General features: G+C 45.8%; 1 protein-coding gene across 7 annotated transcripts; it reads right to left on the bottom strand.

Moving 5' to 3' along the window:
* Positions 1-1198: 1198 nt before the first annotated feature.
* On the bottom strand, positions 1199-45672 carry LOC310758330 (uncharacterized protein). Of its 7 annotated transcripts, none has more exons than XM_083604435.1 (32): positions 42522-45672; positions 37926-38030; positions 34159-34320; positions 32565-32696; positions 31372-31560; positions 30374-30457; positions 29254-29372; positions 28974-29088; positions 28789-28875; positions 27681-27796; positions 26608-26695; positions 25798-25877; positions 24510-24603; positions 22695-22811; positions 21810-22072; positions 21196-21319; positions 20432-20659; positions 20002-20157; positions 19404-19621; positions 18151-18328; positions 17704-17850; positions 16763-17170; positions 16218-16337; positions 12301-14064; positions 11738-11818; positions 10386-10472; positions 9640-9734; positions 8823-8908; positions 8079-8145; positions 7283-7428; positions 3755-3910; positions 1199-2583 (listed from the first exon to the last, which is right to left on the bottom strand). In XM_083604435.1, exons 1-32 carry the CDS (start codon positions 42918-42920, stop codon positions 2345-2347), a joined length of 6450 nt encoding a protein of 2149 aa, XP_083460561.1. In that variant the 5' UTR covers positions 42921-45672; the 3' UTR covers positions 1199-2344. The 7 variants fall into 7 exon arrangements, with proteins under 7 accessions (XP_083460561.1, XP_083460562.1, XP_083460564.1 ...); XM_083604436.1 differs by having other exon boundaries at positions 9640-9731; XM_083604438.1 differs by lacking the exon at positions 16218-16337.
* Between the last annotated feature and the right edge of the window lie 12029 nt (positions 45673-57701).

Genomic DNA, 57701 nt, shown 5'->3' with positions numbered 1-57701 from the left:
GCAAAAAATTTAACTGCATCATTTCCCACTACTTCCCTGTTCTTAACTGCCCTTCTGTACAAAGCAGCTTTTCAACCCTTAAGAGGGTGTTCACTACAATTACTGTACATGCATCTTTCTATAACATCTAGCAAGGCATAGGTGCTGTAAGTCAGAACTGCACCAGACCAGAATATAGCCAACAAAACTGCAGTGCAGACGTGCTCCATGTTTTTCATGTTGCACTCCTAGGTTCACAATTCTGCATATTCAGGTTCATATATTGTCTCTCTCACTACTTCATCTTTTCATATATAAGAAAACATTTCCGTCTGCAGATCTTAAGAGGCTGAACCACCTTCATTAGATGATTACAGATAATTAAAAGCCCCTGCCTTTTAGAGCGGAGCTGCTTCCAGCTCTCCAGGAAACCAGTGCCAATTTCAGCTTAAACAGCAGCTCTGATTGCCATTCCACACTTTGCTCTTATGAGTGGGCTGAACAAGTTGTCACTGACAGCATGACATGATTAAACAGGTGTGGCCCACTGCTGGTTGCTTAAAGGCTTCCTCACATTTGATATTTATTATTATTATTATTAGTAGTAGTAGTAGTAGTATTTATACCCTGCCCATCTGGCTGGGTTTCCCCAGCCACTCTGGGTGGCTCACAGCACATATCAGAACATACTAAAATGTCCAACATTAAAACCTCCCTAAACAGGGCTGCCTTCAGATGTCTTCTAAAAGTCAGATAGTTGTTTATTCCTTGACATCTGATGGGAGGGCGTTCCACAGTGTGGGTGCCACTACGGAGAAGACCCTCTGCCTTGTTCCCTGTAACCTCACTTCTCGCAGTAAGGGAACCAACAGAAGACCCTCGGAGCTGGACCTGAGGATAATGTTTGATGTTTTATCGTGTTTTTAATATTCTGTTGGGAGCTTCCCAGAGTGGCTGGGGTATAAATAATAAATTCCCTCACTTCCTCCCATTTGAGAACCCGCCACCATTAAATGGACAAGCCACCTGTTGTTTTCCAGATATCATTGGACTATCACTCCCATCGGCACCAGCCGGCATTGCTCAGTGGACAAGGAGTGCAAAGTGTGCTAAGGAGCCTTAGAGCAGGGTTATTCAGCAACAGGTTCACTGACAGACAGTTAAATAATAACTCCGTAAACTCTATTACACTTTGAAGGAAGGCACACAGACAGCCAACTGGTGTTTTAATGTGGTGTTAATGTCTCTTGAGGAGATGCAACTGACTATTTAACAAGTCCCATTTGCTGCTGCATTAGGCATCATAGTGCAGGAGAAAAGAAAGCAAACATTAAGGTTTCTTGCGCCCACGCACACACACACAGTGGAGAACTCACCCCGTATTTCTGAACCATAAAAAGGGTAGGTACAGAAATTGTTCTTTTTGAGGTGCAAAAAACACACAAAAAAAAACTAGTTCCAGAAGCCTCCACAAACCTTAATCCATGCCCATTCTAAATTAGTAATGTACCAATTTGCCCAAGAAGTAATTCCTCTGCCCTGGACTCTGCTGCAGACTTTAGGACTGACTCAGGTTTGCTGACTATCCAGAATCATCCTTGGCCTGGCCTCCGTGTGTGTGTGTGTGTGTGTGTGTGTGTTGACATGTGCATTTTACAGCAGCTTGACCTGCAGAAATCAGGAGATTACACATTATCCCCTGCTAATATCTGTGAAGGCACCAGGTCAAGTTAAAAAAACAAAAGGCAACCCTATATGCCTGCGTAAATAACATAGTCAGGATAATTGGTACCGAGAAAGCGCTTCCTTTTTTGATCCCATCATGAGCCATGCAAACATTTGTTAGGAAGGAAGAGAAGCAACATGAGTCTTCCACAAACCCCTGCCTTGAATACAAATACAGTATTAATATGTATGTGCCTGGGAATGTATTACCTGATTTCCTATATTAGCTTGTATGTCAAACAAAGGCTGTGCTCTGTGCTTGTAGAGAAAAAGCCCATGGTAGTTGGAATATACTACCCTGCAACAATATGAATGAGGTGGGGTGCTTTTTAACTTTAATTTTCTTTCTCCCTGAAGACCTTTGACCTTCTCAGCTGCTATTCCCTGGGGTTGCTGCCCCTATCAGGGTTGAGTTAAATGGCATAGGAGGCTGAGGGATAAGGGATTGTTTCACTGTGCAGAGCCTACCAGTCCCACCTCTCTCACCCGACCTCCTTGGGAAAAGAGAGAGAGCAAAGGTCAAGCAATGGTGCAGCATAACAGTGTGTCCTGGTAGCCATTGGCCCCAGTCCTAGGAAGGTTCAAGCACTTGCATGCAGCCACAAATCCACTCCTGGGCCGAGGAGAATGAGCTGGCATCTCAGTCTTTCTTCCCAAAGAACTTTCTGAAGACAGATTTGTTCTTCTGGCGAGGCGAGGCACCTTGGCTCCTCTCGCCCAAGGTTTCTCTGGCGCCACCAGGAGAGGCGATGAAGGAATGGCAGCGAGGCCTTGGAGGAGTTGGTCCCTGCTCTCCAATGTACAGAGTGACTGAGTAGCTGCTGCCAAGGCCCAAGGGTTCCTTGGACACTGACAAAGGTGTGATCTTCTGGTACGTAGCTGAAAAAAAGAACAGAGCGGAAAGGTTGCACAGCAGCACCATGAACTGAAAACAAGCAGCAGAACGTGTCAGAGACTGGTTAACGGTCTGTGGTACACACGGTTGTTTAACTCCAGAGTATCATGTTCATCCCATCTCTTAAGTAAAGAGAGGAGAAGAGAATTCAGGGCAGTGTTTGAAGTGAGGCTTATTATGCCTCTGCCCCAGGATCTTTTCTGGTGCCAAGGCTCAGCCATGGAACATGTGATGATATAGTAGTAGTAGTAGTAGTAGTAGTAGTAGTAGTAGTAGTAGACGACCACCTTGTCTCTGAGTATGTTCAAAATATGCTTTCCCCTCACCAAGGAACACCTACCTCCACCCACAACATATTTAGGTACAATGCAGAGTTTTGGTCTTTCAAGCCCTAAATGGCTTGGGACGAAGACTCTATTGTCTATACAAAACTGTCCCATTTTCTACATGCTGTGGGAGAGGCCTTTCTTTGTGGTGTCTGTCCCCCCCCCCCCAAAGTACACTAGGTGGGGACAAGAGAAAAGGGCCATTTCTGTTGTAACTCCTAGGATGTACAATTCCAAGGCCTGTAAGATTAAACACACACCATCTTTGTTTACTTTCTGGCCGTTGCTTGCATACTTTATTGTTTCTGAAGGTCTGCATTTTATGCGATTCAGGCCCTCCAGAAATTGTTTTTGGAAAATTGTAATATTGTTGTTTCTTCTTCTTTTAAAATGCGACTACTTTCACTTTGCGGGGGGGGGGGGGGGGGCAAGGGATATGCTACATATATGTAGTGTCTGCACAGCCTACAAAGGTAACAAGCTTCAACTTCAGACATGTGCCATTGAGTCAAAAGCGTGTTGCTGACACCTAATGGCGACATTAAGCAATGAACTTGTTCCTTTGAGAATAACCGTGCTTTGAATGAATGCAGCCAAGCACTGAAAATAGCATAATGATATCATGCTGGGTACACAACAGACTGGATTTAGTCAGAGAGATTTCAGCTGCATTTGAACAGAAGTCAGTTGGCAAAGGGCCAAACTGAGCAAATGCAGAACATGAGCAAATGAACAAACTCAGATTTCCCTGTACAAACAGGCGGAGGGGTAGAGGTAGCCTCAACCCTAACTAGTAACCCATTCTTCTTCAAGGTCATACAGTATGTACCTGAGGTAAAGGAATATGATCGCCTCTTGTTCGCCACTAGCCCATAGTCCTCTTCCTCAAAAATGTAAGGTTCCTGCGACCTTGTAGATGCTGTAGGAGAGCTCTGCCTCAGACTGTGATCTGTGGTATAAATGGCAGCAGATTTCTGGCTGTCTTCTAAGAGGAGAGAAAGGAAGAAATCAAGGATGTGACACAGAGGCAGACCTCCAGGGATTCCTTACTATTATTATTATTATTATTTATTTAAGTGAACTTGCCACATTATACCAAAGTCTCAATATGATTTAAAATAATGGACAAAAAAATCAACAAACAATAATTTACACATTTAAAAATGCAGCACAGTCATCAAAATCACAAGGGGTCACAATAAAATCAAGGAGCCCTCTCCCCTGACTGTCTTAAGCAGAACCAACATCAACAGCTAGAAATATTCCAGCAGCAACAGTGAGGTGCTGCTCCTCTTTGCCATGGCCTTTGAAACCTGAAAAATATATTTTAGGACCCACTCTATGCTCTTGATGGTCAGCTGTTTTAACTGTTTGTAATATTATATTTTTTAAATTGTTGTAACCCGCCTGGGACTTCATAGTGTAGGGCTGGTAAGAAATCTAAATAAAGAAAGAACAACAAGAAGAATATCAAGGACCTGACAGATGATAAAAGTCTGTGCCTGATACTGTAAATATCTTAACATAGTCACTAGGCAAGCTTCTTTTGGGAGAGCATTACACAAGGGGGGAGGGCCACCACTGAGAAGGCCCTCTCTCTTGTTGCCACCATCCAAGTTCTGCCAACAGGGGCACTCTGAGGAGGGTCTCCAAGGAGTATCTTAAGCTCTGACTGAGCAGGCTCATATGGAGAAAAGGGTACCATGAGGTATTGGGGTCCAAGCTACATAAGGATTTATAAGTTAAAAACAATGCTTTAATAATAATAATAATAATAATAATAATAATAATAATAATAATAATTTATTATTTGTACATGTCTTCTGAATGTCAGGTAGTTGTTTATCGCTTTGGCATCTGATGGGAGGGCGTTCCACAAGGTGGGCGCCACTACGGAGAAGGCCCTCTGCCTGGTTCCCTGTAACTTAGCCTCTCGCAGTAAGGCAACCGCCAGAAGGCCCTCGGAGCTGGACCTCAGTGTCCAGGCAGAACGATGGGGGAGGAGACGCTCCTTCAGATATACTGGATCGAGGCCGTTTAGGGCTTTAAAGGTCAGCACCAACACTTTGAATTGTGCTCGGAAACGTACTGGGAGCCAATGTAGGTCTTTCAAGACCGGTGTTATATGGTCTCGGCGGCCGCTCCAAGTCACCAGTCTAGCTGCCGCATTCTGGATTAGTTGTAGTTTCCGGGTCACCTTCAAAGGTAGCCCCACGTAGAGCGCATTGCAGTAGTCCAAGCGGGAGATAACCAGAGCATGTACCACTCTGGCGAGACAGTCTGCAGGCAGGTAGGGTCTCAGCCTACGTACCAGATGGAGCTGGTAAACAGCTGCCCTGGATACAGATTTGACCTGTGCCTCCATGGACAGGTGTGAGTCCAAAATGACTCCCAGGCTGCGCACCTGGTCCTTCAGAGGCACAGTTACCCCATTCAGGACCAGGGAATCCTCCACACCTGCCCGCCTCCTGTCCCCCAAAAACAGTACTTCGTCTTGTCAGGATTCAGCCTCAATCTGTTAGCCGCCATCCATCCTCCAACCGCCTCCAGACACTCACACAGGACCTTCACCGCCTTCACTGGTTCTGATTTAAAAGAGAGGTAGAGCTGGGTATCATCCGCATACTGATGAACACCCAGCCCAAACCTCCTGATGATCTCCCAGTGGCTGCATGTAAATGTTGAAAAGCATGGGGGAGAGGACAGAACCCTGAGGCACCCCACAAGTGAGAGCCCAGGGGTCTGAACACTCATCCCCCCCCACCACTTTCTGACCACGGCCCAGGAGGAAGGAGCGGAACCACTGTATGACAGTGCCCCCAGCTCCCAGCCCCTCAAGATGGTCCAGAAGGATGTTATGGTCGATGGTATCAAACGCCACTGAGAGATCCAGCAGAACTAGGAAACAGCTCTCACCTTTGTCCCTAGCCCGCCGGAGATCATCAACCAGTGCGACCAAGGCAGTTTCAGTCCCATGATGAGGCCTGAATCCCGACTGGAAGGGATCCAAATGGTCCGCTTCTTCCAGGCGTGCCTGGAGTTGTTCAGCAACCACTCGCTCAATCACCTTGCCCAAGAATGGAAGATTTGAGACTTGGCGATAATTGGCCATCGTGGCCGCATCTAAAGATGGTTTTTTTTAAGAAGCGGTTTAATAACTGCCTCTTTCAGCGGGTCTGGGAAGGCTCCCTCACGGAGGGAAGCATTCACCACCCCACGAAGCCCATCGCCCAGTCCTTCCCGGCTAGCTTTTATAAGCCAGGATGGGCAAGGATCCAGGAGACAGGTGGTTGGCTTCACTCGTCCAAGCAGCCTGTCCACATCCTCGGAGGTAACAGATTGGAATTGTTCCCACACAACTTGACTAGACAGGACTCTAGCACTCTCCCGCCCCGGCCCTGCTCCCACGGTGGAGTCTACTTCTTCCTGAATCCGAGCGATTTTATCTGCAAAAAACTTTGCAAAATCATTGCAGGAGATCATGTGGCCCGTACTGGGCCCCGATGTCGCAGGTGGTTCCGCTAAACTGTGAACCACCTGAAAAAGTCTCCTGCTGCTGTTTTCTGCAGATGCAATAGAGGCGGCGAAGAAAGTCTTCTTCACCGTCGCTATCGCCACTTGGTAGGCTCGACGTTGAGCTCTAACCTGTGTCCGGTCAGATTCGGAATGAGTTATCCGCCACCGGCACTCTAGCCGTCTCAACGATTGTTTCATTGCCCTCAGATCCGTGGAAAACCACGGGGCTCTCCGGGCTCCATGCAATCGGAGAGGGCGCTTCGGAGCCAAACAGTCAATAGCTTTGAATTAGGGCCAGAAATATATCAGAAGCCAGAGCATGGAGCCAGGCCTGCTGTAATGTGTTCAGATTGTCTGATCCCATTGGCAGTATGGCTGCTGAATTCTGCACCAGTTGCAGTTTCTGGACCATCTAGAAAGGCAGCCTCATATATAATGCATGAAAGGAATGCACTTCGGAGGTTATGAGGCCACAGACCACCAAAGCTAGATTATTCATGTCAGGACATGGATAGCTGAAGCTGATAGAAAGTATTCTGCACCACAAGGCTACATTTGTCCCCACTGACAACAATGGACCCAAGAGTTGCTCTAATCCACAAACCACATTCTTCAGTTAAGTGCATAGCTGTCAATGTTTTCCCATTTTTAAGGGAAATTCCCTTATTCCGAATAGGATTCCTTGCAAGAAAAGGGAAAAGTTGACAGCTATGCATAAGTGCAACCCCCTCCCGAATTGGTTGCAGAATCATATGAGACTGCTCAGTCTGGAAGGCCACAGGTCCCCTATCCCTGCTTTAAAGAGAACCCTCAAGAAACTGTGAACAGCCCACACACACACCTGTCCGTGATTCTGCTGAATCCAATAGGTCATCCTGATTTTCGTAAGGCAGCTGCAGCCTGAGACTTGATCTGGGTAAGAGTATGGCCTCTTGGCTCTTGGCTGTGAGAGACTGATGAGGGCCAAGGAAGTGGGGAACTCCATGGCTAGGACAAAAAATGGAAGCAGCAGAAAATAGAGAATTGGTCTCACATGCCCAGTTGCACAGAGCTATGCCAAGCTAGAGTAAAATTTAGTCATAGCAAAGGTAATACAAGCCACCATAATCACAGCCTGGGTTTAGAGTATCTGAATGGGAAATTTGATGTAGCAGTGGTTTCTACGCAGCTGAGAAAATTCAGCAGATTGCACAATAATGGGATGTGAAAATGTTGGGGGGGGGGGGGAGCACGAGGAAGTTGCTATCACTAATACAGGCAGAAATTAGAGCAGAGCAGCAAGGGGCAAATGGGATCACTCCTAAACAGGATAACTAATGACCTCAGCTCAAATTGTCCTACATGCACTTCTAAATCTTAAGCTGCCCTTAAAAAGGGAGAGAGAAGAAAAAGAGGAACACATACCAATTTGCATTCCAAAAATTGAATTTTGGTTTGAATGCATACAAATCCCAAAACCTGTTTTTTTGTTTAATATGCTGAGTTTGACAAAATAGCACTGTATGATTTATGAGAAGATCTACTTGCCACTGGACAGGAGTCCTTATTAAGGCAAATGTTATGAGAAGAACTTTTTAAAAAGCTAGTCCCTGCCCCCAGCAAACACATCTGGATCAAGCTTTGCTTATAGTAGTTACCTAACAGCAGAGGTTGTCTCTTGGGCAGTCTGGGAAGCTGACTGGAAAAAGTCCACTTCAGGTAAGCCTTTGAGGAAAGAAAAGCAAATACTGAGAGATGGCTTTTGAAAATCAAGAGTGTTGTTCACCCAAACAAAGCTGAGGCATAGGTCTGTTCCACATATTTGCTGCCTTGCAATAAGGAGTTGTAGTCTCTCTGATAAGCAGACTTTTATAAGCTACATATCATTCACCTGTTTTGCCACATGCCCACTTGTTTCTGGGGTGTACACCTAAAAAATGCAATGTGTACAGTGGCCCATAGAACCTATTTTCTTCTTTACACAAAAGGAATGGAGCCCAGGAGCCAACTGTTTTGCAGAAAACCTTGTAGCTAAACTGGAATCTGAGCTCCAGCCTCCCATGTGCAAGTCCCAGCACTCTATAGGCCTTCTATATGTCAAAGATGAATCCTCCTTCTGAACTCCGGTCTGACTCAATTACAGTGGGAAATGTGGGAGATATAAAATCTGGCACAAATATAAAACCAGTTACCAAAAACATGACATGGCATTGCTGCTTCTCTCGACAGTGAACTTGAGGGAAAACCAAGAGTGCCCATGTAGGCCTCTCGCTCATGTAGACCACCAGAGTGGTCTGCAGGAGGCCTCAAATTACCTCTTGTTCCTGAGTGGTAACCATATCTCCTTCCCTTAGACCTCCAATGCCCCTACAGTCTCTTCCTTATAATCACTTCAGTCTTACCTGAGTTCTGCTGCAATTTGGTAATCCACTCCTGCATGAGTGGCTCAGTAGGAGCTCTAAGGAGGTACTTGGAGCCATCCTTCAACCTGGGGTATGCAAGGAAATCAGCTGAAGGAATTTGATAGGATACGGATACAACAACCAGCACCAGCCTTAAATACCTAGCAATCTAGGAGCTAGAAGCATGCACCCTCTGCAAAGATTTCTATTATCACCATTTATGCTGTTCAGGGGCTGGCATTTCATCAATATCCAAGCATGTTCAAGTCTTTCTTTCCCAGATCTATCTATCTATCTATCTATCTATCTATCTATCTATCTATCTATCTATATCTTACCGTCCTTCATCTGAGGATCATAGGGTCACTTACAATATACAAACACAAACACACAAACAAACGAAACAATACTCCCACCAGTTTAAAAGGCCACAGACTGATTAATTAGTCAAAGGCCTGGGAGAAGAATGTTTTCACTTGGCACCTAAAGATTTGTAATGAAGGCTCCAGGCGAACCTCCCTGGGGAGAGAATTCCACAAATGGGGAGTCACCACAGAAAAGTCCTGTTCTCATGTTGCCACCCTCCAGACCTCTCATGGAGAGGGCACACAAAGAAGTGCCTCAGATGATGATTACAGGATCCAGATCAATTCTTGTGGGAAGAGGCTGTCCCTGAGGTATTGTGGTTCTGAGTTACCTTTATTTTCTTTTTAAAACCTGTAATAGTATTATTATTTAGCATTTATTACCCCTTTATAGAGCTTAATGTATGCTGCATATATTATCTTGTGAAGGAAAATAAACAGAGGTTACTCACTGTAGTGTGAAACAGTTGTTCTTTTTGATATACTCTGTTTCTAGGGTGCAAACGGCTCCACGGAGGTTCAGTGGCAAGGCCACTACAGAACTCTGCTGTGCAAAGGAAGGCAAATGATAAAAGCCCCTGGAATCAGAAAGCCACTCTGAAGTGGGCTCCTACTAGCTACTTCACTCTTTTCTTGGGTGGGCAATTGTTACTCGGGACGGCCTCTGATGGTACACTGAGCTTTTAAATTTGTTGAGCTTTTCTTCTGCCAACGCTGCCTGACGGTTTTGAAATTTGCCACTTGGTTTTACTGTGATTTGTGGACTGTCTTTATTTTAGTTTTAGATGTAAGTTAGTCTTTACAAGAATTTCAAGTTCTATTTTGGCAGAGATTGCACTGAAGGTTTAGACAAAAATAAATGCAATTGGCAAAGTGTAGATGCTTGACAAGCTATGCATGCCAAACATTCACAGGAGATGTCAGTAGGCGAAGGACTATACAGGATATGAAAATGCTGGAGGCAGTGCTTTTTTTCCTGGGGGGACGCAGGGGTACGCATACCCTTAAACATTTTGTGAATCTAAGTTTGGCCTGTTTGAGGGGCAGTATTTCATTATGAGTAGGAAAATTGTGCCCCTAAACAATTTTTTAAGAAAAAAAAGCACTGACTGGAAGTATATGAAAATGTGACACAGGCCTTACTCATACCCAGTTCTTATCTCCATTTGTGTCTGGGCATCTCACTGCCTACCATTACCTTAAGGGTGTCTTTCTTGTCCTGGTAGAAACACAAAGTTTGTCTCATCAGTACTGTGTGGAATGTGTTCCAGGAACGACAATTTGCCTAGGAGAAGAGAAATGAAAGGATCAGATCTGAAGTAGGTGAAGAGTTAAGGTTGGTTCACAAGGTGACCTGTTCACATGGTTTCATGTGCATGAAGCCCCTATCTGCCTGTGCTTGCCTCCAGGTTAAGGCCCCTCCCTTCCCCTGGAGGCAAAGACAGGCAACCATTGCCTGAGAGCCCCTTCTAGCTCTTCAAAGCATGGGAACATGAACATTAGTGCAAAGGAAAAGTGAACATCACCTTCAGATATATGGTCAGCTTACTCTGGACCTTATGTTTCCACCTCCTGTCTGCAGCAGCTACAGTTGGCAGTACAGTACAGCGGTAAGAATAAAATCCACAAGTTTTTCGTCATTTGGAAAGGCCCTTTGCCTTCTGCACCACCCACACTGTGCTGGTTTAAGCCAGGCCAGTGATCCAGATCCTTATATCCACACCCCATCACAGGCGACATTTGCCCAGTGGGTGGGGCTATCCACCTGTCAATCACTTGATGACATAATAGCGTCAAGTGGCCTGTATTTCTCTGTGTGGTCTGAAACCAAATTGTGCAGACAAAATCTGCAAAGTGGCAACTAGCTGCCTTTCATCCAAGCTTTGCCTTTACCTGCTCCACACCTGACTTCAGGTGTAGAGCAGGTGAGCATGGCTTCATGAAACAGCCTCGTAGGCCCACAGACTGGAGGTTTCCCCACCCCTGGGTTTAGACATAACCATGGCTTGGCATTATGTGAATAAGCAGCAAAGAGCCTCAGTTTCGTGAGTTCAGCCACCAAGCCTTGTGCAGATCCTGGCTTGGACCAAACCATAGCTAGTTTGTCACACGGCAAACTGTTATTTATGCTTCCCCTGCAAATGAGGATCGAATCTCGGTTTGCTCTTATGTCTGAACCACCTCACTCAGAAGTGTTTCTGTGTGTGTTGATATAAGTCAGAGCTTTCCAAATTGTGTGTTGTGACACGTTAGTGTGTCAGCTGCAGTGTGTAGATGTGTCACGCGAATGCTCCCTGTGCTGCTCTTGGGGTTGGAAAGGGGTTAGTTCAACCTCTGGCTTGCTGGTAAAACTGAATTACTGTGTCACAAAACGATGTATGTCTAAAAAGTGTGTCATCAACATGAAAAGTTTGGAAAGCTCTGCTGTACAGGGCTAGGCTCTGTTGAAGTGTTACTGGACCACCAATGGAGTTGTTTCTTGGTGGCAAGTCACTAGCATCCATATTCACACCACCCCCCTCACATAATGCCACACAGCTCTGACAGTACCTTCTTGCCTCCTGCCTGCAACAGATGCTTCCTCTCCAAAGCTCCTTCCATCATCTGAAGCTCTAGTTTACTGGGAATATTCTAGAAAGAGGCAGGCAACAATGAATGAAGCAACCACAATGAAAGCAGCAGTGTTTCAAATACGAAGGCATTTTAACACCACATTCCCCAAAATAGAACAAAAAAGGAAGAAGTGTGCTTTGAGCAGTCACTGATTCATGGAAAAGACATACATTGTATGGCTCATGCTAGGAAAGTGTTTGGGGATCTCTCCCCCCCCCAGTCAAATCAGGAACAGTACTGATGTAAACATCTCAAGGGTAAGCATCTCATTAGCTAGATCTGTATCTCCTTTAAAAGAAAATACTCCACATATACGGAGTTGCTGGTTCCTGATAGGAAAAAAAATACACATTTTAATAATTGTGCAATGAGAAACTGCTTAAGTACACATTGTAGATCAATGCCAGCAGTATCCAGGGACTTGAGGAAAAGAACAGTAAATGCCTGGTTTCCAGGCATACAATCCCCACCCCTGCCCCATAGAAGCCAATGGTTCTGACCTTGCCAATACTTCTGCCCTCCGCCTGAAGCTTCTGCTGGGCCCCTGGGCAGGTACTCTGCAGTGACCTCACAGCTGCAGCTACTGCCCCTTCTGATGGCTCCTGGACAGAAGGCATGGGTGCCCGGCACCGACTCGGACTGTCACAACTAGTCCCTCTTTCTCCTTCAGACCTCTGAAGCAGCTGGGCAGAGGTGGGGAGCTTGAACTTAGCCACTAACAAATTGTCTGCCGCTGCCAGGAGGAGTCTTGCACCAGAGCTGTCTGGACTTTGCATCTTATCCACCTTTCCAGCAGGGCTGCTGTGGATTCCCAAGCTTTTCTTGTGCTTCTCCACATTGCTCCATATGGCCTGCAGCTCCTCTTCCTCCTCTTCAAACAACTCGTGGGCAGGGTGACAAGCCTCCAGCAACTTTGGCCCTTTAGTCGTGCTTCCTCCAGGAGCCGGGGCAAGAGGGTCCAGTCCTGAGGGTGTTGGGGTGCCTAGTTCACATTCAAATACAGACAGTTTGGCAGGAGATTTGACCCCCAGGTGGAGGAATGAGGGCAAGGTTCTCACACAGCTTCCCATTTCTTCTGCCCCATTCACAGCAGGGTTCTTAGCTTTGGCTATACTGGAAACTGCATCAGAGCTGCTCGTGTGCTTAGCAGGTGAGGGCTTCAGCTTCACCCAAGATGCTTCTCTGGCTTTGTGGTCAACCGGACCCTTTACCTGCGCCTCCTTGGAGCTGCCAGTTGTACCCAGTGAGGTAGCTAGTCTGTCCCACTCTATACCTATCTGCTCATGCAGGACACTAATGCGGGATAACCGGTTCTGCTTGAAATCCAGGAAGTCATCACTGGGACTGCTCTGGCTATTTGGACTCTGCCTGTCTTCTCCACAAAGAGCAGCGAAGCAGGCCTTTTGCCTGCTGTAGCTTGGGTTGATGCTCACCTCTTCAAACCATGTGCCTCCCTTACCCTGGGGAAGCTTGTCACGAGCATCTTCAGGCCTGAGGGGCCTCTGGTGCATGACGGGCTGCCCTCCGAGCACCCTCTTTTTCAGGCTACTACCAACTTCCTGCACTTTTGCCCCCGCTGGGCTGCTCCGAGCTCCCTGGCAGACCTGGCTTATTCCCTTCCTTCCTGCTGCTCCCTCTTTTGCTACTCTGATGGTATCATGGATATTCCTTAGAACTGTGGGGTCCTTGGGGAGTTCCAGGCTCAGGACAGAACCGAGAGAAAGATGCTGGCATGTGTTGCTCATCCGCTCTGCCAGTGACGGGGGGCTGTTGAGACCTCTGCTCTCTCTTGGGAACACATGACATCCAGATACTTCCCTAACCAAGTCACATTCAGCGTCAATAGCCCGTGCCAATGGGTTCTTCACATAGTCTGTCAACACTCTGCAGGGTGCCGCGCACTCTGTCTGCAAGGCCTGTGCCCTCCTGTTACCCTTTGGGGGCCAGGTGCTACTAGTGCTGCGCCTCTCCCCTTGCCCTGCCTGCAGGTCACTTGGTTCGGTTCCCATGATCCCTTGCAAGGTGAGTTGCTGGGCATCTTCTGCCTCCACTCTGCCTTTTCTCTTCAGGCTCCTTAAGAAGCAGCTGGAGCTGATCTTGGGCAAGGTGTGGAAGGCTGAGGTGCCCCACGCGGGACTGGGAAATGAGGAAGAGTGAGCTCCAGGAGGCGTTTGCTTAGCAGGCCGCAGCACAGTAGAGCTTCCACAAACTATGCCTGCATCTCTGTCTCCCTCTTTCTCCTTCACGTGCAAATAGGTGCTCACCTGCGGAAAGAGGGAAGACCCAATGAGGAGCAGTCTTCAAATTGCACAAGGTCACTGGAGCCTAAACCTACCTATTTTGGATGCCACAGCAGCAAACTGACATGCACTAGCACATGCTCATTTCAACTCAGCGAGTATACATGCATGCATGTTCATTAATCGTAGCAGACACTAAGGTAGACTGTCCACAACAGGTTCCAGGATGTTAGGATCACTTTAGTTCAATCCTAGGGAGTGGCAACAAAACTTCTGGCTTACCATGGTTCCAAGCTTACTACTGGAGACAACCCAACTCTGCTGGGCTTTCCAGAAGGGGCACACTGCCAACTTGCAAGGCTGCTAGATGCACCCCACTCTACTTCAGGAAAGATGATGCAGCCTGAAAAGAGGCTACAAAACTCAGTATGAAATATTGCAGTAGAAACTGAAGAGCCCAGCATGATTGGGGGGTGGGTACCATGATAGCAGCTATGGGCTGTGCTACAGTTGAGGCCAGCTCAGGACCAAATGAAATGTGCATTAAGAATCTTACATTGCATGGTTTGAGATTGCATGTGGTGCAGATTGCATGTATGAATGCTCCTTGTAAAAAACAAAGAAACCTTTCCTCTACATAGAAAGCTATCACAACAGGAAGAGAACTGGGCTTAAATAAACACTTAGGCAGGGACTCAGCCAATACATAGAACACATGCTTGCAGAATGCATGTAGAAGATTCTGGGTTCCTTTTGCAGCCTCTTCAGAAAAATCTGAGAAAACTCCAGTCTGAAATCTGGAATAGCTGCTGCCTTTCAGAGCAGACAATCCTGAAATAGAAAGATTAGTGATCTGACTGTATAAGGCCTCTATAAGATCTGGCTCTATAAAGTATAAGGCTTTAAGTTTGTATGAGCTCCTTGATGTACCAGGGGTATTCTGTGCACATGAATCAGCTCTCAGTATAACAGGAATCCCCTTCCTGCAACAGCTGCAGGAGATGTCTAGAAGTTTAATTCAGGAATTATTACTGTACACCGTAGAGGCTGATGTTCCTTTCCCTTCATGACTGGCAGCTGACTTTCTAAATGAATACACTTTACAGTCCTGAAATCCTCCTCTCTAATTCACAAGTTGTTGGAGCTACTGTAGCTTCTATGCTCAGGCACCTCGCCAGAAACTAGTTTTGGACAGCATGCCTCAGCCTTTCAATTGTAGCAGCTACCCATCTGCTTCAATCCCTAATTATCTTCTCACCGTGCCCTTTTAATCACAATTGCTAATGTGTGAGTGATTACGAAGACTTGCTTGCTAGCAAATAGGTGTATTCCTCTTCTCGTGCAACCCTCAGTTCATCTCATCCTTAAATCACCACAAGACTCTGAATTCTTGTTCATGGGACAACCCAAAGTGAGTGCGTCATGTCATGTGGGTCATTTCCTCACAGCAAACTAGTTTGGCCTGCCTTCAGCCTGCATCAAGAGGCAGTGCACTTCAGGCTCGTTTCCTGTTTCCTCTAGCAAATCTGGTAGCTCTTCTGCTGTGGGATATGAAATATTGTGCTGAGGAAGACATCTCCATATTCCACTGTGCTGGCTGCACATTTAAGCTCTGGTTTGTCTGTTTGAATGGTCCTGTGCCTCTGAGAATATTCCAGAAGGGGGGATTCCTGGCAGTAATATGACACAACAAGTTGTGCCAGCTGAAATTCTCTTAAAAGGTACAGAATCCACATTTTGTGCTGCACATGGCAACCCTGTGCTTTAACCAGGAGAAGTCACAAAATATTTGAAGGTGCTTCTCCTAAGGGGGCATCTCCTCAGGAGTACAGGTGCAAGCACAGAATGCATATCTAACTTATTCAACATAGACTTGGAAAGGAGAGACACAGCATCTGTGTGACCTCTTTACATATTGGAGATGCCATTTAAGTGATATAGGAGAAGGGGACAAGGCTGTTGAGACTCCAACTTGCTAAGTCCCAAGCCGGCTAGCCAGACCAATGGTCAAGGACGATAGCCAAGTCACATCTGGAGCATTTCCCTCTCCTAATTTAGGAGCTGCCTTTTGAAGGAGGCTATTGGATGGGTTAGTCAAGGTTTCCTTGCACCATGCAACCACTCTCAGTCTGACATGCTGCATCGTCCATTCTCTCTCCCCCACTGCTCCATGTTACCTCTTCTGCATGCTGGCGGGGTGGCCTTTTCTTTCTCTTTAAACTACCCAAAGTACTTCCTAAAAGCCCCTGACAACGTTTCCAGAAAGCTTTACAGGCTGAGGATTTAGTTTCAGAGAGCTGGATTTTTAGGAAAGAGAGAGACAAAAAATAAAAAAATAAAAGTGAAGGAATAGCAAGGATGACCTGCAAAAGCCAGGAAGAAAAGGGCAAAATCAGTGCCTGACCCACGAAGAGGAAGCTCTAGAACTGCACGCCTGGCAGTGGCTTAAACGAGAAGCAAAAAAGCAACAGAGCTGCTAGTCTCCCTGATTCAGAGTGTCCATTAACATCTTAATGCTCACTGGGAAGTTAGAAGTTCTCCACTTGCAAGCCTTAGCCATAAAGCTTGGCACTCCCTCACTTGACATCCCACTTCTGTCCTGCCTGGACACTTGGCAATACATGAAAACACTGCCTCCCTTTGCCACAGGGGCACTTATTGGATATCCTGGAGATAGCAAACAGCTCTATCGATGTCACGCCTAAAGTAAAGGGCAACTTACCTTGTGCAAGGTTTCTGGTCCCATTGATGGTGCTGCTCCAACCTGGCTTCCCGTGGCCTCTCTCCCTGCTTTCTTCCCAATGCTCAGTATCAAGTTCACTGTGCCACCCAGACTGCCAGGGCCTGGCTGGGGCACCAGCAGCACAGGGGTCTCCAAGGGTTCTAGGATCAGAGTCTCCTTCGGGACGTCCATCTCAAAGGGCAAGTGGTTTTCCAATTCTTCCAAACTCTGCCTGTGCCCTGGAAGAACATCCAGGGTAGATAGCACAGCAGTGGAGACCGATTCGCTCTCTTGCTGTGCTGCTGAACCATTTGGGAGGGAGCCGAGGGTGAGTGGAGGCCTCTCAGAAACACTGGAGTTAAGGATACCATTTGCTTCACCCACACCTGATTCAGGAACTACTTTAATCTGTGGAGTAAGGTAATACAATGAAGAATGAAACTGCAGCGATAGCTTCTTTGTTCTTTGTTAATTCTAGGATTTCCTGTTAAAATGGGATCTCCCCCACCTAAAGACCAATACATGCAGCTTAAAATTTGCTCTGCTCACTTGTATGTGTGTGTGAACAGCAGCCAGAGATTCTGTCAAAATGTATTGCTTGGTATGTTATAGAAAGGCAAATAAGAAATTATGCAAAAAAATATACAGGTCTTTATGAGGCAGAATAGCAACAAGATAGATAATATACACATGGGGAAATTGTGTAGGTATTCTACCAAGTTTAAAATAAGACCGATTTCTAAACTCGGGGTGGGGATGGCGGAGGAAGGAAGCTAAAGAGAGAAAACTTGAAAGGAGGGTGTTTTGTTTATAACTTTGTGCAGGTGCCCCATAAAAAGTGAGTGAACAAAGCATAGCTATTCCACAATAAATACACAGTGCAGGCCAAGCTATTTTTCAAGTTTAGCTCAAGTATTGCCACTCAGGGGCTGCATACTAACTTGGCAGTGCTCGGTCATGTTCAGCGTGCCATTCTGAGTCTCCCTGCCATCACTCTTACTGCCAGGGTCCTTCTGGGAACTCTGTGCTCTCCAGCGCACCATCACCCATCCAAGCATGCTTTGCAGCTCCTCCATTCGCTCCTTTATCTAAAAAGACAGAACAGAACTGAGAAAGAAATGAAAGGAGGAAAAAAGGCCGACACAATGAATTCCTAGCTTTTCTCTTCTAGGTACAGCTCTCAGTCAGGGCCATCCCTCAGGATGACAAACAATTGGGACAACTGTCTAGGTTCCACCCACCTGATGAGGTGCTTCGCCTCCTCCCTTCCAAAAGCAGTGAGTGATGGCAAAAGAAAGAAAAGGGAAGTGAGGTGGGATGGGATGTTGTTCCCCAAAGGATGCTGCAGGCATGTAGGAAGCTTGCGTATCATGGCCTGCCACACTTACTGTCTCACTCAAGCTGTGCTCCTCAGCTACCAGTTTCCATCCAACTGCTGCCAGCTCCTCAAACTCCTTGAACTTAGTCTCCATGTTACTTTCCAGGTCTTCCCACTGAGCTTCTGAGAGACCGTGGGTACTCATAGTCTCAGAGAAGATCTGTGCCCGAGTATCCTCTGTCCAGGAGCTGGAGAGTCAAGGAAGGAGGAGCAACTATGAATATGGCCAGAAGAAATGTGTCTTAACACCTCACAAAAGTGCAGCTAACTTTATCCTCTACCCTTCCAACAAAGCTACAGATCAGGGTACTTTCCAATTGATAGAGAAACCTGGAAGAATCCCAATAAAAACCTATTCTGCATCAAGTTGTCTCAGCCTCTAGACAGCTTTGTCTTTCAAGTAGTTGCATACAGTTAAGATACGTACCATTTCCCAAGGCCTTTTAAAGCAGTATTAAAAAGGTGTCCCAGTAAAAATAGTTTTTCTCTCTCTTTGTAAACCACTAAGGCAGGCATCCCCAAACTCGGACCTCAAGATGTTTTGGGACTACAACTCCCATCACCCCTAGGTAACAGGACAAGTGGTCAGGGATGATGGGGATTGTAGTCCCAAAACCTCTGGAGGGCTGAGTTTGGGGATGCCTGCACTAAGGGCTGCTTCCATTGTGGCAAAACAATCTACACACTAAGCCCTTCCATGGAAAGGTTGGTGTTACATCTCACAAGCAAATCACCAGTCTTGTCAAATGCGTGAGCAAAGAGGAGTAAATACTCAGGAAATCTGCAGCTAAATCACAACATCCAGGGCATGTGTAACTGCACCAAAATAAATGCAAGATAAGTTGTGACGTGCTACACTGAAGTAAGAGAATATTTGGTAGGGTGGAGCTGCCCTTTCAATGCAGGCATTGCTGCCACTTGCCTGGATGGTGCGGGGCTGGGACAGCAGCAAGCTCAGCCCTTCACAGGTGCACCAGCGGGAGCAACCACCTGGTTGCACAGGTACCCCTGCAAGGTCCCAAACCTCACTTCCACCCTGCCCCACCTCCACCCCATCCAGGTGTGTGAACGGGAATTAGAACTGATGCTGAGACTCAAGCTTGCTGGACTGACTTCAAAGTAGATAAGATGGATAGTCCCCAAGCGCAATTGAAAACAAGGGGTGCTTCCAGATGGGGGCTTAATATCACAAATGGGTGAGTCAGACATTGCAAAACAAACTTTCAAGGGACAGGAAGAGTCCACTAAGGTCTACTGACTTACATAATGGCTAAATAAGCTCTGAAGAATTGTCGCAAATTAGCGGCTTGCTGTCCATGAACTGCATTTCCCAACACCAGCTTTTGCAGATCTTTCCAAGCCTCCAATGTTTCACTGATTCTCCTGGACTCATTTGGCATTTCAATCAGACAGCAATCTTCCAGCTCCATGAAGGCTCTCTCTAGTTTCTCCATGTCCCCTTCCAGGCTAGACATTTCACTCTATGAAATACAAGATAGCAGGATTCAGGCTAGCAATAGGGCTTTCGAATGGGGAACTCCTGGCTTAGTAAATGCTTGCCCAATCTAAAAACAAGCATGAGACTCCCAACTGGCTTTAGGAAGCCAAACAAACAACAGGGCAGTATCATCAAACATCAGATCTATGCTGACCCATTAAAAAAAGTGAGAGCTCAGAACCATTGGTCAAACCTGAACCTGCATAACAATCTCAACCTGCAATTTACAATGGTGCTGGGTGGAAGAACAGACTTCCAAGGTGTGCGTAATGCCTGATTTAGCACTTCTCCAACATTGCCATGAGCAAACACTGGTTATATGGGGTGCTTGTTACAAGCCCTCAAATAGCCTTTTGATCTCACCTCTATCTCTTTCTGCCTTTCCATGAGCCCCTGCAGCTCCAGAAGATCTGCCTCACTCTTCACTGTGGCAAAGCTTCTCTCTGCCTGCATTATGTCCTGAGCCAGTGTTTCTGCTCTGTTCCTCATTGTCTTGATCCGTGAGGTGACCCAGGCCAGCTGAAAAATTGAAAAAAGAAAGGTGACACTGAGAAACAGTTCTCTGTGCTACAGGCTGCTTGGACAACCAAACCAAAGCTGGAACTGCAACAGAGTAGTACTGGTTGCATTTAATAGGTCAGTCCACCTCTATGAAACAAGAAGATAGATTTTGTAGCTTCTTGCCCAAATACAATAACCAACACTGAAGGATGGAGTGGTACAGGGTTTCCACCTCTAACCACTAGGGAAGAGGGATTTTTCTAGCACGCAGCCCCTCTTAACTCTCTCTTACCTTAGTTTCCTCCCCACTTGACAAGGCCTGCACAAAGCACTTGAGATTCTCTGTCTTGGTCACTGCCTCCATGGCCCGTTCGCGCTCCTTCACAACACTGTTCAGCATGTCCACTGCTTCTTGCAGTTCCTCCAGTGACCTGTTCATGTCCTCATTGCTCAGCTGTTGAGCACTCTGGGCTATGAGAAGCTGCAGAGGCTCTTGGGAGCCTAGCTGGTTCGGCACTGCCTAAAGCAAAACAAGTACATGAATAATATTGGGTACCAATCTAGACAGGCCACCCTGTTAATTCTCTCACAGAAGTCTTCTGAGCAAATTGCCATGATTCCTACTTTACAGAGAAGGAAAGTGAAACTTCAAGAGAGAGGCTTGACTAAAGCCACTCAATATTAATATTAATATTAATAATATTAATAATGATGATAATAAGGTAAAGATAAAGGGACCCCTGACCATTAGGTCCAGTCGTGGCCGACTCTGGGGTTGCGGCGCTCATCTCGCTTTATTGGCCGAGGGAGCCGGCGTACAGCTTCCGAGTCATGTGGCCAGCATGACTAAGCCTCTTCTGGCGAACCAGAGCAGCACACGGAAACGCCATTTACCTTCCCGCAGTCAGCCTGGTTAGTAGTGAGCTGGGCAGACCAATGGTCTGACTCGCTATAAGGCAGATTCCTATGTTCCTATGACAGGGCGGAATTCAGACCACGCCTCTGCATATCACCTTGTTCTTCCCTTCCCTGGTCCACGTCTTCTCTGCTTCTCACCTGTACTTGGTTCCTGTGACTCAGCATTTCTTCCATATGCACATTCTGCAAGAACTCGGTTAAAACCAGGGCATCTTTCAAGTCTGATGTTCGGCGCTGGAGAGCCTCCTGCACACAGGTGAACCTGGGAAGGAAACCATGACATCTTCCTACAAGCGTATTTCACGAGAGCAATGTTACCTGCTGCCTAAACATACGCAACTTCAATTTGGACAGACAAAGCTGATGGAGATGAGATAGGTCTAGAACAACATGGGCTACAGCTCAGTGGTAGAACATCTGCTCTGCATGCAGAGGGACCTAGGTTCAATCCCCAGCACCCTTGTCTGAAATCCCGGAGAACTGCTGCTTATATAGTGTGAGGACAATACTGGGTTAGATGGACCAATGGTCTGACTCAGCAGAAAGCAGCTTCCTATGCTCCTACGACAAGGGAAACTTAAAAAAGACCCAACCCTGGCTCTCTCCTCCTCCTTGGTTGCCTGCATCTATTCATCTGAAACCATTCTTCCACCCTGAAGTAACCTCTTCTCTTTCTCCAGCTTCTCAGAAGCCAAGTCTCCTTCCTACACCACCTCCATACAGAGAACACTCTTTTGTTCCTAAGAACTCACTTTTCCTTCACTCGTTCCATCTTTCTATGAATCATTGCAGCTGCTGTGTGTTCTGAGGAGGAGTCCATTTTCATTTCCTCCTGCAGGGCTTGAAGCTTAATATGCCACGCCTCCACTTGGTTCTCCAGGGTGCCAACTTTCTCTAGGTCCCCATGGAGGTCATCAAGGTTCTTTGCTGCTGCTGCTTCTGGCTCAGAGAGCAAGCCTAGCACAGTTTCTAGCCAACACTCAGCCTCTTCTACCTCCCCAACCAACCGCAGAGCCTGCAAACAGAAAGGAGTGGGGTGAGCAAGGCAGCCCCCCAGCCTGAATATGACAAGAAAGTGATTGGGCACTGTCCTCTGCAAGAGAAGGCCTTCGCCCTGAAAGATGGCGAACAACTTTCTTAAATAAATAAGAGAGTGTATCCTAATCCCAAGGTTCAAATGTCTAACTGTGGGAGAAAACTGAACACTACACTACAAATAATCTGTTCCCTACGGCTAAACTTTTCAGCGCATGGATGACAGGCAAGCAATCCAACTGAACAGGAAATGTAACCTCTGTCAGGGATACAACTTGCAGGGAAGAGCTACAAATATTAGAATTGCTAGGGTCTTTTGAGTGAGGCTGAGACTACATGTTACCCACAACATAGAGCAGCTGCCAAGAATGGCAGCTGTCTCACCCCCTTCCACCCCAAAACCTTTTATTAATGTCTAGCATAATTCGTCTCATCTGACGATGGCGTAGATTTCATTTGCCTCCATGCTGCATCATTTGGTTGTTGCCAGCAAGGGTGGAGAAACACACAGTGCCATGAGATCACAGGATGTGAAAAACTGGCGCACCATGTTTACAAAAGGGAAGGATGAGACACCCTTTCCAGTGGCAGCCACTACTCACTGTATCAATCTCCCTCAGGGCCACGCCGTTCTCTTGGTGCCGCCTTCTCAGTTCCTCCCAGAGATCCTCCAGTTCCTCAAGGGCATCTTCCATCTGAGGACTCCACTTGTGTAGCTCCTAAGATGTACAGCACACACATGCCATTAAGACATATGAATAAAAGGGCTCTCACTGTGGTGGTTCTGCATATGTGGAACTCTTTGCTCCAGGATGTTCGCTTATTATCTTCTCTGTATGTGTTCAGACAGCAAATGAAAGCAGTTCTCTTTAACAAGTTTTTGATTCTGTTCGTTACTTCATGCTTTGATTTATTGGTGATTAGTTTTGGCCCTTGGGTGCTGCTTTTAACCTGGTAATTATGTTTTAATGATGGGTTGCTATTTTTATGCCTTTTTAAAACATTGCGAGTTGCACTGACTTTTTGAAGGGGAAAAGCAGGATACAATTTTTTTTTTTGTATAAATAAAATTCAAATATATGAATCTGATTGAAGCCATGTCAGACTGCTGGACCATCTACTCCAGTTTCATCTAGTGATAGGCAGCTGAATTACAGGGTCTGAGGTATGTGTGTGTCTTTTCTAGCCCTTTTACCAGAAAGCCTTTTAACTGGAGATGCTGGGGACTGAGCCTAGGATCTTCAGAATGAAAAGCATGCACTCCATCACTGAGCCGTGGTCCCCACTTGTTCAGTTCCATCCTCAGATATACTCTAAGAGTAGAAGCCATTGTCCCTGTTGGGGAAGTATTAACAGACCCAGTGTGGTGTAGTGGTTGTAGGTCACTCTCTAGGACCTGGGAGACCAGAGTTCAAATCCCCACTCAGGCAAAAAGTTCACAGGGTGATCTTGGGCCAGTCACTGCCTCTCAGCCTAACCTACTTCAAAGTGTTGCTGTGGGGATTAAATGAGGAGAGGGAGAACTATGAATACCATCTTGAATTCCTTGGAGAACAAGATGGATTAGAAATACAAAAAATAAACGAAATCTCTTGTGGGAACCAGAAAATGCCTTTTTCAGGCTGTGCTATGGGTTGTCACCTGTCCTGTATAATACAGGATTGTCCTGTATTTCAATGTAAGGTGCTACATCCTGTATTGATACAGTTTTGTCCTGTATTTCAGGTCTCTTCCCTCTCTCTCTCTCTCTCTCTCTCTCTCTCTCTGCCAAGCTAGGGATCCTCTCCAAATGCATGTGCTTGAAAGGGTGTGTGAAAGGTCATGTATTAAAGCTCTGGGTAGCCAAGCACAGACAGGTTTACGTGTGTGTGTGTGTGTGTGTGTGTGTGTGTGTGTCAAATTCCAGAGGGGCCATCCTGTCAGGCTGCAATAGATTATAATGGTTTGCTTTGAAGTCACTTCAGCATTGGGGGGGGGGGAATCACACACCCCCAACCGCGCCTCCCCGCTCTGTCATGTATTTTGCCAAAACAAAGGTGGCAACCTTAGGCTGGGCAGGAATTGGGAGCATCCCTTGTGAACAGGCCTCTCGCAGGTCTCCCTTCTTCTTACCACCCACAACAGTCCTAATTGAAACACACTTTAATTCTACAAACCTGCTTAAATACTTGGGTATTTGAAACACAAGATTCCTCTTCATTAACTCAAGGTTTTTTAAAAAATTGCCAACATTTGCTTTTGATTTCTGATAACCACCTCATTCAGATATGCTTGTAGACTAGACCTGTTCTTCAGCCAAGTGGCAGCCTACCAGCAGCCCAAGGGAAGCCAGAATTACTACCACAGTAAGGGAATCTATGTGGGCTTCAGAATGACAAAGACTTGGGGATTTGGTGAAGCTTGCAGAGAGACATTACCCCATCAGCGACCTGGCAGAAGTCCTGAAGGTGTGCCTCCTGCTGGGGCAGGTCCTTCAAGGCATTTGAATGCCAGAGAAGCTTCTTCCTCCTCCTGGAGAAGACAGAAAATTAGGGTGAGGCCATATATTCCAATTCATTGCTTGATAACTGCCACATCAAGTACACATGTGTGAAACACCACAGAAAGAGAGAGCGAGAGAGAGCAAGCATTTATACATACCGAGATCACCCTAAAACACAACACATTTTAATGGCTTTTCAGAAGTGTAGCCATATTACTCTGTTGGGGGTATTTTTTGCACTTTAAATACTGGGTAGGATTCACCTAAGCTTAAAAACCTCCAAGGAAGGAGGGCCCACCACCTCCTGAGTAGTCTGTTCCATTGTTGAACTGCTCTTACTGCCAGAAAGTTCCTTCTGATTTTTAGTTGGAATCTTCCTTGTTAGTTGAAGCCATTGGTTCAAATCCTACCCTCCAGAGCAGGAGAAAACAAACTTGCTTCATCTTCCATGTGACAGCCCTTTAGGAGAGGGAGGGATCATCTCCTCCAGAAATGCTTGCGCAGATGGAATGTTCATAATAGTGCAACATTGAATTCCACTCTGACAAATTTGTTATGACAGCTTCTGCTATAATAAATGTGGGAGTCTTTAAGAGTCTTTGTTATTTGAAGTGAAGGCAGGTTGCATTCTATAACCAATAGTGAACTCAATTCTCTAAGTGCAGGTCCTAATGTAACTAAAGCATCCATGCTCAATGGGGAAGTACCAGCAGGCTCAGGAGAACCACGAGGTTTACAGAAGTACAAATATATATATACCCAGCCAAATGAGGATTGAGCATGCTCAATAGCCATGGAATGCTGACAACCGAAGAGAGTGACAGAAAACCAGGAAAAATTGAATGGAAGGGGGCATGACTGACTGGAACGCTGAACTGAGCGTTTTGTTGCAGGTGCTACTTAGATTCAACTAGAAGCCACTGGGTGGTGGGCTCAACCTCACAGCTTCACTGTTTTTCTGTGGAGCTCTCAGCATCTACCCATAATGAGGCTGGGCTTAGTGCCAAGACCACAGGGACCCCCCAACCCGTTCAACTTCAAAGGGCCAGCCCCTCTGCTAGGAGTAAGAGATAAATTCATTCCCATAGTGAATTGTTGCTAAGCAACAAAGCAGATCCCAGTAAGCAACTTCTACCCTCCCCTGTCCCAGTTTCTCCTCACCACTTCCCACATAGCTTTCCCCCAGCTTTCTTCTCCCAGGAAAGCACTGTGTGTGCCAGTACCTTCTGCTGTCACTGGTGATGGCCTCCTTGCCTGGTGAGTCTGTGTGGCCCTCTTGGCTTCCTTGGATGTCCTTCCATATCTAGGGTTAAAAGAAGAGCAAGAATATATTTTGCTCAGAATCCTGAGAGGTAAGACTCTGGGCAGGACCTTGTCTGAACTCTGAAGTGGCTCCAAAATTATGGAACCAGTTCCCAGAGATCTGTCTTAATCCAGCTCTTGGCCCAATGCCAAACATTTTGCATTCTTCCCAGGTGCCACCTTGTGGGAGAAAGGGGAATGAATTTGCCACTTACCATCGTCTTCCTCTTCCCCACCTTTGCCAGCTGCAATGTTCTTGTGTTAGAGCTTGGCTGAGGCCAAAAAAACTTAAGGAGCATGAAGTCTGTTCTGGGATATTGGTAAAGCAAACAGGCCACTGCTTAGCAGCAATCACCAGTGGTCTTCTTTACTAATTCTGGGGGAGAGAGTACATAGCACTCCTCTCTGCTTTTCCTCACCATAAAAAGTAATAGCACTGGCTTGGGCTTTTAAGCACCACCATGTTATAACAAGAAGGCTACAGCTGAGAAGGCTACAGAGACCCTCCTTGTCTGCTGGGACACTCGGGCCACCAGTTCTGGCCCAAGTGTGGCCACCTGAGATTGACAGACTAGTCTTGCCTGTTGCTATGCATCCATGCATGAAACATTTTCTCCAGAAGTAACTTTTACCCATGAGACATGCCTTACAAATGGAGGATGCTCTGAGGCTGGTCATCTACACACAGTACCCAGGAGATCTTGAGGTGTTATCTTGAATACTTTTCTTACCTCCCATACAGGTTTTCCTCCAGCCTCTCTCCCTGCACTGTTGGACATGATCTTCACTTGCTCACGATTTGGAGAATCAATTGATCTCCTGGTCGAAGCCAGTAGAGGAGCAATAGGAGCGAGGGAAAGCAGATAGGTGAAAAAACAAAGAAAACTGTTAGAGTAGAGAACAGAAAAGGGCAAAAAAGAGAGATGATAATCACCACAGAATAAATGCAGACATTCTTGAAGAAATCCTAGTTCTCAAGCCAAATGAGCGCAGAGCAGCTCAACACTCAGTATTGCAGGGCAGAATGTCTCAGGCTTATGCACCTAACCCAACTGTTTTCAGCTTTTTCAGGTTGTTTTATTCTGACCCATTATGCTTTCAGCTTTCATTATGCTTTCAGCTTTTGTTGAAAGAGGAATGTCTTGGGTAGAGCATCCCGAAGTTACAGTGATAGTAACAGAGCTGCTGGCTTAGCCTTGTTACTGGAGCAGAGGCCATCTCAGTCTCCAGAGTCCACATTAGATTTGGGTGAAAGTTTCCTCAAGTTACTCACATCAAGGAAGATACGGTAATAAGTAAGTGCTGGTAAGCAAAAAAGGGGACTTCCCTTTACTTCCTAAATGTCTTTTGCCTTGACTGGTAGAGAGAAATAGATGCCACCCTCAGCACCCACACATATAGGCTGCATATTCATAACTTAAAAATCTAAACAAATGCATTGTCTGAAGGCCTACAACCTCAAAAAAATGTGATTAAACAACCATGCATAGTACCTTGTTCTGAAAGAATGAAATGGGGGGTGGGGAAACATTGTTAGGGTTGCTACCTTTTCCTAGCAGTTTTGCTCCTGTGCATCTAATATCAGTAGCATGCAAAGCTTTTCCAGGCACAGTAGACTCCTCACCTGCTTAGTTTCTGTATGCCACACTCCTGTTAAAGGTGCACAGCAAAACAGAAGATGGTAGTAGTATTGTCAACAATGGCTCTGGCGTGCCCAAATTAGAGACATCTGCTAAATATAATCATTAACTAGCTCAGGATCCACCTCATGCAGAGAGACAAAAATTAGGCATTCAGCAAATACCTCAATAACTGCTGGAGCTGGGCCCAGCTCTCCTTCACATCTTGATGCTTGAGAGAGACTCGTGCTACTAGGCTGGGATGGAGGCTTGTCAACTGGGACACGGTCACATCCAGCATCTGGGTGGCAAAAAAGACTGGCAATGAATGAGTGAGCAGGAGTGACAACTGCTCACTTGACATAAATTAACCTGACCCATCAAGATAAACGCACCTCACTAGCTATACATATCATGTAGCATATGAGCAATGTGACCAGTAGCCCCTGGTTCCCTAAAACCAAGTGGTTTGCTCAGTCCCTGGTGGGCTACCATGCATCTTAATGGGTGACAAGTTGTGCATGTCTAATCTATAGACTGCCTCCAAAGAAGATCCTGAATTAGACTTTCAGCAGCAAACGCGTGACAATGCAGGTTTCGACTCCCTTTCTTGTGGATCATTCCTCAGCATTCAGGAGCTTCTGCTGAAAACTGAGCTTCTTTCAGAATACCAGCAAGAGCACCTCACTTTGGATACAATCACTCCAGCAGTGGAGGGGTAGGACATATACCAGATGTTGGTACTTCAGCTGGATATCAGTTTTTGAGTCCAGGCCATCTTGCTTAGTTCATTATTTACAGGATGACAAGTTGCTCTCTAAACTAAGGGAGAAATGGACATGCCTACAAATCTTTTTTTTTAAAAAAACCTTTGCCCACCCCCCACATCTTCTTTAAGCATGCCACCAGACTGGCACGCTTTTGTGGAAGGGATTCAAGCACATACCAGAAATTTGGTTTTGTACAATTAAAGTGGATCAAAGCACTCTGCTGCTCTATCACAAATCCATTTTTTAAAAGAATCAATAATTTTTGTAGTTTGGAAAGTGGCAGGAAAATGCACTGAAAAGTGTGGGATGAACAATGTATGAACATGAATATGTATCAACACATCAGGATGAATGCAGGACAGCTGCTCATTGTTGTATAACCACCCCACAAACAAATCAGAATCATTGCTCAATAAAGACTGGATATACTCTGACCTCTACGTGAGCAACTCAAGATGAATGCTTAATAAATAGGGCATCTGGAGGGGCTCCAAGTCATGTTCCTGGGCATTGCCCAACTTACCATGACCTGACTAGCTATATCCCTGACATCCAGGTCTGGGCTGGTTTCATGTTCCCTCTGTTTCCCCACTCCACAGAGATTCCTCCGCTACAACAGAAACAACAGGCGTTAAGCCCCGAGACAAGTAGCAATGCAGTTCTTAGAAAGCACCCACCACCTCCTCTTAGAAACTGCTCTAGAATTACCTTTGCATGGATGGCCCCAAGGAGCACTTCTGCTTGCTGGACGAAGGCAGCGGCTTCCAGAGCCAGCTGCAGGGTCTCATGGTGTTCCTTCAGTGTCCCCTGGAGCCGCAGCCACCTGGAAGGTAAGACGGACAGAAGGATCTTAGGAATGGGGAAGCAGCTTAGCCTGCACACCCTTGATAGTTAAAGTAAAGCAAATGCGGTCAGATGATTCCATAGCCCATCCTAATGCTGGTTATGCCCCATCTCTCTTCCCCCACCAGCTCCTGCTCTAGCTCACATTTTATTGAGATGCTTGCGCCGTGCCATAATGCTCCTGCTCTCGCTCTTCCCCTGCTTCTCAAGTTTGTGAGCCAGGCTGTTCATTTCCTCATGCAGGGCCTGGAACTGCTGTTCCTCCTAAGTTGGATGAGAGAGAGAGAAAAAGGGAGGAGAGGCGGGGAGAAGAGGAATAACATAAACTTACTTTCTATAAAAGTATGACCTCATAAGAAGCTAACCACTACTGGCATTGCCAACTGAGCCCCAGCAGAATAAACCTTGTACTCAGAAGTTGTTTTCGAAAGGAGCTTAGGAGCTCCCGATAATAATTAAGCATCAACATTTTTTTTTACAGTGCTTTCAGGTGTTCCAAGTACTTCTCATACATTATCTCAGCAATCCTCGCAACAACTATGATGCAGGCCAAGAATTATTATTCCCAAATTGCAGGGAGGAGGGGATGGAGGGCTGAGAAAACAGTAGTACTATCCAGTACAGACAAGAGACAAAATCTTCGCAGTGGCGCCTTTCTGTTCTTGCAGATGGCAGCTGCAAAATGTGATGAAGGACTGCACCAGGCTACCCTCTTGCTACCCCAATAGGACCTAGGTATGAACTACAATGTGGGACGTGGGTGGCGCTGTGGGTAAAACCTCAGTGCCTAGGACTTGCCAATCGTATGGTTGGCGGTTCGAATCCTCGCGGCGGGGCGAGCTCCCGTCGTTCGGTCCCAGCTCCTGCCCACCTAGCAGTTCGAAAGCACTCTTAAGTGCAAGTAGATAAATAGGTACCGCTTTATAGCGGGAAGGTAACGGCGTTTCCGTGCGCTGCGCTGGTGCTGGCTCGCCAGCTGCAGCTTCGTCACGCTTGCCACGTGACCCGGAAGTGTCTTCGGACGGCGCCGGCTCACGGCCTCTAGAGCGAGATGAGCACGCAATCCTAGAGTCGGACACGACTGGCCCGTACGGGCAGGGGTACCTTTACCTTTACCTTTATGAACTACAATGCCATTTATATCATCTGAGGTAGGATGCAAAGCCTAACTGCAACCACCCCAGGTAAAACAGCACTGTCAGAACCACCCCCCCCAACACTGTACAGAGAAGAGAATCCCACACGACTGTCAGTAAGACTGTCACCTGTTTCAAGTCAAGGATGCGTCGGGTAAGCTGAATCTTGTCTGCATTCTCTTGTAGCAGGGCAGTTAGCAAAGGTTTCTCTTCCTAGAGGGGCAGATAGAAATGGTTAGAATATATGAGATATTGAAGGCACAGTGACCACAGTGTTACAATTTCATCCCAATCCTAAGAGATGCAAGTGGAGTGGTTTGGTATTGCTTCCGAATACACAGTTAGAATCCAATTTGTAGACTAGGAGTGGGGAACCATTTTCACTCCAAAGGCAATATTCCCTCCTGGGCAGGACTAGAGGCAAAGGCAGGCAGATCCATGGGTGTCACTCTAACCTTTGTACAATAGGCTACATTCCAGCCGTATGAAGACAGAGGATTCTACATGCGCCCCTCTAACTCTCTCCATCTAGGCAAGCAAGAGTCCCAAGGGCCAAATGGAAAGGAAATTATGAAAATCAATTAATCTTGCTTCTATTTTTGTATTCAGAGTTGTTTTCCTCCTTTAAAGATTTAGGATTTCTAGGAGTTTAGAATGTCTTGTTATGGAATGGAATCTGGGGGCGAAGACAAGAGCACATGGAAATTCCTATTAGATTGCCAGTGCAGTCAGCAGACAGGGGAGCAAGCAAACTATAGATGCCATTGGGAAATGACTACCTTAGCTCCCCATCTGCCATAACCAACTACTGTCTAAATCTTTCTGACCTTTGCTCCAAAACCTTGGAAGATTTTCTGAATGCTTTCTTTTTAAAATGTAATCCATTGAGTTAATTCCATAGGTGGATTTCAGAAAAATCTGACCAGCTGGGGAGATCCTTCCATATATGTGTCCGGCATCTGCAGGCAAAACATAAATTCCTCTTCCCTATGGCTATTCCCTAGCTCTCATTATTATTCACCCATTCATTACATTTCTATCCCAAGGGAGATCAGGGCAGCATACAAATATATTATACATGCTGCAGAAACAGGGGAACCGAGGGTTGGCCCTGCTTTGACACACACCTTCTGCCTGATCCAAGCTTCTAGTTGCTCAGCTTTCTGGTTGAACTCTTGTAAGTTTCTGAGTCCGCTCACTGCTTTGCTCTGATTTGCTGCCATCTGCTTCAGCAGTTGCCACTGTTCGCACAGGGTTTGTAGTCGCCTCGCTATCTCGGCACTGGAGTTTGACTGGACAGTAAGCTGGTCGCCCATCTATGGATGGGAAAGAACATAAGAACACGTGAAGAGCCCTGCTGGATCAGGATGATGCCCAATATCCTGTTCAAACAGTCGCCTGTGAGAAGCCTGCAAGCAAAACCTGAGCATATCAGCGCTTTCCTCACTTGTGATTCCCAGCAAATGGTATTCAGAGATATACTGGCACTGACCATGGAGATAGAACCCAGCCATTGTGGCTAGTAGCAACTGATAGTCTTATCCATGGGTAGGCAAACTAAGGCCCGGGGGCCAGATCCAGCCCAATCGTCTTCTGAATCCGGCCTGCAGACGGTCTGGCAATCAGCGTGTTTTTACATAAGTAGAATGTGTCCTTTTATTTAAAATGCATCTCTGGGTTATTTGTGGGGCCTGTCTGGTGTTTTTACATGAGTAGAATGTGTGTTTTTATTTAAAATGCATCTCTGGGTTATTTGTGGGGCATAGGAATTTGTTCATATATTTTTTTCAAAATATAGTCCGGCCCCCCACAAGGTCTGAGGGACAGTGGACCGGCCCCCTGCTGAAAAGTTTGCTGACCCCTGGTCTTATCCTCCACGAATTTGTCTAATCCTCTTTTAAAGCCATCCAAGTTGGTGGCCATCACTGCCTCCTGTGTTTTCCCCCTAGCTCTGATAATAACCATCTTGAAGTGATGCAATCAAAACTGTGCACACTGTTCCAAATGTGCTCTCTCGGCATAGATATAACAGCATTATGACACTGATGGTTTTGTTTTCAGTCCCTCTCCTAATGATCCCTAACATGGAATCTGCATTCCATGGAGAGGCGAGACTTAAAAGTCATCCAGTCTTGCCAGAGCACTGATTTCATGGAAACTCTAGAAATCAAGAGCACAGAAACAGGAGGAAACACAGAGATGCTGGACTACAGGAGAGGGAGCAAGGGTGAACAGGATTCAGGTCTCTCTTCAGAGCCGTGCTGCTACCTAAAGAACTCAAAGCAGGGGGGAGAGGGGGCTTCCAGAGACCTTGTTGTACCTGGTTCAGTTTGATCATGGTATTCTCGAAGTCTTTCATGTCTCTTTGTAACGTCTGAGCTGCCCGCTCCCATTCCTGAATACTGCAACCATCCTTCAGGTCTCGGAGTTTCGCTCGCACCCATTTCTCAGCCTGAAACATGAAGACAAATGCCAAGATGGGAACTGGACAAGCAGCTGGGGAAAGCACTCTTTCTACTTCCATTAGGAAGTTCAAAAGTCTGATTTTGTATGGGAGAAAGGAGAGACTCTGGGCAAAATGGAGAAGATGCCTGTTCTGGCATGACATTAAAGAAAACCCAGTACAGGATTATTCCATGTAACTTCCCATTGCTACAGCATGCAATCCTGTGGAATTGCAATGTTTTTAATCATTTGTTTGTTTGTTTTAACCAAAGCTTGGGTTTGATGGTGAAGGTCTCTCTTCAATACACAGGAGAGCTGCTGCCAGCAGAGAAGACCATATTGGGCTAGATGGGCAAACAGTCAGACCGGGTAAAAGGTGACTTCCTTCCAATATTCCCCTACAGCAGCATCCAGATGTTGTGAACAGATGGCTGCTCTGGCTGGGACTCATGAGAGTTGTGGTCCAGAACATCTGCAGGACGTCAGGTTGGCAAAGGCATTAACCTCACCACAGATCTACCCCGGACGTTTCAGAAGTCAATCCATAGAATGGAAAAAACGCTAAGTAGATACTTCAAGCAGTGAGTGACAGAGTGGTACAAGTGTAAATTAATTTATCTTAATTATGTAGTTACCCATACTACACTGCTCTTCAGTTACCAAGCTCATAGTCATGTCTACAGGCACTGAGACATGTTCCAGCTATATGCTTGGGATTAGCAAGAGCTGGAAAACAGGGGAGCAAAGAAGCTGCTATGTGCAGTGCAAGAGCTCAGCCTGGGTTCAGTCTGAGCTGCTCAGATTGAAGAGCCAGGAATGAAATAGCAGCTTTACAAGAGCAGGTGGAATGCAATTGGTCCCTTGTGTCACCTGGCCAATGCTAAACTCCTGAGTGCCATATGGGTAACAGGCTGCCTGTTTCTACCACCATGGCAACTAGCCATGGTGCTGCAGAAAGTAAAGTGGCTGAGTCCCATTGCTAAGAGTTCCTAGTTCAAGACACCTGGCACAGAGAGGAATGACAGCCACCTTTCTCACAGGGCTGCTGTGAAGTCACATGACAAAAGCTACATACCCAAACATTCTGATATAAAAATAATACACTTTTATTATCACCTAGATGTCCCTACACCGGGCTGAGACTGCTGTTCTGTGCCCCCTTCACCTCAAAGAGATGGGAAAGAAATCAGATATCTGTGGATTGACCCCCTCTCCTCTGGTCCTCCATCCTAAAGACAAGCTGCCAAGGATGACCTCATGCTATAACAACAGCCTCCCTCTAGCCAAGGGACCTTGTCTCCTTCCGTCTGCACGTTCCTCTCACTTTAACAGAGGAAAGACCTTTGGCAAGGAAAAGGCTGCCTTCCCTTCCTTTCTACTGTAGTATGGGAAAGAAGAGAAGAACATGTTCCTGCTCTACCGAGACACTGAAGGGGATTTGTTCCTCTGCCAATCTCATTTTCTTTTACCTGCATCATGTCACAGTTGAACTGAGCTATGTGAGGGCTCCATTTGGAAAGGTCGGCCAGCCCTGGGCTGTTCTGGAGGCAAGGCTTCAGCTCTGCTACTTTGCCTGCCTGTATGTTCTTGACATTCTCCTTCCAGGGACCTGCAACAGCACAGCTTGACATCTAGGAGAGAGAAACAGAGGGAAAGAAAAAGTTTGTTTAGATTTGGTCCACGTCTGATAAAGGGGAAGCAGCAATGCCCTAATTGAGCTTCAGGGGGGTTCGGAACTAACGGCCTTGTGAAGTAAGTTAATCAACAAGATAGAGTCTTAGGCTATGTACACACTGTACCTTGAAAGCTTACTTCCACTGAAATCCTTCAGTGTTTTTGTATTATCCGTTCACTGCAAGAATCTTGTATGCAGTGAGTAAATGGTTCATCTTTCTCAGCACATATGGACAAGGCTGGTGGTATAGTTGAAGACAAAACTCTCTAGAAGTTCTTTCCTGGCACTGCTACTCGAGATCCACTAAGGTACCAGGGATCAAGCCTAAGGCGTCATCTAAGCAAAACATAGAAGAGGAAAGGCCCTATCTTTAACTTCATCTCATCCTGCCTCTCTCAGGTTCGGCAGAAGTAAACCTATTTCTGCAAAACTCCCAGCCCTCAGGTAAAAGAGCTTCTGAACAAACAGGGAGACTTTTTGTCTGCCTGCCTTACAAATGAGCTCAGACCCTGCTCCTCAAAAGCAGTCTAGAGAGATACTTATTTTAAGTAACTCATCAAATGGGAGAAAGTCTGGATTTCTTCCAGGCTTTGTTCTTGTGGTCAGAAATGATGCAATGTTCTGTCACCACTCCAAGACTGCTAAGGTCAGCCAACTGCAGAAATGGCTTTCCTCCAAGCTCAGCCCAAGGTCCAGCTGCAAACTACCATGGAGGGCTAAATTTGTAAACAGTATCTCAAATCCCACTGCAGGAAGAGAGGTCAGTACTGGCTGCTCTTAAATGGTAGAGCATGGAAAGAGAAGCTTAACACTACTGAACTCAGAACACTGACAGCACACATACCAGAGCATTTATGAAAGATAAGATTTGAGACCTTCAAGCAGAGAAGGTGTAAGTCAGGAGGGAAATAGTTCATGATGCATGAAGAGCACAACTCAGAAATATAACGATTTTAAAATTAAAGCTTGGGCGCATATTCCCAACAAAGTTCATGCTAAGGGTAGGTCTACACTGCAAACACAAGCTGGTTTCAATCCAGTTTAATGATCAGTTTCACCCCTCTCAATGATTCCTGGAGATAAGTTTCCTGTAAGGTAAAAGGTAAAGGGAACCCTGACCATTAGGTCCAGTCATGACCAACTCTGGGGTTGCGGCACTCATCTCACTTTATTGGCTGAGGGAGCCGGTGTACAGCTTCCAGGTCACGTGGCAAACCAGAGCAGCACATGGAAACGCTGTTTACCTTCCCGCTGGAGCGGTACCTATTTATCTACTTGCATTTTGACGTGCTTTCAGACTGCTAGGTTGGCAGGAGCAGGGACCGAGCAATAGGAGCTCATCCCACTGAGGGGATTCAAACCGCCAACCTTCTGATCGGCAAGTCCTAGGCTCTGTGGCTTAACCCACAGCGAGACTTGCATCCCTAAGTTTCCTGTAAGTGTATGTAAACTAGGTGGTAGGGGGAGAGGCAAAAGCTGCTGCGTTATTCTGAGTCAGACCATTGGTCCATCTTAGTTCATCACTATCTACACTGACTGGCAGCAGTTCTTCAGGGGTTCAGACAGGGGACAACCCAAGCCTTACCTGGAGATGCCAGGGATTGAACCTGGGACCTCCTGCATGTAAAGCAGATGCTCCTCCACTGAGCTATGTCTCTAGAGCAAAAGATGTCTAGCAAAGAATTCTCATCACCTCATAGAGGGCCCCCAACACTGTCCAACCAGTTGTAGTGTAGGGGCATCCAAAAAGGAGACCTGAATGAAAGCCAAGAGGTTTGGCATGGGAATGCCTCAGAATACAAATATGGAATGAAAATAGAAGAGACTGAACAGAAACCGTTCCTAGAGGACGGCAAGTGGCATAGGGTTGTCAGTAAGAACACACATATCTGCAATGGAAAAGTAGCTCCCTATCAAGACTGGGGGCAGCACAGCAGCCTCATAAATTGATCACGGCTAGACACATTACAGATTGGCATCCATTATTCTTATTCAAGAAGGGGGAAGGGGAGCCACTGTTAAAGGGACTGGACTTTACAGCATAGATGACTGAGTCCTTGATAATCTATAGTTGTTTATAGCCTAAGCTATCACCCTTCTAATGATGTCCTGTTCAGTTTTTGCATGATGAGCTTGTGGACATGCCCCAGGCATAACCTAATTTCCTCCCATGACATTTTCCCCAGAACTTCTTTTCATTTGCATTTCTGTCTGGCAGGATATAGCAAGGGAAGCTGGAAATGAACAAGGAAGACACTTTGCACAAGGACACAAAAAAGAGACTGTGGTGGGGCACAGCCTTTGAGATACTGGAGGCGGGCACAATACCATGACATTTCCCATTAGCTTGTGCCTTCAGACAAAATGGCATGCCATGTTCTCATGGCATGAGTGGTGGACTTTCAAAGGATGCATTAGAAAGTGATGAACTGCTAATGCTTTGGTCCTTTACGCTGGATGCCAATTAGCTGAAAGAATATGCAAACTGGTACCAGGGTCACCCAGATTACCGTATTTTTTGCTCTATAAGACTCACTTTTTCCCTCCTAAAAAGTAAGGGGAAATGTGTGTGCGTCTTACAGAGCGAATGCAGGCTGTGCAGCTGTTCCAGAAGCCAGAACAGCAAGAGGCATTGCTGCTTTCACTGCGCAGCGATCCCTCTTGCTGTTCTGGCTTCTGAGATTCAGAATATTTTTTTTCTTGTTTTCCTCCTCCAAAAACTAGGTGCGTCTTGTGGTCTGGTGCGTCTTATAGAGCGAAAAATACGTACATTTTTATGTACTGCACTGAAAGAACACACATCTGTACATGGAAGAGCTATGAGAGCTCCCCCTTCAGACAAGACCCCATAAACCTGGAAAGGTGGCGTGCGAATCACTAAAGCTACAATGCTAAGCATGCACATTGGTGATTAACTTCTACTGAACTTGGCAATATTTCTGAGCAAATGTTCTCAGGACTGCACCGCAATATATCTTCTGTTGCTACTTCTACATCACATATGAATCACTTGTGCAGCTTCTCATGGAATGTGCTCTTCCTTGGTTTGGGTAGCTTTTTGTACATGCTTTAACAGAGCCAGAATGTACAGCCGCAACACAGGCAGCCCTTAGAACAGGATGGGAAAACTGAGCTCTCCAGATACTGTTAGATTACAACTCCCATCATCCCTGGCCACTGACCCGGCTGGCTGGAACTGATGGGAGTGAGAGTCCAATGGCATCTGGAGAGCCGCAGGCCCCCCATCCAAACCTCAGAATGTGTGCACCTCCACTTACATAGGTAGATGATGTACAGAGAATCTGTGGAGAGACAATTAATTTGTAAAGGCTTTTTGCCTCCTTGAGATTTCAATGATCTATCAAGGAACTCAAGGAATTCACATGGGCTCATTCCTTCCTCTTCATTTGACTGCACTGCTCTACAAGGACAAAAATGAAAGCATGCAGTCCATATTCTATAATTGAGTTTGCCTTTATTTCCATTTGAAAAGACTCAAAACAGTCACCAAGGCTCACAAACAAAGGGCTTATATATTAGAGAGGATATAAAGGCACATACCATGTGAAGAGGAGCAACTCTGCCCAATGAAGAATGGCCACTAGCCTGGGGCCTCCTAGAGTCTTGCTTTTCTTCTTCTATTTCCACCTCTTTTCTGAGAAAGACCTAAAAATGGGGGGGGGGGGGAACAGATAACGGATGAGGAGAGTGCAACCTCATCCAGTTCTGAAGAATATTAGAGAATACTTAAACTGGACAACTAAGGGTTGTTCATGATGCAAAGGCAGAGCGAAGAAGAAAGGAAGCTTCTCAGGGTCAGACTTCATCACATTTACCCAACTGCAGCATAAAGCAAGGTCTCATCCAAATTATGCTCTTAGGTGAGCATCACACACCCATGCTAGCTGGTCAACCACAATTTCAACAAAGCCTATCTGCCAGCTGCTACTGTGTCACAAATCTGCGGGCAGCCATTCCATGAGAATACAGAGCAAAGGCTCATCACTTTGCAACCCTCTTCGATCCTTTATTATATTTGGAAATACTGCCTATCCAACACTAAGTTCCACTCTCACTCTTGGAAGAACAGTGCAATGGAAGTAATACTTATTCCTATTTTACATCTGTAGTACAGAAGCTAATACGTTACTTTCCAAAGCAACCCAGCAAGTACGTGGCTGAAGTTAATATCCAAAGCCACCTCAGTAAGCATAACATTCTGGCCAATGGACTCACCTCTCTTTACATATCATTTGCTATCAAGCGGGAAAGGAAGGCAATACATTTCAGGTGTTATCTGAAGAGGCAGAAACCCTGAAGTCTAACAAAACTATACTTTCTCAGGATTCAGATCTTTATAAACACTCAGCGCTACCTATGCCAGACATTTATCCACAAAGCCTGAAATATCAAATTAAGTAATTTGAAGAAACGTTCTTCACCTATACCCAAAGACTTAGCATATGGGGTGGGGGGCAGGGGGAGGGAAGCAGGAATGAACAAATCTGGCACAGAACAGTGACAAATGTCAAATGTAACCAGGAAGGATATGGACTGCAGCGACACAGAACATTTTGTTCTCTGTATTTGTCTTCCATTAGCAGCAAAGGAAGGTACCTCTACTGTACACATTGGGCTATAAGCAATTCACACAAGTGAACAACCAATGTTATTAGAAGCAAAGGTGACATGGTGCTAGACAAAGCACCATAGGTTTCTGTGGGGGAACAGTAAATCAGCTCCCAAACACCCAACCCAAAGGTATGTAATCTACATTTTTTTGAGGGGAGACTTGCTGGAGGTGGTTGTTAGCATGCTTGTGACTGAGCTCAGCAGACTTGAAGAACTTTCTTTCGGAAGGAACAAAGGAGGAACACAGCATGGGAGCATCATCATCATCATCATCATTTATTGTGTTCCAGAGAACACAACTGCTGGTCAGAGTTCATGATTCAGAACAAAGGAGAGCAGGTGGTTTGCTACTGTGGTGGCGGCTTCTGAACCCTAAACTGGGTATATTAGGATACAGTGGTACCTCGGGCTACATACGCTTCAGGTTACATACGCTTCAGGTTACAGACTCCACTAACCCAGAAATAGTACCTCGGGTTAAGAACTTCGCTTCAGGATGAGAACAGAAATCGTGCTCCAGCGGTGCAGCAGCAGCAAGAGGCCCCATTAGCTAAAGTGGTGCTTCAGGTTAAGAACGGACCTCCGGAACGAATTAAGTACTTAACCCGAGGTACCACTGTATTGACAAGCTATGGTCTGGGAATAAGAACAAAAAATAGAGGTTAAGCTTGCACTTAAGTGCACTCAAGCATGACTACATTTTAAGCACATATTAGAAGTTTATGTTGGCTTTTGGTACTGTTTATTTCCATCTTATATGAGCATTCAATATCTTGCACTTTTCTAAATAAGCTTGTTGGTTGTTTAATTATTGTTGGGCTTACAACAGCACAAATCTAAGCACATTTACTTGGAAGCAAGACCCTCTGGACTTACTTTTAACTTTTGTGAACTGCACTGCAGCCCAAGTGTCATTTACGTGCAGAGGGGTCTGGTTAGGGCAAGTTAAGTAGCTTCAAATGCCTCATTTCCAACGGGGCTCCAAAATCTCTTGAGATTTCCGGTGGATCATGCAAGTTTGGGGCTCAGTTTTGCAAGCAAAGAAATGATAGCCAAAGACAAGCTTCTTGCTGCTCAGAAGATCTTCAGTTAGCAGGAGGTGGGGGTGTTTTATAAATGTATGAATCACCATATCACAATTTCTTTGAAGTATGTACACTCCCTCTGTTCATTACTGGAGTGTACATCTGAGATCTGGCGTGGGTGGGTGTGTGGGTAAAAAAACCATTAGCTAGGCCCCTGAAGCCAGGCTACTCCTCTCCAAAACACATACGAACAAGAATATTCCATGACGGATTTTGCGATACATTTTGTTATCCAGATAAGACTTAAAGGGGCTTGAGCTATCAAAGCATCCAAGAGATGAGGAGCTCAAACCAACAAATTAGACTTCCCAGCCTGGACAACTATCCTATCGGTGCATTAGGTGATGCTTTGCTCCTATCCTGTTTATGGAATGGTTGTTACTGTGTTTGGCACAGTGCCCTGTGGTCTGAGATGTTCACGGTTAAACCTGCCCGCATATTCTCCACCACAACCCACTTGGCCCTTCTCCAGCCAGAGCTCAGTAATGGGAGATAAGCTTGCAGGTGACATAAGTGCTTTATTTACATACGAAGCTCCCTCAATCCATCAGCTGCAGGAAAACAAGGCTGTCAGCACAAAGATGATCTCATCCTTCCTGCAGAGCTGCTCTGCTTGGATTGCGGAGGCAGGACTCCCTCCCTCCCCTGCCATATCATCCCATCCAACAAGCAGCAGCCGGGAGCACATGTGAAAACAAGAAACGAGTTAGTCTTTCTATTGATTTGGAAAGTAGAGGTTGCAACTGAGAAGTGACTGGCTGGAACCTTTGCTGGCTGGTGTGACTACACAAATGAGGGTAAATGTATGTCTATCCAAAGGAAGAACTAGCCTGGGTCCTATGAGGCTCAATGCCAGGGAAACACAGAAGGCCTTATAGACAGACTCTTGGCTGAGATGTCAAGGTCAATTTGGAGGACGCTTTCCCTGGGGCATATGAGATAGCACAATGAGGTAATGCCTTTACCAGACACTACAGAGAACCTGACAAAACCTTGACTTCACTCAAAACCGAAATAAGCAGGGTGTCCTCAGTTTATCCCATTGGGGCATGTTTCATAATTTCACAAAGCTGATGTGTCACAAGGATAGAGTTAGTCTCAGTGTTACTTCCTTCTTCTCTGAGTGTATAAAAGTTCTGCAGAGAAGTGGCTAGAAAACCGTTGCAAGTAATGCACCTTTGTAATGGGGAAATGGATCTTATGTGATCCAGAGACATCTATTTTTAAAAGGGTGCTTCTATAAAGTTTGCCTAATAACGCATCTTTTCAGGGATTTGCCAGCACTCCCATGTATAGACTTTACAAACACAGGCAGAACAATCTGCACTCAGATCTGCTCAAAACAAGCCTAGTACTAGCATAGCAGGAATAAAGGGCATTGCTAGGATTGTGTGTGTACAAAAAACAACAACACAAGTCTGAGCAAGAAATGAAAGCAACTCTGGGTATGGTTTTTAAGCACTGGCAAATACTATGTAGAGAGACTCTGGATTACAAAAGTAGAAGGCTGCACCAGAATGCAGACTGCCTTTTCTTTCAAGCCCAGGAACCACTGCTGCAAAGAAATTCGAAGTCTTTCAACTGAGTACCTCCTAGCCTTTACCAGCATCATTCTGCTCACTACCCCTATAAAAACCTGCCCATCATTGACATGCCTGTGGGCGAAGCATGATGGAAAAAGGAAACTTAGAGGCTTAATAAAGGTATGGGAAGCCTTCCCTGGGCTTGCCGTACCATGCTCAGCTAGTTGCTTTCTCACTACATCATCCACAGGCCATCCAAAAAGGCAGATGAATCCAACAGATAAGAGATGGAATAGAAATGATATAATAGAAGGCAAGGCAGAACTAGAAATCCCTGGGCTCTGTTCCCAGTTTTGGGAAGGGTTGTATGGAAAAGCCATTGTAATCAAAATAAGGATTAAACTATCCAGGATCTACAGCTATCTCTGACAAGCAAGGCTGTGCTGCTTCTATCGATCTATCTGCATAAAACTACCATCAGACTCTGCAAAATATGATAATGAAGGAAACTTCAGTGGTGATTCAAGGGAGGCAGGTGCTTTGTTTCATCTTATCCCTGCAGAAAAAAAGATGACATCATCATCTCCTTTGAGATTCTGAACTGTCCCTTGTTCAGAATTATTTTCTACCATGATATGAGGAGTAGTTCTGCTTCCTTAGTTTCAGGCAATCAAAGCTCTCAAGATCATCTTCCTCAACAGATAAAAAGGGGGAAACTTAAGCTATGAAAAACCCTTGAGATGCATATTGACCCACACATAACCACCCCTTCTCAGAGTGTCTTCTCAGAGGATCCTGAAACCAAGGGAGAGGTCAGGCCTGATGTGACTGTAATACAGAGTGGAGCAACGCACTCTAATGTAACAAAACAAAACAAAACAAAACGTAAGGCAAGGGAAGAATATAAAAGACCTTACCTTAAACTGTGCTTTCCCTGTTCTGCAGTTGTTGTTGTTGCAGTTCCTCTCACAACGGGTATGAGCTGATGTTTCCTCCCCTGGATTAGATTCTCCGTGCCAGTTGGACAAGGTGATTTTCTTGATGGAGCGGGACAGGGAGTTGCGGTTGATGCAATCTTCATTGGTGGCCACCTCCTCAATGGGGCTGGGGCTGTCAAACCTACCCTCAGAGGACACAGGAGAAGCCTGAGCCAGATACAGAGACACACGCTCATTGAGGTTTTGGTGCAGGGCATGATTATCCAGAGCAGCTATGTCAGGACAGCTGTCTCCTGGAAAGTCCAGGGAGCACTTGGGTAGGGAAAGCTTGGTGGTAATAGTGAACGGCTGGACCTTCCTTGCTCTGCTGCCAGACATGTCTCCCCCTCGCCTTGGCCACACAGGAGACAGGGGAAAGGGAAGGGGAGAGCGGGCCACCAGTCCTGAACTCTAACAAGAGGCTATAAAACACATGGCAAAGTCACAAGAGATTCTTCTCCAGCCTCTTCTGAACCATGCAGATGCAGAATTTGCTCCGTTGGGTTCAGTCCTCCTGGGAACTCTCTCAGAAGTTAAGCTTGCTTCGAAATGTCTGACGGAAGGGGACTTCCAGTCTTCTTTGGCTTCCAGGCCTGAGAAATCACGATGCTACCACCACACCAGGCCTCTGGTCAGCAATGGTGGTGTTGCTTTGCTTCCCCATCCATAATTCTCCACCAGCAACCAAAAGACCATGAGTGTGGGGTTGTGGGTGGGAGCTTGGTCCTGGCTTCAAAGCGAAGAGGAGAAAAGCATTCAGCAAGGCTTGAAGCTGGAAGCGTTTAGTCTGGGGGTGGATCTTGAGAAATGAGATCAGAAATTAAATCTTCTTCCTTGGGAGGGCTGGAGTTGCTGATTGCTCCCTGATTGCTCTCCCTCTCCTTTGGCAGGCGGAGAGCAGCTCCTTCTCCACATGCACTCACCCAGAAGCTAAAAATGTCCCTTCAGATGCTGGAGAGAGAGAGAGAGAAATTGGCTGCAGCGCGGGGTGAAGTCGGTTTCCTCCTCGCTCTTTGAGGTGCTGCTCCACTTCGAAAGTCTCTGCATGAGTGGCGGCGGCGGCGGCGAGGACGACAGGTGGTGGCGGTGGGGCTACCTACCTGCAAAGTTGGGGGCTTCTGCTGCTGCTGCTGCGGCCGCCCCTTCTCCTTGGCGTCTCCCTGCAGAGCTCGCCTCAGGCGTCGTCCACCTTCTTGCGCAGGTTGAGGACGCAGAGGAGGCAGGTGAGGAGCGCCTCGCGGGACTGCCGGGAAGTCAGGCGGGCCCCCAGGCGCCGGAGCAGCGGCAGGAGGCGCTGGCGAGCCACCAGCAGCAGGCGAGTCAGCAGGGTGCGCAGAAGCAGGAGGGCGAGCAGCGGGGCGGGCATGCTGCGCTCCGGGCGCTCGGCGGGGATCTGCGAGGGGAGGCACAGAGACACACACCGCGGTCAGAGCAGCCGCGGCACGGAAAGGCGCGCATCCTGCTCGGTGGCCGAAAGCAAGAGGGGAAGCGAGGGAGGGAGGGAAGGAAGGGAAGGAGCGCCCCCACCCCCACCCACCCACCCAGGGTTCAAGCGGGCCTGTTTCCTTTTCTCCCTTTCCCTCCTGGCCCCGTCTTCACTTCTCTCCCACTCCCGGTCCCGGTTCCAGTCCCGATATTTAGCCCAGCCCTTCAGGCAGGGAGTTCTTTAGCATGAGGTAATGCGGCTTGGGCAAAGGGGAAAAGACGGCTTCCAAAAAAACGCGCAGCCTTCCTCCCTCCTGGGGGTGGAGGTCGGCCGCTTCCCGGAGGAGGTTCGGGGTGCAGTTGGGGGAAAGGAGCGCGGATTGAGGAGGGGAGAAGAGGGACGCCTCCGAGACTAGGCAACGAAGGGGCGCACCCATCCCGTCGCGCGCCGTGCGGGAAGGGACTCCGGCAGCAGCTGGAACGAACCGCGCCTCTCCGGCGCCTTTGAACGGCCGCGCGACAGAAATCCAACAGGTGAAGCTTTTCCCAGCGCGAGGCAGCCGCACTGAGGAACGTAACGCTTGCTGGATTTCTGCCCGTGGGGAGGCTGTTAAAGACAACAGGAGCCGCCTCAGCGCCTCACTCAGACGCGCACGCCGCTACAGCTCGCGCTCTCTTCTTCGGGTTAGTTGCAAACAGCCTGAGGGAGTTAGTTGCAAGCAACCTGCGAGCCACGGAAGAAAAGGATGAAGCAAACTTTTCCCCCTCTTTTTTTCCCCCCCAATCTCATGCGTATGCTTGAAATGCATTTTCCCTTTTAAAGCGTGCGCGCACGTTCGCCTAAAGTGAAGCTATAAAATTGCTCGGGAAGTAATGTAACCAGGCCACCAGCCTCTTGCTAGCTAGAGGATGGGGTTATAGAAGGGAACTGCGCGCGGGAAGGTTCTTCGCTTTCGCGCCTCCTGTTCTATCGGAGGAACCCCACGAGCCCGCTTCCCCTGCTTATTGCTGCGCGTCCTCTCCTGCTGCCCAGCGAGCGGGCCGCTGGAATCTAGGGGAAGGGAGAGTGGGCGGGCGGAGGGGAGAGGAACGTTCCCTGCAAGTGCCCAGAGTTGTCTTAGCAACTGAGCGCGTCGAAGGCGATGATGCAATTGAATTCCACAAGGATAGGCTCAAAGCGCGGGGACTCGGAAAGGAAACTTCCCCGGGCGCTATGGCAACGGAGAACACGGACTCCAGCAACCTCCGGGCTGGGGAGGCGGGACTAGAGCGCTGGACGGCCAGAGGCTGGGACGGAGCCCGGATCGCTGATTGTCGCTTGCTCCCGGCCTGGCCGAGGATCCGCGCTCCCTCCTGCGGCGCCCCGGCCCTTTTCAGGGGCTGCTGTTCCGGAGCCGCAGCCCAATGCGCGCTGAGCGCGGCGTGATGGAGAGTGGGGGGGGGCGTTCACTGTGAGAGAGTTCCTCTGTATTTGCTCTTCACACAACTCGACAGAAGACACTTCTCTGTAGTAATGTCAACTGCGGCTTGTATTATACATTTATGTATAAGCTAAACAAGCTATGGCTAAAGGTCCCAGACTCTTGGGCCCCCCCCCAAAAAAAATAAAAGGGAAAAAAAACACCTGGATGTACATTTCCAAAATATAAGATAAAAATAAATAAAATAAAACCTACATATACAGCAACAGTGTTTTGTGTAGTGTAGGTTCCTATATTGTCAGTAAATTACTATATAGCATATATTCAACAGAAAAAAACAGCGGCAATTTGTTGCTGACAAAGGACAGCTGGACATATAAAGGGCCCCATTACCTTCAGTAGCTTAGGGCCTCATCAAACCTAAATCCGGCCCTGCTTGTATAGACCTTCGGGCAGGGCTTCCATCTGAACAGACGCACAGAGGGGCAGTGGAAGTGTATCTGCAGCCCTTTCCGCTCCACCTACTTGAATCTGGCATTTGAAACAGCCTTCTTTGCACGTGCAATTGGAAACGCGAATTTATAGGATGTGCGTAGGGCCAAATTAAGACCTCCAGAGGCCCTAAGCACTAAAAAAAAGTATGGTGCCATGCCCCCACGTAATTCAAAATAAAACCAGTACTAAACTAGTTTTTAAGGAAGACATAGATTTATTGCAACACATGGCAGATCTGATTTCCTGGCATGAGTGCTCTTTTCAGTGTTAAGACAGACACGATTGTGCCGTGAACACAGATTTATAGCCATCAAGTTTGTGCTTGTGTAGATTTCACATTTAAAGCTCCACATGCTTGGGTTGGGTGAGTGTACATGATCTCCTCCCTTCTCCTCATGCATCCAAAGTAATGTCTGAACACCGTGACAACGGGTCTTTGTTTTGTGTATTGCAATTGGTTGCACATATGAATGTTCCCTTAGTGAAAAACCTACAAGTGTGATTAAAGCATCATACGTGTCACATGGAAACAGTAGAGAGTGGGACTGCGCCCACTGGCATCCCCTCCTCATGCATGTTTGACAAAACCCATGGAAAGCCATGCTACGGAACAGTTGCAGGCTCTTTGCACAGTCAAAGAATACAGATTCACACATACAACAACTATGATGCTGCTTTGTAAATATGTTTGCTACTTCAAAACTTAATGCCAAATTTGAAGGGGCAGGGTGTGGGCAGGGAGGCTGCTGCCCCCCAATAAATAAAATCAATAAAGAAATACTTAAATACTTAAATAACAGGTTCTGGCCCCCTAACAAAAGCCTCCCCCCCAACAAAAATCCTGGATGCACCCATGGGGCAGGGTAGGAAAAGAAGGTGGTCTCACTGCAGTCAGCATAATTTGTGAAGAGCCCTATTGTTGCATACAGAAATCTGTGGACAAGGTGCACATAAATTCCTACACAGGATGCTTCAGTTGCCTGCGCAGGGGAAGATCTTTCTGCAATAGTCATTGACAGGGAGTAACATTTAAATTAAGGATGGATGGGGACCCTCCAGATGTTATTGGACTTCCCTCAGACCCAGGTTGGCCAATAGTCAGTGACAAGGCGAGTTGCAACCCCACATCCCTGGTCAAAAGTCACTGCAAAAAAATATTGTTTCACTGTAACCAGAGTACTGCTACAGCTGTTTCTGCACCAGACAGGGAAACAGCTTGCTTTTATTAGGAAATTCTGTCCGACATCCTGACTATGTTTCAACAACAAAAGAATTCCGCCTTGAATGTGATTAATATATATATTGTTATGAGCTTGTGAGTGCTAGACACTTCTAAATTCATGGAATCAGTAAGTGTTAGAATTTAATGAAAGGCCTGTAACTCCAGGAAATTGCCAGATCACTATAATCCTGGGATTCAGCAAAGTGTTAGAATCTAATGAAGCCTTGGGGTGTTAAACTCAGTGACATATTACTTTAATCCCTCAATTCAGCAAGTGCTAAAAGCTAATTCAGCCAGGAAAGCCTCCTGGTTGATGGGCCGTTAAGACAACCAAGGATCAAAAGGGTCTTGGTGAGAGATTGAAGGAGTGAGGACTTTCCTTCGACAGATAAAGCCAGAACTTGTAGAGGTTGGAGTTAGGAGTTATGTGTCCGGGAGAAGCAAAGCAGCAGACAGAGCATGATGGCTTATTCAGGGCTGCAGCTATGGAAGAAACAAAACTCTCTTGGGATGTTTATGCTGTGAACCTTCCATCATAGGCTCAGGTTGTATATATGTGTAAATAAACCATATATCATGAAGACACCTCAGTCTCCACTGTGCCTCATTTCCAAAAGGAAACACAAACCCTGGATGAGTGCTGGAGCCCCTGGAATCCTGCACTGCTCAGAGCTTGGAATGACATGCAACAATGTAATAACATAACACAATAAAACTATTTGGAAACCAGTGGGTTTCCAGTAAGCCACACGGGTTGCTTGTTGGAAGACCCATCATGATGGGTGGTGCTGGGGGGGGCAAGCATTCTCCCCCAAAATGAGCTCAACCCTACCTAGTCCCTCTATTGCTGGACTCCTGCCTGTAACATATACGTTTGGTTTTCTTTAAGAGATAATAATAATAATAATAATAATAATAATAATAATAATAATAATTTATTTATTTATTTATACCCACCCATCTGGCCGAGTTTCCCCAGCCACTCTGGGTGGCTTCCAATCGAGTGTTAAAAACAATACAGCATTAAATATTAAATATTAAAAATTTCCCTAAACAGGGCTGCCTTCAGATGTCTTTTAAAGATAAGATAATAGCTGCTTAATGTGTGGGACGTACAATCACAGAACCGCAGAGTTGGAAGGGAAGAGTCATCTAGTCCAACTCCCTGCAATGCAAGAATCTCAACTAACACATCTATGACAGATGACCTATAAATCACTCGCTTGTAAATATACTTTGCCCCTTCTGTGTGCCTCATCCCCTTTTTTCTGGTGCCGCCCACTGGGACCAATTGTCTGTATGTTAGATAAAGCTAGTAGTGATAATGTGTTTCTTTTTTCCATTTCACTGTAGCATGTCTAATGACATAATGGTAGCCAGATCAAGGGCTTTTTGTATAGGAATTCCAAATTGGAATTTTGTGACAAAAGGAGATGTCAGTTTGTTTCCAATCTAGCTATGCAGTCTGCAACTGTCCACTTGCTTTTTTGTAGGGAATCCAGATGATTTTGCCAACCTATTGCATTCAATTTCGCCACACCCCCATGTTGTCCTTCCATCTATATTCAACTTGATTTGTGCTTATCGTTTTCATGGTTAAAGGGCACTTGTAGCATCGGTCTATCCAGTGCAGACAGGCAAAATACCACTGAGGTTTTCCAGGGCTGTTGTGTCTTTAATTAGACACCATTTTGTGGTGTCTGCCTCTGATTGCTTCCTGTTCAGCGCAGCAAGCCATTGCTGATGAATTGACCCATTCTTAGCTTGTTCTTGCTTTCCACTGCCCTTAATTACTGGTTTCCTTTCATTATTTTACTTTGTCTTTCTGAAAATGCACAATTTTGAAACAAAAGAGCAGGGGAAAATGAGAGAAAACCAGTAATTAACATCTGACCATAAGGAAAAGGAATTGCTCTATTTAAAGAACAGCTAAGGAAAGAAATCATCTGCAATACTGTGACCGCACTGAACAGGAAGCACTTGGAGACTGAGGCTAGAAGGAGGCAGATTCTCAGTAAAATTTGCAAGAGCTCTTTCTTCAACAGGATTGGTTAGTATAGAGCTTGCCGACCTTTTTGGGCCGATAGGCACATTTGCAAACTGTTCTGGCCTGGGCTAGGGGAGAGCCCATGAGCCTCAGGGGCAAGATGGGTCAGTTTGACTGCAGAAAGCCCTGCATCCCTTGCTTTCTTATTTTTTTGTATTCTTATTATTTAACAAAATTCATATACCGCTTGATTGTAATAAAGCCTTAAAGTGATTTACAAGAAACAAACTAAAGCATTAAAATTACAAAAAAATACTGTTAAAAATAGGTTGTTGTTGTTGTTTTTAAAAATTGAAACTAAACTCAACAGTAAGCTAAACACAGATTAAAACACATGCAGCTTCTACATGTTTCGATAGGTTTTCCTATACAAAAATGTTAAAGCAGGTACTGAAAACATTATACAGAGGATGCTCGGGTTGCATTCGCAACCCGCAGCACTGCGTCTGTGGATGCGCGGGTCACAATTTGGTGCTTCTGTGCATGTGCAAAGCGTGATTTAGCGTTCATGTGCAAGCGCCAGAACCTGGAAGTAACTCGTTCCAGTACTTCCGGGTTCGGCACGGTGCACAACCCAAAATCGCACAACCCGAAGCGTTTGTAACCTGAGGTATGACTGTACAGCAAAAGTGCCTGCTTGATGTCAATGGGCAGGGAGTTCCAAAGTGTAAGTACTGTTGTATTGTGGGCATACGGTATATGGAGTAAGTTGCTTCTGCAGTTGCAATGCAGTTCTCTGAGCAGAGGTGTTCATGCACTGACAGGGTTTCATTCCTGCTGGTAGCTGTGCTCATACCCTCCAACATTTCTCCGATGAAAATAGGGATGTCCTATTCCATTGTTGTTGTTGTTGTTATACTATTTATACCCCATGCATCTGACTGGGTTGCCCCAATCACTCCAACACACACACACACACACACACACACACACACACACACACACGTATATAACATTTAAAAAAGTCTCTATGCAGGATTGCCTTCAGATGGCTCGGGGCTCAGGTAACTCCATACCCTCCAACATTTCTCTGTTGAAAATAGGGACCTCCTAAGGAAAAGCGAGACATTCCAGGATCAAATCAGAAACCGGGATGGCTTCTGTAAATCTGGGGCTGTCTCTGGAAACTAGGGACACTGGGAGGGTCTGCTGTGCTGCTGCATTCTGCACTAACTGCAGCTGCCAGATCAGGTTAGGAGATGCCCTACAGAGAGAGTATTGCAGTAATTCAACATTTAAGTCTCCAGTGCCTGAACTACTGCAGCCCAGCAAGCTCTCCAGGAACAGCCACAGTTGTCATACCAGTCGCAGCTGCCAAAATACATTTCTAGCCACTGAGGCTACCTAATCCTCTCCATCCACATAGGTTTGTATTTGTTCACAACGTCAAAATTATAGCACCTCTCAAGCAGAAAGGTAGACTAATCAAGATATCATTTGCCATCCAGATCATGCAAATAATGGCCTTAAGACTGCATAGTTTAAGCACACTCTCTTTTGGAGATGAGATTCTACAGTTCAGGCTCAGCTTATCATGACTGAAGTTCCCTAATTGTTTACAGACTGATTGACCTCTAAGGGCTTGTTCACATGAAAACAGCCACTCGCCTCCCTATTCTGCCCTGGTTAATTGACTGAAATGTCTGGGTGATTCTGTGGGACAGGATATATCACATAAAGTCTTACCACAAGCCCAGGAACTGTTTTCCACAGATAGGAAGAGTTGTCCTTTTTGGTTTGCAATGGTATGAAAGCTAGGAAAGCAAGAAAAAGGTTCTCATAAAACATCTGCCAAAACAGATGGTAGGGAATAAATTGGCATTCCTATCATCTGGAAATATGGGCCTGATTTATTATCACCAGTGGGCCCCATAACAATTATAATTGTAAGGTCAAATCTAAATTTTAGCTACCCTGCCAAGATTGCCATCAGAGGTTCTGAAATGCTTTGAATAAACTTTATAATTTATCACCAAACAGCAGCATGGAAAGCCATTTTAGGACTCAGCTATACAGCTGCAAATAAAACGTTTTAAATGTGTTGTAAAGAGCCATATACAAATGTGACACTAAATGGCTACAGTGAGCTATGCCAAATTTAATGTATTTTTCAAAATGTTTTTTTTAAAAGCATTTTCACAGCTTTTTTATATGTGTGCAGATTCCAACTTAGCTATGGGACACTGGTGTTTTAAATGTTATGTGTAAAGACAAACTTGTGGATTGTCTTTGAACTGTTAATAAATTAATCAACCTATTAAATAATTACATTATCTTCATGCAGATAGCTTGTGAATGTTTGATAATATTTCTGTATTAGATTAATATTTTGTAAGTGGCCCAGGAACTGTTACTGATGGACAGCCACATAAATGTAATAAACAATTATAATGGTTTTCTCAATTAATACATCTTAAAGGCATGTCTAATTCAAAAGCTGTTCAAAGTTTACTGCACTAGTTACCCTGTTTGTAAAGCACAGCTTGAAATCATGTGATGAAAAACTACACTTTAAATACAATATATCAAGACATCAATCAGACTGTTTATGATTCCTTTAATCCCTACATTTTCCCCAACAATATCCTTTTAAGCTTCCACTTTAGCAGCTTTCCTATCCTACCCCCTTTCCACCCTACCCCTTAATTTTCACCTGCTGTTTCCTTTATTCTTTATCAAAATCTTTGCAAGAGCAGAGGCAAAACACTCAGTTTCAGTACACAGTTTCCTTTATTTAGGTTAAGAGAAATCTAGAGTTGAGAGAAAGAAGAATAAATTGTACATCTTCACATATTCTCCTCCCCCCACCATTTAAAAAAAAATCCTCCCCAAACTATAATATTTTTGTGCAATCCTCCATCATAGAAATAGAAAACCAGCTCAGTTTTAAGCTGGAATGGCCAGCAAGTAAGGACTGTAGTAGTCCATGACTAGCTCTTCCCCTTCTTCTTACATTTTCCATAAGAACGTGGAACAGGAAGCTTGGATGCTCCTGTTGACCTTCAGAGGTCATCTCTGCCATGGGATAGGAACACATCCCTGACTAGTAAAGTTCCCAGAAGACAGCTCTACAAATGCGTAACCACAGAAGCTCTTACTGTCTCCTTCCTCGGTCTCCTCTTCCAGAATAGCAGAGCGGTCCTGTATCAAGGCCAGCCTTCAGGTTTCTGCACTACCTCTGGCAAAACGACTCGCCTGCAGCAGCACCACGATTACGCCCAGACAATGAGGGACACATTTCTTTCTTTTTTAAAAAAGACTCCTCCTTGTCAGCTGTCCTTTAAACTCTATACCCATATCCAGCTCTGTCTCTCGCAACAAACAAGGGAGGGGGGGGAGAAGGACACATGGTCATTGTAAGGGATCTCTGCCAACCCTGTGACCCCCCCCCATCTGTCCGGGTGGCAATGTTGGTGCTTGCAACATGCAGACGGGGCTAACTGGGGGAAAGGGATGGGGCTAAGGGAAAGGATCACAGCATCTGTGCTGCACAATCATAAGATCTGGCACAAGTAGCATCTGTTGAAAAGCCCTGGTCAAACTCTGAGCAGGCAACTAGCTTAAACACACAGCTCCACGACGGTTTGCCTGGATTGCTAATGAGATTCACTTCATTTCCTCAAGGAACCAAAGAATGTAGACACACGTTATTGTATAGCAGGGGGAAAGAGAGGGTGGCCTTAATAATAATAATAATAATAATAATAATAATAATAATAATTTATTTATACCCACCCACTCTGGGTGGCTTACAAAAAAAATATTAAAATACTGTAATACATCAAACATTAAAAGCTTCTCTAAACGAGGCTGCCTTCAGATGTCTTCTAAAAGTCTGGTAGTTGTTGTTCTCTTTGACATCTGGCGGGAGGGCATTCCACAGGGAGGGCGCCACTACCGAGAAGGCCCTCTGCCTGGTTCCCTGTAACTTGGCTTCTCGCAGGGAGGGAACCGCCAGAAGGCCCTTGGTGCTGGACCTCAGTGTCTGCGTAGAACGATGGGGGTGGAGATGCTCCTTCAGATATACTGGACTGAGGCCGTTTAGGGCTTTAAAGGTTAGCACCAACACTTTGAATTGTGCTCGGAAACGTACTGGGAGCCAATGTAGGTCTTTCAAGACCAGTGTTATATGGTATTGACAGCCACTCCCAGTCACCAGTCTAGCTGCCGCATTCTGGATTAGTTGTAGTTTCCGGGTCACCTTCAAAGGTAGCCCCACGTAGAGCGGATTGCAGTAGTCGAAGCGGGAAATAACCAGAGCATGCACCACTCTGGCGAGGCAGTCCACAGGCAGAGTCCTCTAGCACCCAGCGAGTTCCCACTCTCCAAAGGCACTGGGGGGGGTGGGGGGGTAGGGGATAGAATGCCTTTTCAGTGTCCACCCAGGCACGGCTGGCCCATTCATGAGGCAAGCTGAGGTGGCTGCTTTGGGCAGCAGGATCCACAGATCCAGCAGATTTAGCCTTGTGCACCTTGGAGGTAGGCTCTGCCCACCTCCTCAGCAGGGTCCTCTTGGCAAATAGAAGGTGGTCTCCCCTTGTTTCTATGTAGATCTCTATTTCCTCTTGATCCTGATGTAGATCTGCAGTCACTCCTTCTTCCCAGGCCCGGGCAGGGGCACCATTTTGTGGTTCGCCTCAAAGGCAAAAGTATTCTGATTCTAAATATTTGAATTAGCTTAAATTATGTCCACATGGGGAGGGATTGTTTTGGGCTGGGAGAGACTGTAGCTCAGTTCTAAGACTTGCTGTACATACAGGAGTCTAAGGGTTCAGTCTCTGCTATATCCAGTTCAAGAAATACAGTTAAGGGGAATTTATCTGTGCCTAAGACATGGGAGGGCAACTGTCAGAGAGTAGACAACTCTGGGCTTGATGTAAAAATAGTCAGCCCTGGTATAAAACAACTTCTTATGTTCCCATACATCCTGTGGCACAGTGGGTCAGGGCATCTAGCTGTTAACCAGAAGGTTGCTGGTTCGAGCCCACCCAGGGATGGATGTGGGCATTGCAGGGGGTTGGAGTAGAAGACCCTCAGGATCCCTTCCAACTCTACGATTCAGTGATTCTATTCTCTAAGGCTCCCCAGCAGATAGAAAACCCTTTGAAGGCAACTGAATCCTTCAGAATCATTGATCTCTGTATGAAAGATCTCCAAACCATTTTAGGAGCCTGGCTAATTTATCTGAGTCTGCAGGAACCTAGAACTGGAAGTGCCATGATAAGAACGCTGTGGGAAAATGTGGCATGTCGTATGGGTCAAATGGATCCAACCCATGTCCAACACACATAGGAAAGCGTATCCGGCACATAGTAAAGCAACTATGTGCCTAACCGACACACTGTTAATCAATCCACATTTATCTAAGCACTGCAATGTTGCAGGGAGTGGCTAGTCATACTGCGGTAAAAACTCCACTGCAAGTTGGCTGAGCATTGGCAAAAAAATGTCACCACCACATGTCAAAGCAGGCCCCCTCCACCCACATATGCAGCAGCATGAGATTTTATTTCCCATTATGCAATCCCATTCATCTGTGTAACCCTTTTTCATGGCCACAAGCAGACTCTGGAATTCCCCACCCAGGCAGATTTGCCTCACCTTGACCCTGAATATTTTCTACCACAGTGGGAAAAACCTTCATTTTTAGGAAGGCCTTTGTTACTGATTTTAATGAACTTTGGTTGACAGGCTTTTATTACTGTTTTTATGGTTTTAATGTTGTGGCTTTTGCTGCTCTGCTTCTTAAGTAATGATGTTTTAGTGATTTAAAAAAATAATAATGTGATGTATTTTTTTAAAAAAAATATCTCTATGTAGTGTTTGTTATTTGTTAGTCACCTTGAACTTTTGGGGATAGTAAACATTTTAAATAATGGAAGTAATTAAAAAAGTATGTTTGTAAACACTACAGTTATGTGGAGAGGGTTGATGAAACAGTTCTTTTCTATTCCACCATCACCCCCACTTGTGCTGCGTCAAATATTTGCAGAACTTGATGATGTGAGAGGGACCCTTCCTCAAATCACTTCAGATTAAATTGTCCTTCAACTGATTTAATTTTCTTGAAGCCAATGAGATTCAACTGGCTTAAACCCAAGTGCTCTGCCTTAACTGCATTGTGGATAGCATACAAATCAATATGGCTAACCTGGTCCAAAACACACACACACCCCACTCACACATGAAAACAAAGACCACCACAACCAACCACAAATGAACAGCCACACCCTAAGCCAACCCCAACCTCTCTTACCACCAAAGGAACACAAGTGAACAGCAGAGAACCCGCACAAGCAATGCTGACACAAAACCCCACATATATTAAGTAAAATAAAAACATCACCACCCAACCCCACTCATATTTCCCCCCCTCCACCTCTTTCCCCTATTCTTCCTAATGTCTCAACAAATGAAACCGATTTGTAAAAAACATAAAAATTGTTACGTGGAAAAAAAAATATGAGAGAGAGACATTGCAAAAAACACAACCCCCCCCCAAACAGCATTGTGGATAGGCTTAACACTGAAGAAAAATGGCAATGAATCGATTGGTTACTTAACAGTTAGAGTATTATTATGTTCATGAGCCCGGGTGATACCTAACATTCTCTGAGCTGGGAATTGGATCCTATTGCTCATGCTTTGCAGTTAACTCACACAAGATTTAACTGGGGAACAATTGAGAAAAAATAAGGAAGTGGGAAACTGTAAGCAGTTCACTTTGTTTGACACCGTGTGGAGGTTTATGTCTGAGAGCAAAGATCAGCCCTTCCTCCTTCTTTCTTCCAGTCCAGACTGATCTTGACTATGTGACCCATCCTTTGCCCCTTAAAGACTGCTGCCATGAGCTCAGTTGGGTTGACCTTTCCCAGCCCCTTGCAGCTTTCTCACGGAGAGGCAGAGATCAACCCAAGGGACCCGCTTGGCCCCAGCACAGCAGCATCATGCTCCAAAATCAGAAACAGCCACTCAACAGCTCAGTCATTAGCAAGAGGGAGCAGCAAGGGTCAATGGTGATGTCAGACTCCTGGGGCTTGCTTCCTAGCTGCCCTCTGCCTTGCCTGATTCTTTTCAGCTGATGAAGAACTAGTTCCTTCCTTTCCTTTCCGCACACTCAGTATCATTTAGTGCACAGTGATGCTATTCGTATAATGTTTCTGTTGTTCATATAAGTGTTGAGAACCAGTCAGTATTCCGGACTGCATGGGAGAACCAACAGCATGTGAAAGTGTGGGCATAACATGGGCTCAGCTGCCTCCTTAAATCAAGAAAATCAATAAAAATAACTAACTGAGGTTCTGCCCCTCCTAACATGAAACCTGCCCCCCCCAACATAAATCCTGGCTATGCCCATGTGTGATAGCAGAATTATTTGGCAGCAGGAACAAATCTGTTAGGAGTAGGGATGGGAGACAGACACATTCAATTCAGTTCACATTAAAACCTGAATTTATCAAATTCAGACTTTCAATAACCATAGGACAGCCAAAACATAGCCATCCTTTGAAATCCACGCTTATCCAGTTTTTGCAATGTAGCTCTGCATTCACCCAGTGTTTACAAAAATACACGTGTTAGGCAAATGTGTGCCTAAAAATAAGTGAAAATAACATACAAAGATGCATTATAGGAGAAATTGCTTGCAAAAATATGCATATCAGTCACAACTGCATGCACAAATGTGTTTATTAGAAAGTTATACTAAAATACAGACAAAATTTCATGAGGATTTTTTTTTTTTTTTTGCAAATTGCTGCAGAACTGCAGAGAACCAAATTTAGTATTGCAAAAATGGGAAACAGAGAACAGAAATGGGCTCATCCTTCCATCCTTAATTAGGAGTAGGGGCAGCAGGAGCATTGTCAAGATATGAGGCTGTGCCAAGAAGGGTAGATTAGAAGGGACTATCATCATCTCTAACAACCTAATAGACATGACTGAAAAGGAAAAAGGGATAGGGTGAGAAAAGGAAAATAAGACAATTCAAGACCCAGCTCTTACATAATGTTAGATGTTTACATACTGGCCAGACTGCAGGAGATATTCTGGAAGGAAGCCAAAGAGATGTTGGTACCTCTCAATCATGCTATTAAAAGAAACATTTTTTCCACGATAAAGTGATTGATTTAGTAGACATAGGATATAAAGTCAATATAACCTTTTTTGACTTTAGCGCAGATTCTGAATGATAAATCCTCCTTAGGAAGCTTGGGAAATGGAAGAGAAAGACCAGACTTTCAGTGCATATGTAACTGGCTGAATAATGGCATATAAAGGGGAATAATGGATTGGCTTCAGATTAGAAAGAAGCCTTGTTTGTGGTTTTACAGGGGCCATTATTGGGTCTGGTGCTGTTCGGCATCTTTGCTAGCTGCTTGGAGAAAAGAGTTGAGTAATACACCTGTCAGACTTTCAGATTATACAAAAGTGGGAAGAATTGCAAACATCTTAAGAGCATAAACTAAACATTAAAAAATAGTTCAAATACACTGGAGGGTAGAGGTGAT

Source organism: Podarcis filfolensis (assembly GCF_964270895.1).
Source record: "Podarcis filfolensis genome assembly, chromosome: 3".
Lineage (NCBI taxonomy): Eukaryota > Metazoa > Chordata > Lepidosauria > Squamata > Lacertidae > Podarcis > Podarcis filfolensis.
This window is presented reverse-complemented; position numbering and strand designations above follow the sequence as displayed.

Coding starts and splice junctions, on each gene's coding strand:
- LOC310758330 (XM_083604435.1), bottom strand. CDS start 42,920: ATGTCTGGCAGCAGAGCAAGGAAGGTCCAGCCGTTCACTATTACCACC. Junction 8,909..9,639: donor AACAACTGTTTCACACTACA/GTGAGTAACCTC, acceptor TGCATACCCCAG/GTTGAAGGATGGCTCCAAGT. Junction 7,429..8,078: donor GAGACAACCTCTGCTGTTAG/GTAACTACTATA, acceptor TTTTTGTCCTAG/CCATGGAGTTCCCCACTTCC.